The sequence below is a fragment of the Aptenodytes patagonicus genome, chromosome 3 (assembly GCF_965638725.1).
Source record: "Aptenodytes patagonicus chromosome 3, bAptPat1.pri.cur, whole genome shotgun sequence".
NCBI classification, from domain to species: domain Eukaryota; kingdom Metazoa; phylum Chordata; class Aves; order Sphenisciformes; family Spheniscidae; genus Aptenodytes; species Aptenodytes patagonicus.
The window spans coordinates 2,248,995-2,308,742 of record NC_134951.1 but is presented as its reverse complement, the minus strand read 5'-3'; the positions used below and the strand labels follow the sequence as shown (position 1 = coordinate 2,308,742).

Sequence of the window (59,748 nt, the reverse complement as noted above, 5' to 3'; positions counted from 1 at the left end):
ATATCTCAGTGTCTATAAGCGATGGCAATCTCCTAGGGAAGCTGATTGTTAATTATCTCCCCTCCCGGGGAAAGCTGCTCGATCGCAGCCAAATGTCACCCATCAACGGCCGGGGGACACACAGGGGGTCCGGGTACCAGCGGGGATGAAGCTGCATCCTCATCCCGCATCTGGCAGAGGATGGCACGGGGTGGGGACGCAACAAAAGAGAGGAAAAAGATCCAATTAGGGTGAAAACTCATTTCTCCACCCCGTGGCAGCGCGGCTGGGGTGTCAGAGGTGGCTGCAGGGACTTTCCGACCACCTGATGGATGCTGGGGGGGGGGGGGGGGAGGCGGCCGCTTTTCTCCCCCGAAATAGCCGCCAGTGGGAAATGAGTCACTGGTTTCAATCTGGTTTCTCGCCAGCCCGTCCCCGCCACCATCCATCAGACGGGGCTGAGCCGAGCAGATTTTTTTCCCCAGGGAAGATTTTTTTCGCGGGAAGGAGGAGACGGGGGGGGGGGTGCCGTGGCCCCAAAGCGAGAAGCGAGTAGATGGTTTGAACATCATTCTTCCCATCTTTCAGGTGCCGGCCCCGGGGTTGAACATAAATATAACAACCGTGGGCTCACGGCATCGTCGCTCCTGGATGCTTTGAGGGACAGAGAGCCTCGGCCGGCGATTTTTTGGCTGCTGTTTGGACCCCCAAACCCAAGTACACCTGTATGGATGTGTCCACGCTCCCCACACCATGGGTTAAAATCTTTCCCCTGCAAAACTCTTTCTCTGCCCTGCAGTATTTTTAGGGATTTGCCACAACTCAAGAGTTTTTCCCCAGAAAATCAGCCTATGGTGCTAACAAGGTGATTTTCCCAGCCCACATTGAGCTCAAGCCCATCTCCTGCTGGACCACCTGCTCTCTGCGTGGAGGGGACGTACGAGGGATGATAACACCATATGTTGGAGCATATTTGGGGTCAGATCTACCATTTTCCCCCTCCATTTGAAGAAAAAACTGCTCCGCAGCCTTTTTGAACAGGTCCTCTGACATCCCATCCTCCAGCCTCTGACCATCCCCGTGGCCTCCCGGTCCCTGCGCTGCTCCTCGGAGCCGAGCATCCCATGCAACGCTCCAGATGTGGCTCCACGGGTGATGAATAGAGAGGAGGGGGTAATGGCTTCAGGCACTTCTTCTGAAATTCAGATGTCCCTCCAGCTTTCAGGCACCATCGTCTTGACGGCCTTAATTCATCAGTAAGAGGTAATTTGTGAAAGGATGGGTGATCTTCAGCAAAGTCTTATTGCTCCCCACTCCAGCGCTAATAAGCGGCTGCAGAAGGGTTTGAGCGACAGCTAAATGAGCGCAATTGGGCTTTCAATAAAACTGCAATTTCTAACAAGATGACACAAATACTTGGCGGGGCCCCGTCGAGCCCCCACTGCTTGCTGAGGCTGAGCGCCGAGCGGCAGAGCTCTCGTCTTGCCGGCAGTATCTCCCGTTGGTTTTATTTCTTGGGGAACTTATTCATGGTTCTGCTTGGAGAAGACTGCAGACTGTTGTCCGGCTGCGCTCTGCTTCGTGGGTTCACGCCGAGGTGGGTACGTGGTGACGGTGGTGGCAGCTAACATCCGTGTGTCCCATGGGAGAGCAGAGCTGAGGAGGGCAGAGCCATGGGGACGTTTGGGGATGGTGTGTCCCAGCATGGGGTAACCAGGAGGATGGTCTGGGATGCTGGCACAAAAAGGTTTTGGGGCAAAAATCACCTTGAATGGCAAATTTGGAGATGTTTGAAGAAAAGACATCACCCATCTTTGTTCTTTGTATAGGGTTGATGTGACAGGACCCCCAAAATCAACACCAGAGGGAGGGTGGGGGCTCCAGGTCCATCTGCAAGCAAAGCGGGTGCCGGTGGAGGGTTTCTGATCTGGTCAGGGCAGTTTGGTCCCACAAATGAATCCAAAAAATACCAGGATGGATGGTCTCCATCACCTTGCTGTGGGCCAGAGGTGCTCCCCGGCTACCGCCGCTCTCCGAGAGCCGCCCCATCCCCACTGGGACCAGCTCGGGGATGGAGATGGAGATGGGTGGAGATGGCCACGTCCTGTGACTCCTGGGATCACTCCAGGCAGGGGGGTGAAATACGCCCCCCCCCTTATTATTTTTAATAAAGGTCCTCCTGGCCCATTTTGGGTCCCTGCTACCTTTCATCCCCTTTGGGTCAGAAAGTCCCAGGAAGGTGGGATGGGACCTCCGGAGGGCTCTGGTCCCAACCCTGCTCAAAGCAGGGCCAACCTCAAAGCAGGTCACGCTGCTCAACGCCTGCCCAGACGTGGTTCCAGCATCTCCAAGGATGAAACCTTGAGGTTGTGCAGAGAGGAGCGGCCACATCCCTTGGGCCTTGGGGGCAAAATCTCCCTTTCCCAACGCAAAACGGAGTTTCCGTGTCCAAACTGGCCCTTCCCGGCAGCAGGGATGAAGGGCACCACGCAGAAATCATGATCTTCTCAGATGTTGCCTCGAGCTGAATTGCTCTTGTCCCTCTTCCCTTGTAGGAGTATCGTCTTTCCTTCTTTCCTGCTTGATGCAAAGTGCAGGAAGGGATTGCTCTCCCTCTCCCTTTCATTTTTTTTTCTTAACATTTCTCCCAAATCCCTCAGCTCGTCCCTTCTTGACCTCAGACCCATTTCAGCCGGGACCTGCTGGAGACCCAGCAGTGAAGCCATTATTGCCCACGTTACGGCGGAGACCATGCAGAGGATTACGTGCTGCTTTGCCCATGAAGAGCTGCATCCGCATGGGAGGATGGTTTCCGCCCCGTCACGTCCTCCTGCTGCCCCTCAGACCCCTTCCCGAGCTCACCCAACTCGCTAAAGTGGTGGAAAACTAACCTGAGCGAAAAGTGGTTTATTTTCCCACCCGGTGAATTGCATCAGCCTGGTTGCAATATTACCCGCAGCACCCATCGCCTCGACGGTGGTGGAGCCGGAGCGTACACCCCCCCCCCCCCACGCCTCGTCCCCATGGCTTGGCAAAGAGCTGCTTCCCCCCCGCCTCCCCTTGCATTTAAATTTGGGGTTCGCCGTCCGCCCGCACCCCTGCTCAGAGCATCTGCCTCCTGCTTGGTGCAGGCAGGTCTCCAGGCAACCCTCGGCATCCTCGGCAGGGCTTCCAGTGGTCCCCACGTGTGGCCTGGAGCCAGGCGCCTCGGTTAAGGTTTATAGACAGTGAAGGATGCAAACAGGTTCCCGTCGTGCCCGGCAAGTCCTCGCCTGCTGCCCAGCAGGACCCGGCCGGCTACGGCGTTCGGTGGCCGTGCAAGCCCCGGCTTGGCGAGGGGACGTAGTGTGCCGGCCCCGCTCCCCTGCCCGGCCCTGAGCTGCTTGCAGGGGCACAGAAGTGGCTTGAGCCTTCGTCACGCTCATCCTCACCCCGCCGGGGCAGAGCTCAAAGCCCCCCATCGTTGCCGGTGGGAGTAAATCAGCAGCACCGGCCTGTACCCCGCCGTTGGCATTTATCAACCCCGAATTGGGGGCAACGAAGCCCTTTAAACTGCTGCTTCATCCTATTAAAGCATCTCACCCAGGCTGCCCGCGAGCAGGATGCGGCCCTGGCATCGAGTGCCTGATTCTTGAAAAGCTCCTGGAAAATCACCTCCTGGGTGGTGGCACCCGAGCAGGGGCTGAGAGAGGAGGTGGTGCTCGGGGGGGGATGTTTTTCTTGGTGGAGGGGACGGCTGCCCCGCAAACGCCGGGAGTTAATTGGGAAAATAGCCAGGCAGCATCCAAAAGCGAACGTGGGATGCAGCACACAGGCTTGGGTATGTCCTCGGCCCCTCCAGCTGCGACATTTAAGGGATCCGTGAGACCAGAGGAACAACACAACTTCCCAGCACCCGAGTTTTCCAGCTCCTGCGTCCTCCAGGCAGCTTTCGAATCCTTTCCATGTTTCCCTTGCACCAGATCCCATCTGCTTTATGTCCTCTTTCTGAAAAGGATCGTTGCTTTTCGCTGCTAATTGCCTGTCACTTCGAATCCTCCTGCTCCGCCTCACCAGGGATGCTCTTCGCCCCCCCGCCCCCCGTGCCGTGGAGGAGAGCGCTCAGTCGGACCCAACTTTGAAACAGAAATGCCCAAAAAGCCTTAAAAAAAAAACGCATCTGTATTTTCCACACTGATTTTACAAGGGGTGAATCGTCCCCAGATCCCAAGCCCGTTCCCTCCCCAGCACCGCCGATGGGAGTTTAGCTGCTGATACCCACACGGACCTGGAAAAACCTGGAAACGCTGCAAAAATGGGTATTTCTCCTGCCTAGCGTGCTGGCTTTGGGCACCTCGGCTGTCAGTCATCCCCCCCCCCCCCCCCGCCTCCGTTAATTAGCAAGACTGTAAACGACGTCACCCCAATGTCATTTGCTGCCTCCTGCTCCTGCCAGCTCAACAGCATCATCATCATCGGCTCAAACAAGGGGCTGTGGAGGCAATCCCTCTTTGGCCAGGTTAGGGGAGAAAAAGGCTCCGGCGCTTCAATAAACGCCGAGAAAGGAATATTTCGGGGGGCTGCGGGGCGAACGGCAGCCCCGAGAGCTTGTAAAATTACCCCAGGAGAGGACAAAAGAAGCACGAAGCCTTCCCGCTCCGGCTCGGCGGCTGCTCGGCTTTGCATGAGAGCCAGGCAATATGTCCTTAATGAAAAACCAAGTGGTGATGGAAAGACTGAAGCAATATATATATATATAAAAAAAAATTAAAAAATTAAAAAAATATATATAAAATACATATCTATATAAAAGAAAATCAGCTTCCCTATTGCCAGCACTTGCCTGGGAGCATGATGGGGAACCGCTTCAACCCCAGGCTGCCCATGGGTCCTGCATTGCTCACCAGCTCTATTTTCCCCTAAAACACCCAAAATCCAGGCTCGCCCCTTGCCCCCGGCACCAGGCAGGTCCCCTCCGACCACTCCTACGATGCCGTCTCACCACTTTTTGGCATTTTCATCGATTTCTAGATTTTTTTTACGCCCGCCCAAGCGCTGGCGCATCCGGGGTCTCACCCGGGGGCATTAAACGCAACCGTTTAACAGCCGTAGCCGAACCGAAAAGCGCGCCGAGGCGTTTCGCTCCGATCTCCAGCCCTTCCTAGGGAGTCGTTACAAGAAATTACCAAGATAGGATCGCAGCGCCGTGGCAGGTTTTATTATTTAATTGCTGAGGTGGGGCAGGGAGAGATGCCTGGGGGGGGATCCTTGGCTCCGCGCCGGCGGCGATGAGTGTTGTGACTGCAGGTCACCTAAATGGGGAAAAAAAATGGGGCGATGCTGGTTTGCAGGAGAAACCGTTGAAGGTCGAGGCCGATTTGGCCTCTCCAAACCAAAGGCAGCATCTATCCCCGATGCCGGAGCGGCCAAATCCGGCTCCCCGCTTCGCGAGGTGCCGGCACGCGGCTGCGTCTGGCTCGCTGGGCGTTTCCATCATCCGTGAAATGTGAAGTTGGAATTTTCTGCCCCCCCCCCGCCCCCTCCCCCCCCCCCCGCCATCACCCGCCGAGCCCAAAATCAATTCTTCCCACCCACATGCTTGCCATCGATGCGCGCCGCGCTTGGTAGCCGCATGGCGTTGCCGCAGCCGTGCCGGAGAGGGTTGGTAACGGGCGTGGGGACCCCCCTTTCACCTCCTCCTGGGGTCTGGGGGGGGGGGGGGGAAGAGCCCCCCGGGAAGGGCTGGGGGCTGCCCTGGGGGTGTGGGGGTGATTTTGGGGCTCACCTGGCTGCTGGTGCCTTTGGGTCCTTGTAACCCCCCCAGGTCTGGGCCGGGGCACACCGGGACCACCGAGGAGCGGCTTCGCACACACCCCCCCCCCAGGGCTCCATCCCAACCCCACCATCCCCGGGACGCTCGGAGGCACCGCGCCTTTAGATAACCACGAGGCCGGCACCCCTCACCTCTTTTGGGGCTGCCCCCCAGATTTGGGGAGGAGAAGAAGGAAGGGATGAGGGATGCAGGAGTGGGGGAAGGATGCACATCCCCGGTCCCCAGCTGCCGGCTGGCGCATCCCTCCGCCGGCAGCCCCCGGGGGTGGGCTCAGCGACGCACGTGTTCGGGGAGGGAGGTGTGGGGATGCGTGTGTACACCGTCTATATATACCACCGTGGCACAGGCGCCGGAGGAGTCACAGATCAGAGGAGCCGGCAGCCGACAGCACACCCGCAGGTAGGAAATCCGCTTTAATTTTCCATCCTGGGGGGGACTTGGCTGGTATTTTTTAGTCCGAGGATGGTCCGTCCGGCTTCGATTCACGGATAGATATTCCCCTCCCTGCTAAGGGTTAAATGAAATATCTTCCCGGAGGGACAAATCCATCCCCTCTATCCCAAGAGAGGAAAAGTTTCGGCTTCACCATCCAGCCCCAAAATCAACTGGAGTGGAGCCGGAGGGATGCAACAGGAGTCGGTGCGGGCCGCCTGCCCGAAAGCCGGGGGGGAAGCCCACGGGGTGATGGTGGGTTCCTCCAGGACGGGTAGGATTTTTTAGGGGATTTTTTTTGGGGGGGAGCCGCCGAGCCATGACTTTCCCCATTCAGTATTTCTGCCCCTTTTTCTTCTAGCCAGGACTTCACTGGGGTCACTGCGGGATGCTCCGGGAGATACCCGGCTTTTCCTCCAAAAAAGCACAAAAAGGAGGAAAATGGGGGGGGTTTTGTTGCTTTGTTTTTCTTTAGTCCCCCCCCCAAAAGCAGGAATGAATGTCTAAGACATGGGGACGTGGGGAGAAATGTTCTTCCCGAGCATTTTTACCTCTAAACAGCCTCTCTCAGCCTCTCGAGCCCACATCTGTGTTTATAGTCGCGCCGCGGCGTCTAATTTCGGCCAATTATGGCCAATTACCTGATTGAGGGGGATCGACAAAAGGAAACGCTTATTTTTCTGGCGAGTGCCGGGCATCTGTAGCCAAACCCCACCCCCCCCCCAAACCCCTCCGGTTCTCCCTACAATCCCCCCAAAAGCCACCGGCACAAAGCCGTGCGACGTCGCCAGGGTTTGGGGGAGCCGGGGAAGTGTTTTAGCCGGTGCCAGTGGGGGACACTGTTGGACAATATTGCGCTTTTTCGACTGGAAAAAGCTTTGACTCCTTCAATGCTGGCTCCCGGCGGGGCCGGATCCTGCCCGGTCGCATCTCTCTTGCCCTCTGGATCAGGCCTTGGCTCTGGGCAGTGTGGGAATTAGCAGGGAAAAAAATTAATTGGGGCTGGTTGAGCTCCGGGTGCGGGAAGAGAGGAGCTCCTGAATGTGGTCCCCACGTGGCGGGACCGATCCCGACCCAGGAAAGCGAGAGCATCGCGGCGTTTAAACCCCTGCGAAGGTGTTTGGGGAAGGACGGCAATCCCGCTGCCGGGATAATCCCTGCCGTTAGCATCTCCCGGGGGAAGAGGGGATGGAGCGTCCCTGGGGAGAGGCAGGGAGCATCTCCCCGGTGCTGCCCGCGAGCTCCCAACCCAAATCGCATCAAATCAAGCGAATAAAACCCATCTCGGCAAGCACCTGCTTCCCCTTTCACCTCTTCTCCTCGGGTTATTCACATCGCACGAGCTCCATCCTTCCCGCTGCCCCTCAAATCAGCCCTTTTATATGGCTGCATCATCCCACCCGGAGCAATAAATAAAAGCCGCTTGTCCTGACGGATAACCAGACCCCGCCGTTATCTGAACCGCAGGCTGGATTTGTAGAAAAAAACCTCTTTTCACCCCCCCCCTCCAAATATTAATGAGGGTAATTCAACCGGATTGAAAACTCCTGAGGATGCGCCCTTGGGGCAGCCCGTAGCAGCAGGGCAGGGGGGGGGGGTCCCAAAGCTGTTTTGCGGGATGGGGTGGCCGTATCCTGCCACCCCCCTGGGATGGATAGGTTTAGTTTTCGGGGAGGAAGAGGAAGGTTTGTGCCCGGGAGCAGCCCCGGTGTGCGAGGAGCCGCAGGGGTGGCTGTGGTGTGACGCCAGGGCTGTCATATCCTTTGCTGGGGTCGATGGCATCCCTGGGCGTGAGGGCAGTGGGGCCGGCCGGTGCTTCCCTTGGGAAATAGGGCCCAGGTTCGGTTTTCCCAGAGGAAAAAATGGGGAAAAATAAGAAAAAAAAAAAGAGAGAAAATGGGGGGAAATGGAAAAAATGGGGAAAAATGATGAAAAAAATGGAAAAAATGATGAAAAAAATGGAAAAAATGATGAAAAAAGGGAAAAAATGGGAAAAAATGGGAAAAAAGGCATCCCTCTTTTTCTCCTGGGTCTGTGGCTGCAAAACTCAGAAAGGGGCTTCGTGCCGTCACCACCCCACGACCCTGCCACCCTCCCTCGCTCCAAACACCCAAGGGCAGAAGCAAGAAAAAAAATCCGCCGCGCTCGGTCCTTCCCTTTTAACGGGCTGATTTAAATTTTTTTTTTTTTGGGGGGGGGGGGGGCACCGATGCACAAAGCGGGGGCTGTTTCCCTCTTTCCCAGCCCTGCCCCGGCCGGTGATGCTGGCAGGGTACCGCATCCCGCCCGCCCGATAGCATCTTTCAATTAACCGGGAAAAAAAGCCGAGCCGTAATCTCGGAGCCTCCTCCGCAGCCAGATGTGACCTGCTTTTCCCAGGACATTGGACTTGACGTCTCGCGGGGGCATGGGGACAGGGCTGGGGGGTGGGTTGCAGCCCCCTCCCCGCCTCCACCAAACCCCATTTTGGGGCCGAGTGATTTTTCGGGGGGGGGGGTTTGCCCTCTCCTGGGAGCTTTCTGCCAAGCCTCTGACTCACACCGCCAGCCAGTTTTAATGAGTCTTGACAGATTAAGCCTTAATTCCTGCTCTTTATCAGCTTCCCCTCGTACCCTCCAGCAAATGACAACCGGGAGCCGCCAGGCTCTGTGTCACCGCCCGACTGGCGGGGACGAAAGGTGACCGTGACGCCGGCTGGGGACCCCGGCGGATGCTCTGCCTCCGTTGCAAGGAGCAGGAGTGCCCCCCAACCTTGGTGGGGTGGGAAATAAGCGGGGACCTCCTGCCCGGGTGCTCAACCCCCCCCAAAAGTGGCCTGAAATGCTGCTGGAGCAACACACGGGTTGCAAAGCCACCGTCACTGAGGTCTTCCTCGCCTCCAAGCATCCCGGTACAGGGGTTTCTGGATGCTGCTCCAGCAGGGAGGGACCTCGGTGCCACCAAGGGTAGCACCAACCTTCGTGTCCCCATCCTGCTCCTCTCCATCACCTCCATCTCATCCCCTCGCTGGCTTATAAACCTGATGCCATGCAGCACCGGGACTCGCTCCCAAGGACCACAGGGATGTCGGATCCCTTTTCCTGGCGGGATGAGGGCAAGGGGAGGGTCAGGAGGACCCAGCCTCCTGTTTGCTGATGGCCATGGGGAGGCATCAGGCTAAATCTCCAGGAATTGGGAGGGAAGGCCACGGCCTTGGTCATGTCGCTTAATCGCCGCCTGTCACCGATGTCAGGAAAGCTGGACGGGACACGGGGGGTTCTTTGGGAATTGACTTTGCTGCTCCACACCGGGTGGGCTCAGAGCCCGGCAATCCCTGACGGCAGCGATGGCTGAACCCTCCCAAGATAGGGACAGGAGTGGCAGCACCCCAAAAACGGCCGGGAGGGGAAACCGGAGCGGGACATCCTCGCCTGGTTCTGGTGATGCTCGGATAAGGAGTGTCCTGCTCAGGGGACAGCCGGGGACGTGCTGTCCCGCCACGTCCACCTGCTAAAATAAGCCCCGGCCGGGACTCGTGCCATGAGATAGCCCAGAAAAAATTAAGCCAGGACACGCAGGATCTGTTTTGGGGATGGGGAGGCTGCCGGGCCCCTTTCCCGAAAGGATAATTTTGGCAGGGAGACTGGGACCACGCGTGTCTGGGGGGGGGGGGTGAGGGAGGACGGGCTGAGAACGGGCACGTTTCGGTGCAGGTGCAGGGTTCGGCGGTGCCGGTGCCGTCCCAACTTGACAGGTTTTGTCTCTCCTGCGCCGCAGCCACTGCCGGTGCCGCCATGAGGGCTGTGCTCTGGGACCTGCTGCTGCTCTGCCTCTTCGCCCGGGCACGGGGCGACTGCCGCGGGGACTGTCTGCGCTGCGACCGCCACCTCTACCGGGACAGCTTCGATGTCCTCGTAAGTCCCTCTGCCTGCTGGCTTGTCCCCCGCCATGGGCAGCACCCATGGGGGTAGCACCCATGGGTGCTGTGCCAGCTGCATCCCCCCCACCCTGGGTGGGCACCCTCCTCCCTGCGCCAGGGTCGGGGTTTGGGGTCGGGGGGGCTTTGGCTGCCGGTCGGCGTGGAGCTTCAAGGGGAAGATGCCACCTGCCGTCACTGTCCCTCCTCCTTGGGCACCCCCCAGGGACAGCATCGGACAAGATGGTCCTGAGGGAGGATGCAGACCCCAAATCCGCTGCCGGGAGTGATGGGGACAAGGCTGCGATCGCCCAAGGAGAGTCCCAGGAGGGTCCCAAGACCCCGAGCATCCCCAGCTCTCCTGTCCCCATGGCTTGCGGCATCGCTGTCCCCACCTACGCCAACCCCGGACCCCCCCAGACCCTCGCCCCATCCTCCAAGGAGCCACCAAAATCCCCCTCTGAGCCCCATCAGAATGGGACCAGCTTTGCAGATGGCTGGCGAACGGCCGTGTTTTGGGGGACCGGGCATCGGGCACCCCGCAGCCCCTCTCGCCCTCTTGATTTGCCTCCAACACTGGATAGGAAGAGACATTAAAGAGCATTTTGGGTTTTTTTCCAGCCCCTCATCCTTTCTTTTCCCCTCTGCTGAGCCGTGGCCGTGCCCTGGCCGGCAGCATTTCTTTCCTTCCCGTTCCCCCTCTGCCCTCGGGGGATTATCCATCGCCTCCCCCCCGCCCGCTCACCTATTTGTTAGCGATGATAAATCACGGCGGGTTGAGACATCCACCCGAAAGGAGCCGGCAGCTCAGGAAGCCCCCAGGGCTGGGACATGTCCCCCCAAAACCAGGGCGGGGGCCAGTGACTTCCAAGGCAGTGCGGAGATGCTAGAGCCACCCCAGTGCCACCCCCTTGCTGGCAAAGCCTCCTGCAATCGCACGTCGCTGCCACCGAGTTCTGGGGCACAATCTCCCTGGTTTTGCCCCAAAATGCTGTCTTGCAGTCTGAAGGCACCAGCACCTCTGCAGCCCACCCCCCCGCCTTCCTGCCGGGTCCTGCTTCTGGAGCTGCATTTTGCTCTCTGGCCAGCAAGATGGAGAGGAGCTGGGGTGGTTGGCGGCTCATGGGTCCCGTGCAAGGTTGTATCTCAAAGCAAGAGTGGTCAGAACCAGGAGCAGAGGAACCCGGGGTCTTTCGAGGCTCAGTTTCAGCTGGAAGAAGCATCGTGGTGGGATTTGATACAACCCTCCACCATTTCCAAAGCAACGGCCAAGGAAGTCCCATCAGCGACGTGGCTGATCCATCCTTCAGAGGTAGAAACAGGAGATCCCCCTGAAGTTACAGGCATGCCTGCACCAGCACCGCAGCTGCCAGGGCAGGACAGGGACCAGCTGATGGAGCTGGTCTTCAAGATGTGGATGAATCACCTACGTCCTCGTCCCCAGAGTCATCTAGGGATGGTGCAAACCCACGGTGGCACCGTTAATGCCAACAGAAGATCAGAAGGAGCCTCCCCAGGTAGTTTCAGCACTGGATGTGGAGGAGCACTGGCTGGTGTTTGCTGAGGATTCCCAAAACACTGAGAGCAGAAGCCATTTCCACGTGAATTAAGACCACAGCACGATGGCTGAGGACCCTGGGGGGTTCATGGGGCTGTTTTGTGGATGAGTGATAGGACCACTGATGGTCTTCAGCCCGACGCCTGGGGTAGTTCCTCTTGAAGCCTATTAGCTGGTGCTCATCAGAGCTGTAACCTGCATGTGATCCACCACCTTTCATCTCCATCGCAGGGCACAGTCAGGATGCTGTCCATCAGCCGTAGACCCTGCCAAAGCCTTGGAGATCCCGGGACAGAATCTTGGCTTGGCGCAGGATATTCCCGGTGCCTCCGCAAGGACCCTCGTAGGTGTCCCGGCATACAAGACCCTCGTCACCACCTCACCTTGGGACAACTATTTTTCTTTTTTCTTTGCGTCTGAAGAGCCTGGCTGCCCTCGGGGATGGAAATAGCCAATTGCTGCAGAGCCACGTGCTTGAGCTGCAGCCCTGAGACACCACGTCGGGACTCGTAGCACCTCTCACCTGGCGAAGTTAATGAACCCATGGTGAAGAGGGTCTTTGCAAGGGTTTTGGTCTTGCAGACGGCCTGTAGCAATGAGACACGGCAGCGTGCCTCAACATGGGGTCCCCCAGTTGGTGTTAAGCGGTTAAAAGAGCCCACCATGAAGATAACACTGGGATGGAGACACTCCAAGGCGAGGGAAGACAACCCTTCCCTTCTGGGCCCTCCAGCCCTGGTTTCTTCAGGCATTTATTTAGTTTGGTTCTTCTACGATATTCTCCTGGATGGTTTCCCCTGGGTGCTGGTTTTGGTGGTACCAGCCCACATGGGGTTATCACCCCACGACAGTGCCGGGTCTGTGACCCGCCTTGATGGACGAGGCCTCTTGGAAAGGGATGAAACACAAACGTGGTGGGATGCACCCATGGGTGCTGAGGAAGCCCGATGGCACCTCTTGATGAGGCTGCTCTTGATGGCCTTTGAAGGGATGTGGCGATCGGGGCGGGTTCCTGGGGGCTGGGAGGAGGCAGATACCACACCTGTCTTCGAGGAAGGCATGAAGGAGGATCTGGGAAGCTATGGGCTGGTCGGCCTCACCTCAGTCCTTGGGAAGGAGGTGGAGCACATCATCCTGCAAAGCATTTCCAAACGTATGAAGGACAAGAAGGTCACTGGGAGCAGCCAGCATGGATTTATGAAGGGGAAATCGTGCTTGACCAACCTGATAGCTTTCTGCAGCGAGACAACCAGCTTGTCTTCACTTTCATCAGGCTTTGACATTGTTTCCCATGACATCCTCGTAGACAAGCTGCTGAAGCACAGGGTAGATAAATGGGCAGTGACGTGGACTGAAACCTGGGGGACCTTGACGTCTTCGTTAATGACCGGGACAATGTGGCAGACGCACCCTCAGCAATTAGCAGGTGATGCGGAGTCGGGAGGCGTGGATGGTAGACCACAGGGTCATGCTGCCATCCAGAGGAACCTTGCCAGGCTGGAGAAATGGGCTGGTAGGAACCTCATGAAGTTCAACAAGGAGAAGAGCAAAGTCCTGCCCCTGGGGAGGAACAGCCCCAGGCACTGGGACATGCCATGGGCACGCGGCAGAGGTCCCTTCCCACCTCCGCCGTCCCGTGACTGGGTGATTTTTTGGGCTCATGCCCGGCTGAAGGACCCAGCAGTGCAGAGCATGGGGTGGTGGGATGGGAGCACGGACGTCACCGGGAAAGTGTGGAACATGTCCAGAGCGGAGCAGAGCCTGTCTAGGGCGGGCCGGGAGAGGGATGCTGAGCAGCTGCCATGGCTCCCCCACATCTCCACCACGACCACCACCTCTGGGAGCCCACGAATGGGTTTTGGGAGGGGACACCTCACCGAATGAGGCCAGGCAAGGGCTGATGAGCTGCCGGCACCTTTCCATGGGTGTCTTCCAACGCGTTGCATCGCTGGACGGGCTGGAAGTGGGGGGGATGCCCGAGCACCTGGCATTTGGGGTACACCACCTGGCGCTGCCCGGTGTCCCACAGTCCCGGGGGGACCAAAACCCATCTGACACCCATCCACGTGTCTCCCGCGCAGGTCTGCATCCTGGAGTGCGAAGGCGAAGCCGTGCCGCGGGCCACCTGGGAGCTGTGTGCCGCCGCAGCCGGCCGAGCCGCCCCGCGGCCCCGTGACCTCCAGGATGCCGGCGATCCCTGGAATGACGTGGCGGCGGTGCCGGCGGTGCCGGTGAGCCCGCTGCAGGTAAGCGAGCTGCTGCGGCGACGGGAAGCCGAAGACGAAGGCGTCGAACCGGCGCCGGGCGCCTTCCCGCAGCCACCCGAGGACATTTCCCGACGACTCGGCGGTTTCCCGCGGGGGACACGCGGCTCGTGGCCGGCGCCGACGGCCAGGGGGTGCAGAAGCGGTACGGGGGCTTCATCGGGGTCCGCAAGTCGGCGAGGAAGTGGAACAACCAGAAGAGGTTTAGCGAGTTCCTGAAGCAGTACCTGGGCATGTCGCCCCGCTCCAGTGAGTACGACATTGCCGGCGGCATCAGCGAGCACAACGAGATCTAACGGAGACCCGCGCCGCCCGGCTAGGTCCGCCATGGCCAAAAAAGTCAACCCTCTACCCCTCTACACCACATGTCCATAGGTGCAAATTAAAAAGGGGGCAAAAAAATTGGAAATGGCTTGAAAATGCCGAATCGGAGACCGGGGAGGGATGCTGAGGGCGGCCGTCGGCGTCTCGGCATCCAGAGGGTGCTCAGGGAAAGGCCCGTTGCCGTCAGCCCCCCGCCAGGGAGGGTGGGCAAAAGGGTTTTGTCCTCGACACCAAGTAGGTCTGAAGGATGGTTCAGCCCCCCCCAAAAGCAGGAAAAAAAAAAAAATTAAGAAAATTTAAAAATTAAAATTTTAAAAATTTGAAAAACTGAATCAAATTTTTAAAAATTTAAAAATTAAAATAAAATAAATTAAAATAAAGCGGAACCTTTTCCTTTTAGAAATTAAATAATTCCTCCCCAAAACGCTCCAGCTTCACGTTGCCAAACTCAGCAGCGGGTTAACCCCGCGCTGCCGCTCCCCAGGGACCAGCGTCCCGTCCCCCCCCCGCCGCCGGCTCCGCGCCGGGATGCTCGGAGCCCCCCCCCCAGCCCCCCTACCCTGCAGCTGCCGAGACCACCCATCCCCAAACCCCCCCCACATTTACGATTTGGGAGACTTTTAAAATTTTTCCCCTTTTTTTTTTTTTTGGTTCTTTTTCCTTTTTTTTTTTCCCCCGGGTGGCATCTCCCTAAATTAGGGGATGCCCCCCCAGCCCCGCGGCCCCTGGGAGAGAGCCCCCCCCGCTCCCTCCGCTCTCGGCTCAGCTGCTTTTTTTTTTTCCCCCTTCTTTTTTTTTTTCCCCTTTTTTTTTTTCCTTTTTTTTTTCCCTCTCTTTATTTTCTTCTTTTTTTTTCCTTTCTTTTCTCTATTTTTTTATTTCTATTTTTTTATTTTTATTTTTTTATAGCGTTCCGGCACCGCATCCCAGCACGTTCCGCCAGGCACAGGCAAAATTAACCCTGCTCCTGTCCACCCCAGCAGCCTCCATCCTCTCTCTGACGGACCCCAAAGCGCTTCAGACTCGCACGCGTTCAGAAATCACTTTGCTCTTCACTCACTAAGCCCGATTTAAACCAGGACCCGACGAATTTTGGCCTCCGCCGGCGACGGGAGCGAGATGCCGCGGGGAGGGGGAGGGAGAGGGAGAGGACCGTGGGGCAGCGGGCGGAAATTTCAACAAAATAAGGGAAAAAAGGGATTTTTTTCCCCAAAAAAAATTGGACTTTTGGGTTTTGTTTTTTGGGTTTGGGTTGGGTTGTGGTTTTTTTTTTGCGTCGGCCACTGTGAACAAGTCACCTTGGATCCAGCGGAAAATCAGCCCCCGCCCCCACATCCCCAGTGCCTTCCCCGGCCGGGGCTTTCGGCTTCCCACGGGATTTATTTCCAGCTTTTCGGAAGGGGGGGGGGGGGGATGCCAAGGGGTGACGTCCCCCCGTGGCTCCGTCCCCGCGTGCCCCACCCGAGGGCTGCCACGACGGGGATCGGCTCCCACCCCAGCGCCCAGAAACCACCTGGAAATGTTTATTTTTATTTTTGATTTTTTTTTTTCCCCCCCCACCTTTTTGACCTTTCCCCCCCCCCCTTTTTTTTTTTTTTTTTTTTTGAAGTGTTTTCCTTGAAGTTTTGTAAAGCCTCCGGGGTTGACTTCTTTGCTCAGCAATACAAACCGCGCGCCTGTTTTCGTTGCGGCCCCCCCTCGCCCCCCACCCCCGGCATGCATCGCACCCCAGTCCCCGCACCGGGATGCGGGGTTGGGTTCGGGTTTGTTTTTTTTTTTCCCGCGTCGCTCCCAGGAGGATAATCGGAACCGGTTGATTCTCCTGCCTAATTTGCTACCCAAAAAAGCGTATCCCGGGAGCGACTACGCCCGGGGTCTCACCCGCAGCGCTGCCCTTCACTGTTTGTAAAAAAAAAAAGGAAAAAAAATAGAATATAAAACCCCCACGGGGGGGGAAAAAAAAAAAAAAAAAGACCAAAAAAAGACCCCCAAAAAAATATTCCGAGATCTCGTTCTTTTTAATTGTTTCATACAAAGATTTCTCCATTAAACTTGTACATAGCAAAAGGATTAATAAATTAGTTTACTGTTTCTACGATATTATTGCGACTGGCGACCGTCACTTGGGTCAACGCTCGCAGAGCAGGTCCCTGCTGCCCCCCGCCCCCCCCTGCCCCCCCCCCCCGCCATGGGGGGGTGGGGGGGGTCGAATGGCCCCGCTCAGCTGGGGAATGGTTTGGTTTTAGGGGAAAAAAAAGGGAGATTTTTGTCCATTTGCCTCATTTCCCGAGGGGGGGCTTTTCAGATGGTAGAAATCCCCCCCCCTCACCTGGGCTGTTGCGGGGGGGGGGGGTGTCCTGTTGCACACCTGCCCCGCAGCCAAAAATGGGGCGGATCGGGGGGGGGAGGTATTTGGGGGGGGGGGGGGGAAGGGATTTTAGGGTTTAAGAGAGAAGGGGAATTTCTGCCCGGCTCCATCGCACCCGGAACCCTTTTCCGTAGGGATAACGAAGGCTCCAGCACCTGCAGCCCCCCCCCCCCCCCCCCCAGCATCCCCAAGGAGGCCCCAACCTCCACGCCCCCCCTGGAAATTTGGGGGTTCCCCCTCTTAGGAGCCCCCCGGGATTTGGGGAGGGGAGCTGCGTCGCCGCCCAAGCGCTGTTTTTAGCATCGCCATAGAAACGGGGGGTGGGGGGGTGGGGAGGCACGGTGGCCGTGCCACCGGCCGGCCCCAGTTGGGTCCCAGTTGGGTCCCAGTTGGGTGACTGGGTTAACGCGGGGCTCCGGGCGACGAACCAGCCCCGGGCAGGGAGGTGACTTGCTGCTGCTCCCCCCCCCCCCCCCCTTGCCAACGAGAAAGAAACGGGGGAAACAATTAAAAAAATTAATTGGGGGGGGTGGGGGGGGAAGACTTTGGCCGGCGGGAGGGTTTGCTTTGCTCGCGACGCGAGTGGGGGGCCGGAGGACCCCCGAGCTCCCCGGCGGGAGGGGCCGGGCTCAGGTACGGGGCCAGCCGCGGCCCTGCGGGAATTGGCAGGAATTGGGTCCGTCCGGTGCTCCCGGGACGGGGTTTTTCACCGCGTGTTTCTCACCCCTCTCCTCTCCCATAGCGGGGGAGGCATCGCCCCCCTCCAGCCCCCTCCGCCCTCCAGCCCCTTCTTCCCTTCTCCTCTCCCCCCTATTTTTTTTTCCCTTCTCCAGTCCCTCTTTCACCTCAACGTGCATACCAAAAAAAATAAATAAAATTAGCCGGGGTGGTTTTGGGTGGGTTTTTTTTTTTTGCATCAAAAGGCAACTTCTCAGCTGGACGCTCGACCCGCAGCGAGGGAGAGCTCTGGGCCGCGAGACTTTGCGGAGTCCCCCACGGCCGGACACCGATTAAAAACCCGCCGGGTTTAGCACGTATTAACCCCTCCCTGCGGGTTCCAGGTTAAAAACTCAATGAATTCGGGTTGGGGTTTTTTTTTTTTTTTTTTTTGGGGGGGGGGGGGAACCCAACAAAAAAAAGGACGCGCAGCATCTGCTGCCGACGGAGGGAGCGGCACTGCCATGGCGGCTCCCAGCGCCGGGCAGACACTGCTATCTAGCGGTGCCAGAAATGGTTGTGGCGAGGGGCTCCCCGAGCTGGGCCGGGGGACGGACGGACAGACGGACGGACACCTCCGGGCAGAGGCCAAGCGGGGACAGAAAGTGCCCCCACCTCCGCAGCGGGGGGACACGAGATGGCGTCCCCCGGGGGGGTCCCCGGGGCGCAGGGAGGCACCCCCGCCACGCGGGCTACAAGGACAAGGCAGAGCCAGCGAGCTATCGGGCAACTTTTCTTTTTATTTCTTATAAAATATATTTCATATTGCTGCTGTAAAAATTACATTTCACCTTCTTATTTTTAACTTTTTTTTCCTTTTTTTTTTTTTTTTTTTTTTTTTACAATAAAAATAATACTTGGAAGACAGCTGAGAAAAGCTCTGACGAGACAGAAAATTCACTGATATGGCATCGTCCCCGCTCAGCCGGGCAGCCGGTGGCCCCACGGGGGCACGGCCACGGTGACAAGTGTCCCCAACCCCCCTTCCCCGCTCCTCCGCCCCCCCCCCCCCCCCCCCCCGTGACACCTCCGCAAAGTCTCCCGCCGACGGCAACGGGGCCCCGAGTGACAACGTGGGGTCAACCCCCCGCGCTAAAGCGACTCGCTTCGCCTTTCGGGGTCCGACTACGCCCCAGCAGTAGCGGGGCGGGCGGAGTGTTCCGGCTGGAGAGGGGGGAGCAGCCTCCAATTAATTAGTGTCCAATTAAGAGGTTCCTATATACATACATATACACGCTGCGGGAGACGGCCGGATGGAGGAGGGAAAACTCTCCGAGCTGGATTTACAGGTCGGGGTTACCCGCAGTTGGGGCCGAAGAGGAGTTTTCTTGAGACCAGCGAGACTCAAGTGTCGGGAGGAAAAGTCCAACGGTCGGGAGGTGGCTGGAAGCGAGTTAAAAAATAATAGGAAAGGGAAATAATAGGGAAAGGAAAAAAAAAAAAAAATATATCTCTCCAATGCCAACCAACCCGACAGACACGGTGGAAGCCTGCTGTCATTTCTGCAAAAATACGAGAAGGTTTCTCTGTTTTAAAGTGTAAAAATTCCAAAATACTCCCAAACCAGAAGGAAAAACAAAACAACAACCCACCCTGCACCAATTTCGCCGTTAAAAATAAAAAGCCAACAGAAAAGAGCCACGAGCACAAGGACAATTTTGTCCGGTTAAGTCCGTACCGCAAAAAGCCCTCAGAAAAGAAGCTGTACGCACCTCCCACCCCTCCCCAAGCCCCCGATAAAACAACACTGATATAAAATGCTCCTATGTGAGATAATCCCTGCCGGCTGCCGGGCAGTAAGTGCTATGCGCTGCGGGAGGAGGAGGCACTGCAAGGGCCGGGGGGGGCGGCGGGGGGCTGCGTCCCCCGTATTTGCTGGGGGGGGGGGGTGTCCTGCCAGCCCCTCTCCCCCATCTCACCCAGGGACGCCGCACGCCACAAGTTATTTTCGCTTTATTTTTCGGACACCCGAGCTCCCGCCGGTGAAAAACCTGATCTCTGAGGCAGATCTGCGCTGGGAAGGGCTGGGGGTGTCCGATGCTACACCCCGGTTTCGGGGGGGGGGAGGGTGGGTGAGGGATGAACCCCCACCCCACCCTGGGGCCAGGGTGACGCCGCACCCCGACGCCAACCCCGGATGGCTTGGTTTGACGTTTCCTGAGTGATTGAGCTGGGAGCCGCGGGAGCCGAGTTGGGTGCGGCCAGTGCCGGCGCGGATCCAGCTCTGCCCGACGCCATTTGGGGCAGAAAGGGCGTAAAAAGCAAGAAGGAAAATCTCCGGTCCCATCTGGGGGTCTCCGAGTCGGGGCAAAGGCACGAGGTCTGAGGAAAACACACATCCACCCCAATTTTTTTTTTTTTTTTTTCCTTCCGTGCTCTGGGCGCTGCTTCGAGCCCCGTTTTTAAAGAATATTCGGAAAATGAAAATGCAGCGAGGCGCTGTGTGGGACTTCCCAAAGCGCCGGCTCGCTTCCGGAAAGCCATCAACATGTCCGGCATCACCGAAAACCTGCCCGCGCCCCGGCATCGCAGGGCCCTTCCCCGAAAGGATGAACACGCTGAGCTCCGCGAGGCGACGCAGGACGGCTAACGCCAGCTCGGCCAGTCAAATGCTGGAGGTCAGGCAGCAGCAAAGGCGCGGGGGCTTTTTTATAAAAAAAAAAAAAAAAATACCTATTTTGGAGCAGTGCAACAACCCCACCACGCGATTAATTGCTACCAGGGCTGTGGATGCGGAGCACCAACCTGCAACGCGCTTCGGAAAGTCATTCCTGCAGCAAAACGCTCAACCTGGGAACCTGCAAAGAGTCTCTGACGCTGGCGGGAGAGGAAAAGGCTTTTCCCAACATTTTGCTCCCAACACCACGCGCCAGCAGGGATGGGAGCCTGAGCGAGCGGCTCTCAAGGAGCAAAACCTCTGCTCTTCCCCGGGATTTGAGGCGGAGCCCCCCAGACCCACCCGGGGACGTAACCCCGCGGCGCGGGGTCGCACCCTGCCTGGGGAGTTTTGCTCCCCGGCAGCCAAATTTTGCATCCGCCAGTTGGATACCGGAGAGAAGATCAGGTTGCGGGACGATACACTGTTTATACGTACAAAATTACAAACAAACAGCAAAAAAAATACCCAAACACGTCGACAAGCACCAGCAATACATGTGTATCAACCCACTTCGCCTGCCTACCCGATCCCTTCAACAACGGGGCTCGCGGCGATTCGGGAGCAGTATCGGACTCTCCCAGCCACCTGACTCGCTTTTATAAGGAAAGTCGAGTCTCAGCGCGGGGTCCTTAAAAACACCCCGGGCTCAAGCCGCGTGCGGGGATTGCTCTCGGCTCGATGGCCGCGGGTTACGGCCTATGAGTATCAAAAACAGCCAAAAAAAAAAAAAGATACAAATCCAAATGGCTGCCTGCCCCAGCGAGGGGAGAAAGCCGACGGGGCAATCCGGCTCCCCGGCCGCACGCATCCCGGCCCGACACCAAGTGCAACGCCCCGCCAGCGATGCTGGGGTAGGTGGGACAGCCGCGACAGTGACAGGAAACCAGCAGCAGTTCAGGTCGGGTAAATACGTATTTTAAAGGATGGAAGTGGGAAATCTGACTCCCGCCAGGCTCGATGGGATTCAAAAGCAAATATTGAAGTGTTTTGCTGAATTGGGGCTATACGGTGATGCTAAGGGGAAGCCCTTCCCGGTCCTCCCAGCTGCCTTTACTGGTGGAATCATTAAATAAAAAAATAAAATTGCTCAGCCTAGTTTTGAAAGACATGGCGAGGGCCACAACATAGGTTTTCACGGAGCTAAGCAGACTTACGAAGCCTAAAATGAGAAGGAACACCAGGTTTTGCCTTAAAAATTCTCATAGTTTTCCTGATCAAAATGCTTTGGGGTCTTTTTTTTTCCCCCCCAAAATGCCTCCAAAAACGACGCGCTGGAACCGACCGGAGGCACGCGCAGGCTCAAGCTACCAGTGCGACGTGGACACGAGCAAAGACCGCGTCCACGTGGGGAGAGAAACCTTCGACTCCTGCCCCGAGAACCGCTCCTGCCTTGCTTGCAGCAACCCAACAGCGTTTCTTTTTTAAAGCTATTACTGTTACCGATCCCCTCCCTTAAAGGCTACAAGGGATTTGCACTTTCTAGGTCGTCAAAGGACACGGGAAGCTGCCTCAACGCCTCACCCCAGCCACGCTGCGACAGTTCGGGAGATTTTAGGGCTGATCTGGGAAATGCAGGAAGCTCTTTGGTCCCCAGATAGCCTACAATCTTCCCCGAACCCTGAGGAACCGGCTTCCTTCCCTCCCAGCTCCAGCTTTTACCGTACAAAGGGAGATATTCTTCAGGTTTAAAAAAAAGAAAAAGTTGGAAAAAGTTTTTTTTAAAAAAAGAGCAAACCCAGCAGATGTACAATATACAGAAGGAGGAATTTACACGCAGCTCTGGAGGTGTCTTCTGGGGTCACAGGAGGTACCTCCAAGGTCCCTGGTTGCAGCAGTGAGGGACTCCGGTGCTCCCCGGGCAGGAGCAGGGGAGGGACGCGGCACCGCGGTGCTGCGCTCAGTCCAGGAAGCGCTGGCAGGCTTTTTTCCACCGGCAGGCCGTGCACCACTGGTCCCGGTGCTCAATGCCGTACACCTTACGGCACTTTTTGGCTTCACCGCGGACTTTCCTGCAAAAGGGGAAGAGAAAAAAAAAACCCAAAAACATTTATCCACTTGTTGCAGAACTTCAGTCACGTATCTAAGGGTAAGGCCCTGTAACCACGGCCGAGCATCGTTCCGCTGCATCTCAGCGGAGATGCAGGAGGGCACCCCTTTCGCAGACGGGCTCCACCTCTGCTCCCCTCCGGCTGGCGGGACCCTCACCTGGTGCCGATGGACACCCTGGGCGGCGAGGCGACGATCAGGTGGGACTTGAGCATTGGCGTCGGTGGCTGGGGTTCGCTGAAGCTGAGCGACCGGCTCCGCACCTGCGGGGAATCGGGTGTCAAAGGGCACGTGGGACGACGCAGTCCCCCTCCCGTGCGGCCCCCGGCCGCGGTGATGGGGCGGGGGGAGACACGGGTGCCCCCAGCCCACAAATCCAGATGTTTAAAGTGGGGAGTGAGAAAGCAGAGACAAGGTCCTCATAGCTCCCAGCCCAACCCTGCACCCCAAAAGGATGAAGGGGAAGCGCAGGCAGGACTCACCGGTGACAGGGACGGGAGAGTCGAGGTGGCAGTGGCCCAGCTGATGCTGGTGAAGATGTGGGGGGACACTGGAATTTGGATCGAGGGCAACGCCTGTGGGGGAAAAGAGGAGTCAGCATTATCCCCGGGGGCCCCCCATTCCCACACGCCGCCCCACGGACATTCACCTCCCTGGGAAGACCAGCCTGGAGCACCCGCAAACTGGGAGCACTGGGGGTGGGATGGAAATCCCCATGCAACCTCTCCTCCAGCGCCAGATCCTGCTAACACGGGGCATGGCACACGCGCTGTGTCACCCTTTGCCGGCGGGGCACAGCAGCTTCTTCACTCCCGCAACTACTTTCGGTTGCAATACCGAACCACATGCACCATCCTGGTCTATATGTATGTATTTTTGCACCTATTTACGTAGGCTTTCTGCTTTTAGATGATGTCACAGCCGTTCCCTGGGACAGGAATGGATATACATGCAGTTTTTGGATTTATAGAGCCTGTCCCTGTGCTAGCTTGCAGCGCCCAAACAGCGCTCGGCTCTCAAGCAGGAACAAGGACCACCGAGCCGGGCTGCCCCTGCGACCACCGCACCCGGTCCCCAGGTTTCCTGTGCCTCAAAAGCCCGTGCCCTGGCGAGCGTGCAGCAGAGACGTGCAGGATCTGGCGCGGCTGCATTCCAGCCCCGCGTTATCTGCCGGCAGAAGGGTGTGTTGCATACCAGCACGGGGTAATTGCAGGGGAGCAGAGGCCGGCAGCTCCCCCCCAGCCCGGGAACGGCCCGGGCAGAAGCACACGAGCCCCTTAACCAGGTGTTAACGAAGCTGGTTGCTCAAGGGCTGAAGGGCAGCCAGGCAGGGGATGGTGCTACACCAGCACCAAAGCCTCTCCGTGCTGCAGGGGTGGCAATGAAACGTCCCTGCCACAGCGGGGACTTGCAGAGCAAACCGGATCACGACCTGCCCTTTGGGAAGATTTCGGGAGGTGACATGTCCCCGGGAGATGCCACCAGCTCACCTGGTAGGCATGATCAGCCTGGATGTGCCAGAAGGAGCTGGGGGCAGACTGGCTCAGGGCGCTGCTGGCCAGGGCGGGCTCCAGTGTGGGCTGCTCCACCAGCAGTGCCTCCGGCTTCGCCAGGGCTTGCTGGATGATGATGGGGGCGGACGCGGATGTAGGGCTGGCAGCGGTGGCCGCCTCCGGCGCCGGCTCTTCCTTCACCTGCACTTCAGTGTAGTAGAAATCCTCCTCCCGCTTCCGCTGGTCAGAGTCTGCGCCGTCCCTGCCGGGGATGAAACGGGGACAGCGGTGAAAAGGCGGCCCTGTTTCCATCAAGGTGAGCGGCCCCCGACTTCCCCGGGGGAGAGTGATCTTGCCCTCCCAGGCAGAGCAGCTCTGCTCCCAGGCTCCAAAGCATCACGCCGGCTGTGATCAGCAATGGCCACTGCCCCTGCAGCAGCACTTTGCACTTCCAAGGAAGATCAATACCTCTTCTAGGGCCTTTAAAAACGCTGGCACATTGACCTAGCGCCACTGAAAATCCCCTGCTCATTTCTAATCGAGTTCATTTAGCACAGCTGCAACCAAAGCCCTGCGGTTCGCCCAGCAGGAAACAGCCTCTGAAGTCTTTTTTATTATTTTCCCGATGCGTTTATCCGGCACTGGATGGCAGTCCAGCGCTGCCCACTGCACCACGGCCCTTCTGTCCTCGCCTTTCCCAGAGCATTCACATTTGCAAGGGAGGAGGAGAAAAATACATACCAGGAAACATGGACAAAAGCACGAGAAAACTGAGGCTGGGGTGAGAAGCGCAATGGGGCCACAGGAGGAGAGCATAGCAAAGCCGATCTCCACACCCACACACTCACCACTTTGTATTTTGGGGGAAATTCACAGGAGATCAGGGCAAAGCAAAGCAGACTGCCAAAGGGGCAGCCGCTGCCAGGCTGGCACGTGGGTGCCCGTGCCAGCCCCGACAGCCGAGCTGCAGCCAGCCGCCGCCGCAGCAGGCACGGCTTTCAGGCTGCCAGCCCTTGTGAAACCCAGCTGGGCTGATGCTTTTCCGTGTCTGCCCAGGAGCCCAGGGCTCGCGTGTAACCTGAACTCCCCCCGGTGCAAAATGCACACCCGAGCTGGGCAGTTCCAAAGCCCAAATGGGGCTCCCGTGCCTCCCGGAAAGCCCTGGGCTCCCTGAAGGTGGGGACACATACAACAGTGGCTTCAGTGACACGGACTGCTTGGCTGAGAACTGCCAAGCTCAGTGCACGGAGGCCAGTATCTCTGATACCGGGGATATTTGCTGCAGGAATCAGGAATTACGCAGCAGCAGGGCGCGCGGCTTCAGTGGTCAGGCAGGGATTGAGGAGGTGAAATCTTTGCCTTACCCGAGGTGCTGGGTCTTGACGTGCCGCTTGATGCCGACGATGGAGCGCAGGACCTTGCCGCAGCTCGGCCACAGGCACTTGTACATCACCTTCACCGAGTTCTGGTGGAGAGACGGCCCGTGTCACCCCCTGCACGGTAGCAGTGTCCCCTCCACAGGACGCCGGCTCAGCTCGAGGCATCCCGCCGGTGCTGGGACCCACCCCCCATGGCAGTAGTACCTTTCTCTTGCGCGGAGCGGGTTCGTCAAGGAGAAAGGGGTCGGAGTCGGTCTCGAAGCCATCATCCACCTGGGGGGAGCTCAGGGCCTCGCTGGAGTACTTGGGGCTGCCCGCGGGGTGGGGGGGCGAAGGGGTGGAGATGTCGCTGCCCCCGCTCCAGTGCCCGCTGGTGGTGCTGCTGCCGCTGTCCGAAATGTCACCGCTCTCCTTCCAGGGATCGCATGCCGCCCGTGAGGCTGCAGGGAGGGGACACATGCTGCCACCGTCAGCTCGGGGCCAACCAGACCCCCCCCAGGGCAGAGACCAGCCCTGAGGCTGGATAATCCACAACAACAGTTTGCCTCTATTTATTATTTTTTTTTTTTAAAAACTTGGCAAGGTGATGCCTTTGCACCTTTGCTCAGCGCCAGCTCCCAGTTATTCGTCGTTTATCCCTTTTTTCCCCTCCTCATCCTCCTTGGCATCAGTGCAATCCTGCGGGCACAGCCGGCACATGGCGAGCAGCCAGCACCGGGGCATGCACATTTCCCACGGCTCCAGGCAGCTATTTTTATCCCTCCGGCTGCGTTTGACTCCTCGGGAATGAAACTGCCTCTAAAAAAAGGAGCGACCGGGCGGTGCTCCCCGGCCTGGGACTCCTACACGGGGCTCCCCGGCCCCCCGGGATGGCTGCAGAGAGGAGGGTTACCCCCACCGCGCTGCCAGAGGCGTCCCAACTTGCTCGGCCCCAACTGGCGCTGGCACCCGTGGGCTCCACCGTGACCCTGGTGCTGCTCCCTGGCCACCTCCAGCCCAGCACGGTCCCTGTTCTGGCAGCTATTAGGCACCCGGCAAAGCACCTCTGCAGCGAGCAAGAGCCCTGGCACCGAGATCCAAAGGGCACAGCACATTTCTCCACCTCTCCTTTTGTTTCAGATGTTGGTTTTTTAACAAATATATGTAAGTATTTTAAATGCACACTCACGGGGGATGCTGCTCTCACCGGCGGGAGGGCTCTGCACCACGGGGCTGCAGGAGAGGCTCGTCAGCACCATGGCTGCCACCATCTCGTCCATTTCCACAGCGGCGTCAGCTTTCCTGCACCACGAGGGGAGAGATGTAAAACGCGTGGAGGATAAAGCAGAGAAACAGCCCGGGTACGACCTGGGGAGTCACCAAGCACCCAAAGGGCAGCACAACCTGCAGCAGCAGTGCAGGATTCCCCCCCCACCGCCTCCTTCCATAAACTTCTGAGTCCTTTTTAAGTCATTGGGAAGGATGTTTTCTCCCCATTTGGAGGAAAAAAAAATTAAAACCCCCCTTAACCCTAAATTTAACCATCCTCTGGATAATCCCACGCTGGGAAGGTGGATATATCCCCAGCACCACCGCTCTCTCCATTGGTGTAAAACCAAGCGTGAGTGCTGCCGGAGCCGCCAAGAGCCCCTCTCCCGCCTGAGTGAGATAGCACCAAAGGCACAAACCTCTTGGGTACATCGATATTGCTGGATACGGATCTCTGGAGTGCCTCGGCAGGGCCGGTACCGGCGGTGGCAGGCAGGGTGGGGGGCTGGAGCACAGCCGGCTGCACATCCTGCACCCTCCAGCAGGCCTGCAAGCCCTGCTCCGGCAGCAGCACCTTCACCTTGTCGCTCAGCGGGTTGTGCTGCTCCACGAGGCCGGCACACTCCTGCCCGTTGTAGGTGACGAGGACCTGAAAATGGCACAAGGAGGGGTTTGTCAGTGCCACCCACCAGGGGATGTCCTGCCGCAGCACCAGCAAGCCTTTGCCCACTGCAGGATCCCCCCTCCTCCTTCTCCCGCAGTGGAGGGGGCCACAGAGGGCTTTAGGATGAAGGCAGAACCTGTCCTGAAGGGCTTGGACTTCAGACTGCTGTCACAGCAAACCAAAGGGGTGGCCAGGGTTCATCCCAACCCCACCACCAAGAGATCTGCTCTTCCCAGGCACAAGCTCCCCAACTCCGGCAATCCCAAGTTGAGGGATTTCCTGAGCCGGTATCGGCCGCCTCTCTGAGTGTCGTGTCTTGGGGTGGACTTTTCCCCAATGAATTTGTCCACTTTGGCTTTGTTCTCACGCCACCCTGCTGCAGGGACTCCCACAATTATTACGCACCCTGGCAAAGTACGTAGATAAAAGGATTAAAAGCCAGAGGCGGATGGGGGAACGGAGGTTTCCTGGGTGAAGTGATCCTGAATTCACACCTTGGCTCCTCCAGTCCCAGGTCCTTCGGGCAGGGGAAGATGTGCAAACCTCACCTCCTCCTTCACAGAGTCCCAAACTCCTCCTGATGGGCACTTTTCCACCACTACCACCCATGAGCCTATTTCTGTTAATGGAAATGTATCTGTATCAAAAGACTCTACATGTGTCTCCGGCTATTTATAGGAACAGGAACATCTCTTTATGGAAGTGCCACGGGTATCCTACCAAGAAGCCGACACGGGATGGACTCGTGCACCCATACCCTGACTGGGGAGGAGCCTGCGAGACCATCTCATGGGTGGGACCTCTGGCAGAAACGCTGGGGTGGAAAAAGCCACCCACGGCAGGACCAGGGTTAAGGGGATCAGTGCAAGGATCGGGATGCAGAAGACCCTGACCCCGCCTTCTGAAAACAAGGAGCAAGGCTTCCCCGTAAACCACATGGGCCGCCCCCCCAGACCGTGCACGGCACGAGGAGCCAACATCTTCTTCAGCTTTGCACAGCCACCGGCACAGGTCCCGGCTGTCACTGGGAGGCAAAGGCACCCAATCACTAGTTTTATGCTGTTCCCAGTGGCAAAGCAAGCAAGCAAAATCCTCCACAGCGGAGCACGTAGGAGAAAACGACTCTCACTGTCCTGTGGTTAATAAACACGGGGCAGGAAGAGCCAGAAAACCAAACAGGGGACTTATTTACACTCCATTTCACAAGCTCTGCCCAGAAAAGGTTTTACAGTTCTCTGCAGGTAGCAGCCAAGAAATGGGCTCTACGTCAGCAGCTCACGGCTCCCCTCGGACAGTGCTGCTTGGCCAGGCATTAACGGGAACTGTTCCGGTGGGATTGAGAACAAGCGCTGTTCCCTGGCCAAGGCAGCATCCCGGCCAAGGCACGGCCCTCCTAAGCATCAGGAGCCCGGGGCACAAGGAATGGCGGGGTCCAGCAGGACTAGATGTCCTCTCTGGACGAGCCATCACATCTCCCTCTTCCCTAAGAGCTTCTTCACCACATATGACTCTCAGTAATTACAGATCCCCACTGCACCTTACACTGGGAGAGCCCCAGGAGTTTTCTCCCCCACCGGAGCGCATCCCACCAGCCAAGGACACCGGGAACCTCCTTACGTACTTGCTGCCCAGCACGGAGCTGCCGGCGGCCGGGACTGGGGAACCTGGGTGCCTGGCTGCTCTCCTCCGCTGACGGCACGCAGGATCCATCCTCTCGCAGCGTCGTGTGGGCAGACGCCCGGCCAAGGTCAGTCTGCAAGCCGGGGATCTGGGTGGCCACCAGCACCCCCTCGGCCAAGGCGCTGGGGGCAGAGACGCGGGTGCCTAGCAGGGAGCGCTTCCCCAGGCGCCTGGACAGCACGCTCGCCATCTCGGACACGCTGCAGAAGAGGAAGACATGGGGATGTTACCTCCGGTGCAGGACCGTGACGTTCAACCAGTGTCTTCCCCCCACCGCCACCCTGGGAGCTGAGAAAGCAGCTCTCCGCTGCCCCAGCATCCCCAGGTGCCGAGACCCCTTGGGGGACATGGAGACAGCAGTGTGCCTGAGCTCCCCCCACCCTGCAGCTCTTGTCTTTACAGTCATTTCTAAACCCCTCTGGAAAAAAAAGAGGTGAGCCAGCCCAAAGGAAACCCCGCAGACGCAGTCAGGACAGCCCTTAGAGCCCACATCCCCCTCTCGAGCTGCCACCGACACACGTTCCTGAGGCCACTGCGGCTATTCCTGCCCGTCACGCTGAAACCCGCCATCGGTGCTCTTCAACCTTGACCTCTAGACTTGGGCCCGTGCCCAGCGCAGTCCTGCAACTCCCCTGCCCGCATCCTGGCAGGGGAGCGGAAGCTCTCTGGCAGCGAAAGCCAGCACCTCTTTTCAGCCTGCACCCCGATGCGTCCCTTTTTGGGAGCTCTCGTGCTTTTGGGAGAGGTTTCCCCAAGCTCGCAGCTCGTGCCCAGCACTCCCAGGGTCGGTTTGTCAACAAAACAGAAGCATCCTCTTGCCCTGCTTAGAAAAGGAAGAATTTGGAGCATTTTCATCCTAAATGGTTTCTCGGTAACTACAACCTATTTTTGCCCCCAAAATAGCTTCCTTTTCCTCTGACATAGGTTTTCCTCATGTTGGTGCGGCTCTGCTAGCAAGCCTATCCAGAGAGCAGCTTGCCTGGCTTATTTGTTTGGGTTTGTAGATTTTACTGCTGTTTTAAAAGAAACAAGTGTTTACAAGTTTCCTTATAAGCAAGGGACACCCAGGCATGGGGACAGACGATGCACCCAGCCCTGATAAATCTGGCAGCTCCAGCAGCACTCGCTGTCCTCCTCCGTGCTGTCCTCCTCTGTCCCGTCCTCCTCCCAAAGTTTCCTCCGCTGCAACACCCTCTCCGAGGAGAGCGGGAAGTGAGGATGCACACCGTGGCGAGGCCAAAGAGTGACGGTGCCTGGGGTTCGGGAGGAGGGAGAGGAGGCAAGAGGCTTGGTGCAGCCCCGTGCCTCAGGGCGCATCGAAAAAACCATGTGCTTTCGCACTGCCAACACACCTGTCACCTTTGCCACCCTGCCTGGGCTTGTCAGGGAGCATCACCCGGCCGGCCGGGGCTGTGGGTGTTTGTTGGGTGTCTGGGTTCGAGCATAACCCGGGCCACGGAGAGTCCAAGTCCGAGGAGCTGCTGCTTGTGCAAGAGGGAGGATTAACCCTGAGCTGCTGGGCGCTTGCACCCAGACCCTCCCCTCCTCGTGCAGGGTTGCTGCAAGAGATGCTCGGTTCCCTGTCACGAAGCGGCAGCATTTTAACGGCGCATCAAATATTTTTTTTTTTTTTTTTATATCTGATGTACGCAGCACTGTCTTGCGCACTATCTCGGATGAGAAAAGTTTCCCGAGGAAGGGGACCTCGCCGCTCCTCTCGACCTCCGACCGTCCCGGGAAGGGTTACTCCAAACCACGTCCCGCTTCAAAGGACGCCCAAGATTTACAAGCGGTTTTATGAATAACTGCACGCACTCAGCTCGCTTTGTCCTCCCCCGAAATCCAGCCGTCCCCGAGTAGAAAATTAACAGCTTTTTAGGAGCCATAAAGAATAGAGCAGGAAGAGCGGGATAGGGTGTGAAATGGATAGAGGAGTGCCGGGGAGAGCACCTCGCGCCAGGGCTGCCCATCCCACAGCGCACAGGGACTTCGCCACCACCGCCAGCCCTCCGGAGCAGGATCAAAGAAGCCGCGGCAGCTGGCCGAGCGGAGCCGCTCCCCCGGCTTCCCTCTCATCTCCCCCTGCCCGAGGAACACGCCGGGCTTTGCAGCATACGGACGTCACCGGGGGATGCTCCGGAGCCCACTCTGTCTGACAATGTCTTTTTTTTTCCACGGTGCAACGTGTTTTCTGATGAACTCAAGCGGCCTGGCCAAGCAGCTCTGCTCCCAGATCTCCTATATACCCACACGGGACTTTCTCATCCAGAAGGAGACCGAAAGGGCTGGCGGGGGGACGCAGCGGTTTGCCTCAAATCCCAGAGCGAAGCTGCGGCAAAGCCCCTCCACCTCACCGCAGGAATTAACCACCAGACCACATTTCCTCCCTTTATCACCTTAAAACCTCGCTCTCAGATACCCCAGGTGCCGGGATTTGGGAACTGCCCTTCCAAGGGCTCGGGGAGCCGATGCAGTGACTTCGGTGCAGCCACCGCATAGAAAACGGCGCCGAATCTCCGCCGCCTCCCCGACGGTCGGCGCACGCCGGTTTCAAGGCAGCACTTGGCTGGCGGCCAGGTGCGGGGAGGGCAGCGCCAAAGGTGGGAGGCTGCTTCTCATTTCCTTTGGGGTTTCATTTCGCCTTCCCTTTCCTTCCCCCCCCGGTCCGGGGCGGGGGGGAGCGGGAAGGAGGAGAGAGGCGCGCTTACAACTGGGGGAAGGAAAACCCTCCCAAAAGCCAGTTTTCGAAGTCACATCTGCTTCCAGCAGACTTTTGAATGCCGGATCCCATTTCGGCGCTCAGCCCATAGCCGAGGGTGACATGCCAACGCCGAAAAAAATCATTCCCCCGCCGTGCCCCAAAACACAAAGCAAGAAGAAGAGCAAGAGCTGGGAGGGCGTCAGCAGTGCAGGCGGAGCTGGGAGGCCACGCTGCCGCCGCGAGCCCTCCCAGCTGTTAGCAATCACGCGCCGCAGGGGTCAGAGCCGGCACAGATCCCAAATTATTTCTTGCTTCAATGCCGGGCGTGTATTTTGGACGGCGTTTTTCCAGCTCTCGCCGGGGAAAAACGTCAGCCCTTGTGCCTACCAGCGCTGTCGCTGCTGCCGGCAGAGCAAAGCCCGGGTGGAGGTTTGGGAAAGCAGGAGCCTCGTTTGGCAAATGAGGAACACTTCGTTTAGCAAGCAGGGAAGGTCGGGGGGCCATGGCAAAGCGGGAAGGGTGCTCCAGTGCTCACCCCGGCTGCTGTTTGTCTGGGGTTTGCCGGGAGAAAGGCAGCTCCTGCACCCACGGTGCTGCACAAACCAGGACCACCGGCACAAATCCCCTCCCCAGAGAATGTACAATTACAGCACACCCCATTTTTCCCCTTTTTTTTTTTAGGAATAAATGCTGGTAGATTCCCGCAAATCCAGCCTAACTCCTGCCACAGACCACCATGCCACGGAGCAGCAACCTGGACCACAAAGTCCACCCTGTAAGAGACCCTAAACACTGCAATAACTGACAATAAACCCCAGTTTTTCTATCTTCTCTCCCAGCCCAGGGTTTGCCAAAAGCCCCTTCTCATCCCAAAACACCCCAAAGCCCTTTACAAACTGCACTCCAGCCCCGCGCCTATCGGCACACGTGACCGGGAAACAAGATATCCGCATGGAGCGGTTTGCAAAGTTTGGGCCTTTATTAAAAAAAAAAAAAAGCAACGACAAGGATCTACTGATCCCGAGATGGAGCCAAACCCACCCACGACCTAACCCTCACGGACAATAATACAAAACAGGCGCCTTCCTGAGAGAGTTTGCTCCTAATCCCGCCTTGGTGCTTGCTGCCCGCCGCTCGGGTTCTGCCCGCAGACATGTCACTGCGGGGCTGTACCATATCCCCGCCAGCAGTACCCTGACCCTCACCCCGCCATTTCACCCGTGCCGGCATTTGCCACTGCTGGGCGATTCTGGAGGAAAACGTTTTTGGAGAACACCCGCCTGCCTAAAAACGCGTTTTCCGGCACGGGCAGGAATGCCAGCGCAGGCAGAGCGACTTCCCCGGGCATCGGCGGGCCGGTGCATGCCGGCAGCAAGGGCAGCTAGGAAGGAAAGGGCGGGAGTTTGCTGCTTTCTGGGAGCTGTGTCGGCGGAGTGTGACTTGAAACCATCGTGCGGGCACCGGGACGAGCGTGCAGCAGGAGACAGGGTGCGCATGGCATGCGTGTGTGCATGTACATGCGTGTGCATGTGTGCGTGCATGCGTGTGCAGGGCCCGCGGCCGTGCGGGCAGGCAGGGCACGTGGGGAAAGATGGCAGGGCCGGAGGCAGGGGAGGAGGAGGCGTGTGCCCGGGCCTGCCGCGGAGGGCGGCACCGGGCAGGGCACGTGTGCGCGGGGCGGGCTGCAGCGGGCGGGGGACATGCGTGGGGCGGGGGGACACACACACACACATGCACCGGGCAAGCCGGGGGGCGGGGCATGCACCGGGCACAGGCCCCGGTTGGGCGGGACATGCACTGGAAGGAGGGAGGGGGGAGACTTGCAACGAGGGGGGTGTGCATGCACCGGGCAAGCCGGGGGCGTGGCACGCACCGGGGGGGGGGGAAGGGGGGGAAGCGTGCAGCGGGGGGGGGCGTGCAGGGGGCATGCACCGGGCTGGGCGGCGGGGGGGGGGCAGGCACCGAGCGGAGCGGGGGCATACACCGGGCAGGCCCGGGGTGGGGGGGGCATGCACCGGGTGGAGCGTGCAGCGGGCAGGACTCGGGGGAGGGGGTGCGCGCACCGGGGGACGGCAGAGACCCGAAAGGGGCTGGGGGGAGAGGGGGGTGGGCAGAGCCGGCTACCTCCCGGAGGGAAAGGGGGGGGGAGCGGGCCCGGCGCGGCTCGGCGCTTACCTCCGGCGCGGCTCCCGCCTTCCCCCGCCCTCCTCCCCCGCCGCAGCTTGTTTTGAAATCCCCGTCCCCGCCGCGGCCGGCTCACGTACGCGGCGGCCCCGGGCTGGAGCCCCGCCGGGCGGGGCGGGGAGGAGCCGGGGCCGGGGGAGGCGCGGCCCGGCCGGGCGGGAACCACCGCTCCCGCGCGCGCCGTTTTTTATTTTATTAGTATTATTATAATTATTTGGCTTTTTTCTCTTTTTTTCCCGGCGATGCCGGGCGGGGAGGAGGGAGAGAGGGAGGGAGGCAGGCCGGCCGGGCGGGGGAATGCCCGGCGCCGCCGCCCCGCTACTCACAGCGTCCGGGGAGCCCCGCTCCGCGCCTCGCCGCCGGCCGGGTTAAAGCTCCCGGGGCCGGGCTGGTGTAAACAACCTCCCCACATGCTCGGCCCCTTCCTGCGCATTGGCTCCGCGGCTTCCTTTAAATACACGCCCCCGCCGCCCGGCCCCGCCGCTCCCGCCGGGCTCCGCCGCACCGCCCCGGCCCGGCCCGGGGGATGCCGGCGCTGCCCGCCCGCCCACCGCGGGGGGAAGGCGGGCGGGCGGCCGGCCGGGCGGGCGCATCCCTCCGCCTCCCTCCCGGCTCTCCCCTGCAAGCGGGCCGGCTCCCGGCGGGCAGGGGGAGGGAGACCCCGCGCCCCCCTCCCGGGCTCCCCGCAGCCCCCGGGGCTCCGCTGTTTACCCAAGCGCCGGGGCCGGGCGAGCGGGGGGAGACGCCGGGCGCAGCGGCTGGCAGCGCTCATGCGATTTCGTGTTGCTTACTAAGCTTTATTGGCCTGAAAGGCGCTTTTTTTTTTGTTGTTTTTGGCGTTTGAAGTTTCATCCATCGGGGCTTCTCGCCTCTGCGGAGCTGGGGCTCCCCCCGCACCCTGGCACCCTCCTGCCCAAGGGACAGGGCTCCCCGTCACCCCGCTGTCCTTATCCCCCTGCCGACGCACAGACACCTCGGAGGGTCCCAGCTCCGCAACCGGAGCCTCTCGGTTTGCATTTAACGGGCCCCACCGCTAATTTCTCTTAATTTCGAGGGGACATTATACAACGAACCCGACTCGAGTCCCCCACGCAGCTCTCCGGCACAACCGTACACAAACCTCGAAGGTTTTTCTTCGGCCGGAGCAGCTTCACCGGTCTCACCGAGTCTGTTGAGCAATAAGGGAGAATTAAATTAACACCAGCGATGCTCCTTTCGGGGTTTATTTCCATTTCTGGCATTGAATTTCCCCCCTCAAAGCCTCGGCTTCTGGGTTCCCTGTGACAAAAAGTCCCACTTTAGCTGCTTGTCTCTTTATAGTCGATATACAAACGCAGCGGCCAACATGCCGCCTTCGGGTTTTACTCGGGACCCCCCAAATACCGATTCGTACCCCCCAAGATAAAAAGCACGATACCCCTTCCCTCTGTCGGAAGGGCCACTCGCTACCAGCCCATTTGGGCCATCACCGTTAAAACCTCAGTAAAGGTGAGACGATTTGTTTTAATGTGTGTCAGCTAGCAGAGACAAACGCTAGGCCTATTGCCAGCTTAAAGAAAATGTGTATTTTTACCACCAACTAATACACACAACGCAGCAGGGCTTTTACTATGGCTGTCCAAGGTAAATTGTTGGGACGGGAAGGGGTTATCATCCATTCCTTGTATAAAAAATGAAACCTGCCTTGTCTGTATGAGGACTCTAGTATTTCTTAGCAACATATATAGCGTTTTTTGTCCAGTAAAAACAAGGTACCTTCTCCAAAGCACCCAAACAGGAGCCAAAACCTTCTACTTCCAGCAATGCTCCTAAATTTCCTCCCAAGCTCCTCAGACTTGGATTTCTAAGTCACCTCAATACCTGTTAAGATGAAAAGCCAGTTATTACATATGCAGATGAGGGCAGGTGCCTATGAAAGCCTTCGCCTGGCAATCTCACGCACGTTAGGAGGCAGCTTGCTCTGCAGAGACGTGCTGCTGCAACACGCAAGCGGAGGCATTGCAAAGCAGCCGGCGCAGGGGGCCGGCAGGGCACCGCACACCCCACCAGCGTTGGTGGAGGCCTCCCTTGGCAGCCGGTCGGCCCGGCGATGCTTGGCCCCGGTGCCGAGGCCCGTCACTGCTCTGGGCCTGGGGGTCAGGAGGTGGCAGCCGGGGGAGAGGAGCGGGGCTGGTGATGGGCAGGGCCCCCGTGGCCAGTGGGTGCCGGCTGCTCTGGGGGAAGGAGCCGGTGGGTGGTGTCGGAGGCACCTCAGCCCTGCTCCTCGGAGGGGGGCGACGCCAGTCGCCTTCCCCTGGCCTCACAAGCAGCCATGGCTGCCCCTCATCTCTCCATGGCCACCCCTCACACGCCACAGCCGCCCCTCATCTCTCCTCAAGGTGGCCCCTCGCCCCTTATGGGCACCCTCATCTCTCCACATGGCCACCCCTCACAGCCACCCTTCATCTCCCCTCACGGCTGCCGCCCCCCAACCCTCATGGCTGCCCCTCATCTCCCCCCATAGCGGCCCCTCACCCCGCAATAGCTGCCACCCCTCCCCTCCCCTCATGATCTCCCCTCGTGGCCGCCTCTCACATCCCATGGCCACCCCACATCTCCCCTCACGATCGCCCCTCACGGCTCTCCCTCACGCCCCCCCGGCCGCCCCCCACCCCTCACGGCCGTCCCTCACCCCTCACGGCCGCCCCCCACCCCTCACGGCTGTCCCTCACCCCTCACGGCCGCCCCTCCCTCTCCCTCTCCCTCTCCCCCTCCCGCCGACTGACGTCCCTGACGCGTCCCCCCCGGCGCTGGCGGGAACGGCGCGTGCCCTCCCCGCCCCCTCCCTCCCGACCGCCCTGACTACGTGCAGTTCCCCACGTGGCGGCCGCGCGCGCCCCCCGGCCAGGGAACAGCCCGCCCGGCACGTTCGCGCCCCCGTCCGCGAGCCGGGGGAAGAGGGGGGGAACGCCGCCAATCGGCGGGCGGCAGGCGAGCCGGAAGGGACCAATGACGGGAGGAGGCGCCGCGCGGCGGCCAATAGCGACGGGCCGCGGGGGAAGCCCCGCCCTCCCCGGCGCCCCTAGCGGCGCTGCGGCCGAGCGCGGCGCCAGCTTGGAGCGGCTGCGGGCGGGAGGGCAGCGCCTCCCGCCTTCCCTCGGCCGGTGGCCCCGGCGCCCGCTCCCTGTCCCGGAGGGGGGTGTGCCAGGAGCTGGCCCCCTTCCCGGCAGGGGTTGTGGCTCGGCGCCGGCGGCCTTCCCTCCCTCTTTCCCTCCCTCCCTCCCTCCCTCCCTCCGCCGCCGGTCACCCAGGCCAGCGCCTCAGCTGCGGAGCCGGGGGGGGGGGGGGGCGCTTGGGCCTCGTCGGGCGTCAGCTCAGCTTCCGTGCCGGGGAGCGTCTCCCGTGGGGGACACGGCGGGCAGCCCGCTTGGAGCGGCGTCCCTGAGGGGCCGTGAGGGCCCGGCGTGCCCCTTTCCCGCCTTCCCCTCTCCGTTGGAGGGGGGTGAGCTCCTGAGGGAGGGGGAAGCTCTGCCTTCGGTCTCGGCGTTGCCGCAGCCCAGGCGTGGCGTGGGCTGCGCCTCGGAGGGGGACAGCCTGGCAAACGGGGCGGTAAGGGTGGCGGCTCAACCTCAGGTTGGCTTGTGGGGACCACAGTTAGTTGTATTTTATTAAAAGAGGGAAAAGTTCGGTTAAAGTTTAGGGAAGGTGGTCTTGTGATTTCACTTTCTTGTTTTCAACAACAAAGTGGTGGTGAGTGGCAGGCACTCACTGCATCGCAACTAAGCCCTGTCCTATCTAGGCTGGATACCCAGGCCAGGCACACAGTTATGTCCACAGCGTCGTGCGCAGACGCTTCCTGCTTCCAGAGACATTTCTTCATGCCTGTGTTCTAAAAAATCATTTACAGCCCATTAAAAAAAATGCCATAAATGCGTAAGAGCGAATAAATGACTGCACCAATCAACTGCCTATCCTAAGTCTTGCAAAATTCTTCCACGACCGTGGAAAACTCACCTTAGGACATTATTTGACCTCCCCAGCTTTACTGATTCTCATTGCACTAATTCTACCTTTATTGTCAGAGTTTGGGGTTGATGTCGGATTAAATCTTAGCTTGAAAGCAAGCTAAACGGGCTAAATCTGAGGAGAATAAGTACTAATGGTGCCTGTATATAGTCCAGATTTAGAGACTTGGTATAGGCGTAGTATTACAGAGTGTTTAATAATGCAGTGAAAGCTGTACGTGTGCGCGATTCGCTGCTTAAATATCCCAGATACTTACCCAGTCCTGGGCAGCTCATTCCTTTGTATACCAATGAAATGTAACGTGATCGATACTGGTGCGTAAAGCTCATCGATAATGTTGGTGCACCTGACCCCCAAATGAGAAAGTCCGCGGCTAGATTTGGAAGTTGACACCCTGCGGCATCTCTGCTAAGACTGTGAGCAAGCGTGGTAGCACCGGTGATGAGCGCGCATATTGCGGGAGCAGCCTTTGAAATCTTGCACTGAGATCATTTCACGTAGGGTAGAAAGCTTTTCTGTGGTTAACAGTCCACTTTTAATCTAGAGCGCATCCGCCTATCATGTTTAATAGCAGTAATGCCCCTCTAATCCATTAATTTCTTTAGTCCCTTTTCGAACCCTTTTAATTGGCTTGGTCTCCGTCACATCCTGCCCCCGCAGCTTCACCGGGGCCGATGCGTTACGTGAAAAACTTCCTTGCTTTTGTTTGCCTGGGAATTTCTTTGGTGTCCCCAGCTTTTGTCTTAGGTGTTTACTGCCTAATTATTCCTTCGTCGTCCCTGCGGTGTTCGTGACTCGGGAGCTTTATCAGGTTCTCCCTCCCTGCCCCACCAGTCACGTCCTTCACAGGCTTTCGGTCTTCCCTTACGCAGAAGCTGACTTATCCCTCTGATTAATGGTGATAACTCTTCTCTGTAACTTTAGTAGTTTGACATAAGCTTTCGGAGGTGGGGTGGCCAGATCGGCATCAGTCATCAAAATGTACTTTATACACCAGCATGATGATGTTTACTGTTTTGGTTTCTATTTCTTTCCTAACAGCTGCCAACGTTTGATTTGACTACTGCTGCGCGCTAAGCTGATCTTCTCAGACAACTATCAACAATCACCCCCAAATCTCTTTTTTTCCTGACAGGTAACAGCTGATTTAGAGCCAGTGACTGTATACGTATGATTAGCATAATTTTTCCAAGATGTGTTTCTTATTGAGGTTCAATCACGTCTGCCTTTGCATCTCCTCATCGCCCTGCGCTGTGAGATCTTTCCCTGGTTTCAGGCATGGCTGTTTGGGACAATTTTGCCTGTAAACGTTGTCACCTCACTACTCACTCCCTGGTCAGATTTTGTAATGATGTGTTGGACAACAGATCGCCCGGTCCAGATCCGTGAGGGATCCCATCTGTTATCCTCTTGCCTTGGGGAATGGACATGAAACTGTTTATTCCTACCCTCCGTTTCTCAAAAATTTTTAACCGGTTGTCTACAAGAGAGGCTTCTTTCCCTATCCCACAAAAACTTGGTCTCTCAGAATTTGACAGGGAATCTTGGCAAATCTCCATGAACCTGTAAGTGAAAAATCCCAATCAAAAACATTTTGTGATCTTTTAGTCTGTTTTACATAAGTAGAACTAAGATACGCTTATTTCTGGTGTGGTTTTTTTTTTTACGCCTTCTCTTCGTACTGTTCCCAATATTGCTATGTGTGCAATGTGAGCAACACACCCAATTTTTTAATTCATTGTGCAACGTTTTAAAACGGGGGGAAAAAACACAATGGAAAAAAAATGCCATATGTAAAAAACACATGTCCACAGGATGACCATTACTCACAGCTTTAATTTCAATTAATAATAAATGTTAGTTTGAGTCCAACAACGCTGAGCAGTTGAATAAGTTTGGCTTGGGTTTACCCACCCACTGCTCTGCCCAGCATTTCACTTTGGCCTCTGTCCCTCGACCTCAAGAGATTATTCATTTCTGGATACATGAGTTCAGGATAAACTGCTTAACTGACATTTTGAATCTGTTAGCATCATTCATTCTGTTTTGATAGGAGGTGAATCGGAGCCAAGCCGCCGATACCAAATTAACCAAATAAACTGGAGGGTTTTTACCAGATTTTCCTACATGTCGTTGGTGTTACAAAGGACCGACACCTACTGCGATCTGAGCAGCTCCAGACTGGGAAAATCCAGGTCTCAATCTTAAAGTTGCTAATTCTTGCAGTCTTTGGAACGTGATGCTGTTAAGATCCTCAGCTCACGGGATCAAGACATTTGAGGAAGAAATGTGGGGAGGAGAGGAGAAAATTCAGTAAGTTTTTATTGACTGTGCTGTTGATGAAAAGTATGAGAATTTCCTAAAAATCATCCTCCGTGAGTTTGGATGCTGCCCTTTGGGTTTCCTGAGACACAGGAGCTCGTCTTCCTGACGGCTGCAGTTGCACTGACTTAGGCAAGTTAACCGACCCGTCATTGCTCATCGCCCTCCTTCCCAAATCGCGCGTCGACAGCCGAGACCAGCAGAAGAAGAGCTAAAAGCCCTCCCAGACTCAAGGCGCAGGCACTCATCGAAGTCGCATCTTGTCAGGGCTATCCGGTTGGGAGATCAGATTTCTCTCCCTGTTTATGAGGTGTTTCATCCCGCAGGGCCTCGGAGCTTGTCAGCACTATTAGGTTGGCCGTTGGAAGTGAGGAGGCTCTTCTGTGGGACATGGTGTCCGTCTAAAATGGAGACTACATCATCTAAAATGATTGCCTTCCACCCCTCATTCTTGTGCAACGCCTGAACGCCTGCTGTATTGGTGCACACGTGGAGAATATTTGCCTAAAATCCTGGTTTTAACAAAAGCCAACTGGGTTTGGGAAGGCTTCCCTTATTTTTCCCGATTTTGACCTCAATGGCAACAATGCTATTAGTGAATTCAACAGCACTAAGGCCTTGAGGACCAAGTCTGGCCACATCCCCACTACTGAAGTCCCTGAGCTCCAGGAGAAGAGTCGCTTTATCCCAGCTGCCTCCAGGAAATCGTCCACAGCCCATGCTAACTCCTCACCCATGGCTGGGAGTTTTTTGGAGGCGTGCAAGTTGACCCACGGCAAAATTATGCCGAGGTCTGTGCTAACAGCATGAGCAATTCCATCGATTTGAAGTTAATCACGTCTCAACGGGACTTTTTGCTTGCTTCACGCACTGCGAGCGATTAATTACATTCTTGAAGCAAAGCTTGCAAAACCACTTCTTGCGGGGGAGGAGGGCTTTCGTGGCGACCGCGCAAAATGGTTCATCTCCCACCGGCAACTTCTGGCGAGCCAAGAACTGCGAGAGGAAGCTGTGGCCGAGCATTGTCTCCTGCAAGCAGCCGACTGCCGGGATTCGGGGCACCTGCCTTGCTCACCTCTGTTTTGCAGAGCGTAATTTCTTCCACCTTATAGGAAAAGCTTGAATCGGGCTGTCGGGAGGAGATGAAGTTCTTGCACGCCGTGGTGAGCAGGAGGTTGGCGGGCTGGAGCGTGTGCCTCTGCGCAGCCTCTGGTTGGGAGCAGATTAGGTGACCTTCCCAGGCTCGACGCTCTCAACAAGCTGGAGGGGGAAAAGCCTCCCAGATTTACAAGCAGCTACGAACCCTCATCTGATCCAGAGCCGCCGCGGTAAATGTCGTGTGGTCAGGGGCTGGTGTGGGGAGAAGGGAAGCAGGTATCTGTGAAGAATAATTTATGTGCTTATTGTTTTTAAGTGAAATAATCCCGGCTTTTTTTCTTTTACTTTTTCAACGAGCCGGTTATTGCAACGTACCTGTTCCAGTTACTGACGCAAAAGCTGGTGGTCTGATCCTAACGCCCTTTTAATGCAATTTTGCCAATTCTCCCATGCGGAAGCGTACCGGACGCCGAGCAGCACATTGGGAGGTGCTTGAAAAGATTATCTGCAAAGCCGCGTACAGCGAAGCGAAACGTGACGTCGGGAAAGCTTTCTGCAACGCAGTTATTCGCAGCGTCTCGCACGAGCAGGGGGACCCAGGAAAGCTCCGCGCAGGCGGTGGGGTTCGTCACATCGGCATCCACAGAGGAAGCCCTGACCTACGCACATCCTGCAGCTCTTGGCCGCTGCTGTGTCGCTTCTAAGTTGCAAGGAAGATGGTGATACGCGGCCGTGATTCCTGGTTGTGCAATTCAGCCGTTTGCAATTTTGCTTCCTTCCAAACGCCCTCCGGGCTCTTTTCCACGTTATAAACAAAACAGCCTGCAACATTTCACGCAAAAGGCAGAAACCGGCGCCCTGGACGCTCGCTCTGTGCTGCAATTCTGCTTTTTGTTTGTAGGGAATGCTTTTCAGCGGAGCTATCTCAGACGAAACAAACTGCAAGGAGTAAGCACGTTTTAAAAAGAAAGCGTGTGCTTTTTCGGGGGGGGGGGGGTTCATTTCAAAATTAAAAAGAGCGTTCGGCTCCTTGTCCATATATAGTGCAATAAAGGGCTCCCCGGCTGTTTATGCTTCGTGGCACGGCTGCGAGGAGCCTTCAACGGCAGCCTGGCCGCGCTCGGGATTTCCAATTGTAATACAAAAAAGGAAACAGGAAAGAACGATGTAAACATCGGTAACGAAGCCCGTGCTTGCAGTGGGCTCCGAACAGCGCCGCCAGTACCCCAGGCCTGCTCCCCTTCTCCCCCTGCTTTTCGGAGGGGGCCGTGGAAGGAGGAGAGGCGGGCGCTGGCAGAGGTTTGGAGAGCCCTTGGCCGGGTTGCAAATCTCCCGATTGCCTCCACTGCCTCTCTCTTGCTTCCAGCTGTTGGCCCTCAGCCCCTACTTGATGCAACAAACTCTTGGGGGGGGGGGGGGGAACGGGGCAAAATGATCTTTTTTTGCGATGCATCACTGTTAGCTGAAAAATCAGTGTCGGGGTGCTTTTTTCAGGCACTGTGTGACTAAGGCCCACGGAGACACCCCACTCGCACATTAAAAAAATTGCTTTCTTACTCTAACGCAAGTAGGAAACTGTTTGGAAATGTGATGCGAGTGCTCCCCGATAGTCTGAAAAAACAGCATTTGACGGGCACTGGATGGGCCACGTAAAAGCAAAACCCCCAAAGCCAGCACCTGCTCTAGCCAGGGGGCTCTTCTCTTGCAGGTCACCGACCGAGCCCCACCAGCAAAAGCTCATTTGGGGAGCAATCACCTTAAAAATCATCCAGGGACCCCTGGGCTCCCCCCTTCTCTTTCCTTCCAGTTTCCTGTAACCATATAATTATTTTCTGATGTGATAACGGGACCGTGCGTGGTTATCCTGCATCCCCCAGGCGCCGCGTGTTGGCTGTGCTCGCACCCTGTATCGGTGTGCCTGCACCGCCGCGGCACGTCCGTGTTCCCCGAATTACGAGCGGACAACATGTTTAGTGTATTTTATCCCAAATCTGCCGTGCGCGACCTGGGGAACTCGCCCAGCCAAACCTGGGCAAGACTCCCTGCTCCCTCGCTGCCAAGCGTGCGGCAGCCAGCGCTGGCTCGTCTCGACAAGCTGCCGATGGAGCCGGGAAGGGGGAAGGGAGCAAAGCCGCTTCTCTCCCGGCTCCCACTCCAGCGGCTGCTGGGACGCCCACGGGGAAGCAGAGCCCGCTCTTGCAGTGAAGAGCTCGTCCCAAAACCCGCATTTCCAAACCGCGGTGTAAGCGCCCCAGCCGTGTTTCGCCGGAAGAAATGGTGCTTTTAGCCGCTCGCCGCAGCTCCTGGCTTTCGTGGAAATGTTCGAACCCAGCGATAACCAGCTTTTTTGGAGCGCATACGCCTCTTAAGGGTGTTTAGGAAACACGCGGATGCGTTAAGGGGCTCGCAGCCCCTCTCCTGCTCTTGCCAGGGAAGAGGTTTGCTCGGTGCTGGAGCTGCAGGGACTTCGCCGGGAGACAAGCCCAGCTGCGGGAGCAGACCCGCGGGCTCCAGCCTCCCCTCCTCTTCGCCGCCTGAGTGAGGAGAAGCCAAAAGGGGAAGAGACGCTCACGAGTTTTCCTTTTCTACTCTTTGCCGCCTTCTACTTTTTTTTTTAAACTCTGGCCTGTTAGCTATTTCCCCCCCCACCCTTTTCCTTTGGCTTGCTCATTTTTAACTCTTTGCTTTCACTCCCAGCACTGCTCTTGCCTTGCAGTCCACATGGTTTCAGCAATCTCTGGGTCTCTACAAAATACTCAGTCAAGTGCACCGGGCACGAGCTCTGTCTTGCATCTGAGCTTGGTTTATTTTGGAAGCTGAGTGGATCCAAGCCGGTGAGATACGGAGCTCCCAGGAAAAAAGCCGGGGCACTCACGCTAAGGATCCTGGCTCTTCACCGTGGGTCAGACCACTGGGCGCAAGCAGGAGCTTCTCCGATGCATCTCAGTGGGCAGTGCAGCGTGGCAGTTTGGGGGAAAATTGTCTTGTTTGGAGAATGTGATGAAGATGATGAGAGGTGTGGAGGAGCTCCTCTACAAGAAAAAGCTGTATCAGCTCTGAAATAAGGGGGGAAACAGTGATCCGCACAGACTATGTCGCTGGTGAGGAGGAAGGAGACTAAGGAGTGTGACAGAGGTCTGTAAGATGGTGAGTGGCTCGGAGACAGTGAATTTTCCTTTACTAGGTGGGATAATGAGTGAAACTGGTTTGCAACAAGTCCAAACCCATGCGGAGCCTTTCATCTCAGTCCCCTGTGGAGCTGCGGGACCCCTTGCCGCAGGATGCTCTGGGTACTAAAGGTTTGCAGGGCTCCAGAAACTCACGGGACAGATAGATGGAAGAGAAGTCCACCAAGGGCTCTTAAATACAAAGATGTCACTTCTGGCTTGCTAAGTTACCGACCTGCAGGTTGCTGAAGGCTGGAAGACCCTTCATGGGGGATGTCAGCAAAGGCTTGTCCCATCCTGGATCTCCTCCCTTCCAAAAGGTCCCAGGGCTGGGAGCACCCTACAGAGATCTTCCACCTGAGGTAGAGGAGAGGGGTTGGGGGGTCTCTAGCTGGATGCATGTGGCACGGGCAGGATTTGTCCTCTCCTGGTGCTTGCTGACAGCAGACGAGATCTTGGCGCTGCTCCCCGAGCGAGTTTTTAGGATCACGGACGTTTCTTTTTGGGCCTGCCTGTGTCGATCTCAACCTGCCCTTCCCCGCAGTCCCGAGCTTCTCACCCAGCCAACCCTCCTTCTTTCACTCAGCTTCATTAAAAAGAGAAAATTAATAATTAACTGGCCTGTCCTTTGAGCGGCACGTAAAGAAAATCCCCAACACCTGCCTTATGGGTTGTCTGTCGCCCTGGAGTCTGTTTGTTTTTCCAGCGAGCTGCTCTCCACGAGCAGGAGGCTGGCGTTTCGGGGTGGCATCGGCAGGGTCTTTCCTCCGAGCCCGGGTGTGCCAGTGGGTCACCAACCCCCTGCAGCATCTCACCACCTTCTCTGACCTCCATCCTCTTGTACCCGTCTTGCAGCACACGTCAACATGCTCCAGCCACTGAAGGTGGAACGGGAGGCAACTTCACCCTAGTCTGGGAATTTTGGGATACAGAAAGATGATAGGAAAGGAGGTAGGGGTTGGTTGGTTTGACCTCTTTCTGCTTGTTTTTCACTTAATTAATGTATTACCCTTTTTTTATGAAAGATGCTTTGGTTGGCCGGAGAGGGAAGGTTGGCCTTCTCCTTTTCCAGTGGAGAAGGAAAGTCCCGAGTTATTTCCCATCCCCATTCAACTACAGACCAGGAACACCCCCACCCCCTTCTCTGGTGCTTCAAGGACAACTCCAACAACGGCCAGAGAAGCAAAGACGCCTCTTTTAGATATATTAAATCTAAAACCAAATACTTCTGGCAGAACTGGATGAAGGGAATCCTCTTTCATAAAGATTTACCCTTCCGATTGGTGGATGAGCTTGCAAATGCTCTAACCCCCACTCCCTTATTTTTACGACACCCGTAGAGATGTCATTAGTGTTAAATCTCCATCCCAGTGCAAATCAACTGATGGGTTAATATTTATTAAGGGACAGGGAGCACGCCCACACACCCCTCCTGAGATAGCCGGGGCAAACCAGGCTCAAACCAAGAAAATCTTCAGTCTTTTCAAATCTTCACGCGTCACCCTCCTAAAAATTTAGTGTTTTCCCTTGTGCCGCTAAAATTACTTGCAGCAACGCAGGTGCGAGGGGTTTGGAGTCAGACCCGACCCAACGCTGGGGCAGCAGCCAGGGGCCTTTACGCATCCCCTTGGCCCCCCGTTGGTTTTTTTTTGCTGCTTATTAAAATGGTGTTTCCCACAGATTTCCACCAGCGGCACCAGACCTCATCTCCTTTAGGGGCATTTCAAGCAATTCCAGCCTCCGCGCGCTCCTCACGGGACAGCGAACTGTCACCTCTCTCCTTCCTGGCAGCGCCGGGATGCAGCTCGGGACCTTGGTCCCCGCGGTGGAGGAGCAGGGCGGGTGCTGCAGGTGACGGCAAACCCGTAAAGAAGAGAAACCTGCTGGGGAAGACACTGTTTTTTCCTTTAATCTCAATTTTTAATGTTTCTATGCAGGGTTGCAGACGGCGTGGAGTGGCACACGGCCACATACCCGCCCCACCGCTTGCCCGCGGAGATGCCGCCCCAGCTCGGGGAGGGGATGCTACCAACAGTACCTATGGACAGGAAGGCAGAGGACTGTATAGGAAGGCGGGTGAGTGTATAGGAAGGTGGATGAGCATATAGAAAGGCAGCTGAGCATATGGAAAGGCAGGTGAGTGTGTAGGAAGGCAGATGAGTGTATAGGAGGGCAGGTGAGTGTATAGGAAGGCAGATGAGCATATAGAAAGGCAGCTGAGCATATGGGAAGGCAGGTGAGTGTGTAGGAAGGTGGATGAGTGTATAGTGAGGCAGGTAAGTGTATAGGAAGGGAGGTGAGCATATAGGAAGACAGATGAGCATATAGGAAGGCAGGTGAGTGTATAGGAAGGCAGGTGACTGTACAGGAAGGTGGATGAGCATATAGAAGGCAGGTGTACGTATAGGAAGGCAGATGAGTGTATAGGAAGGCAGGTGAGTGTATAGGAAGGCAGATGAGCATATAGAAGGCAGGTGAGCATATAGGAAGGCAGGTGAGTGTGTAGGAAGGCAGGTGACTATATAGGAAGGTGGATGAGCATATAGAAGGCAGGTGAGCATGTAGGAAGGCAGATGAGTGTATAGGAAGGCAGGTGAGCATATAGACCCCGCCAGCCCCCACCACGCCGGGGGGTCAGTTACCTGTACCCCCCGAGTGGCAGCACCTCCTTCCATCGATGACAGCCGGTGCTTACAAGGGGGTGGTGGGTCTGCGGGGCAGGGGCGAGACCCAGGCGAGCAGAAACCTCTAACTCCCCGGGGCTCTGAGCCACCCAAACCTCGCCTCACCGAACGCAGCCGTGCCGGCACAGCCATGCCAGACCTGGCGTGCCGGGGCTGTGCCGAGATGACTCATCCCGCTGCTTGCAGCAGCACACTTCCAACTAGCAACAAGTGAAAATAGAAACGTCCCCAGCTCCTGAGCCAGGAATAGCGTCACAGGCTATTATTTTTTGTGTGTTTTTTTTCCCTTTAAAGTGAAATCCCTTTTTTTTTTTTTATCCTCTCTGACTCAGCCCCAATAAAGCCATCGTGTAGCGGCAAAGTCTCCTCCCTGGCTTCTCCGCTGTGCCCTGCGGCACGTCGGCCACCAGCATCGGTGCTGGTGGGGTTGGATGCGGGAGGGGAGAAGCAAAGCCCGGCAAGAGGGGTCTGGGGGGACGATGCCACGTCCTGGTGGGACACGGCTCGGCATTTTACCGGGGGGCAGAGCTTGGGAGCTAAAAGGGGAGAAGGAGGAATGGTTGGGGTTGTAGCCCTGGCTGCTTTGGAGGTTTATATGATGAGAGAAGGAGAGAGGAGAGGATGGATGACTGCTGGGATGGAGAGCTGGGAGATGGGAGCAGCCAGACCCTCCTGCTGCGGTGGCGGGATGGGGACAAGGGGTCTCCTCGGCTCTCCCCACTTTGGGATGAGAATCCGCTGGTGGCCACCATCAAATGGCAAAGGGGGGGTGACGGGGCCGTGCCAGTCCCCATGGAGCCGCCTGGGGCTGGTGGGTGGTTGCAGCCGTAGTGGAGGTACGAGGACATCCTGGGAGCAGGCACAACAGCGTTATCTCAGTCACCCCGTGTAACCGCTGCTCCCATTACACGCTGCCCTCCAGGCCTCCCCGGGGCCCTGCCAGCCTTTTGGTGGGGAGATAAGCGGAGTCCCACTGCTCTATCAGGCCAGCCCACACCGAGGATCCAGCAAAACACAGCCGCTGTCCCCACCCCTGCCCGAGCCTTGGCTGCGGGATGCTCGTTCCCCCAGCAGAGCCCATCCAAACCGCCCCAGGGATGAAGCAGGGTGCAGCACACATTAAAAATGATTAAAATAGCAATTAAGGACTATTTACACAGCTCCCCATCCATAACCTCTTGCTTCTGGGAAGCAAGATCATGCTACCGGTGATTTTTCCCAGGGGATCCGAGCTGGATGATGTGTGGAAGTCATTTCTGGATTTTTTTTGGAGCTTCTCCAAAAAACAATCACGCATTTTTCTTCTGCCGTTTTTCTTTGGCCAACCCCACGTGGGGGTAACCCCACTGCCCGCTCCCCACGGGCCCCCCAGCGATGGGGATGTCCCAGAGGGACGCTCAGGGACCCTCGTGCTGGATGCCGGGGGATAACCTGGGCCACCTACGCTTAATTTTAGAGTTGGGAAGGGAGCGGGCAGCTCTCCACGGCTGCTGCCCGTGCCTGCCCGCAGCGGCCTGCCCGCAGCCGGGAAACCCCTCCATCAAGCTTGCACGAACCGGCCGGGCTCCAGGCAGCTCCAAAACATCTCCAGGGCATCCTATGCCACATCGAAGCGCTTTTCCGGCAGCAATGGAGGTGCTTCTTCTTGGGGTTTGGGGGGGCCAGCGGGCTGCTGGGGCTGTGGCGCCCGGGGCAGCTTGCACACCCGGGCATACACGGGGCTGGGGCTCCCCTCGCTGCCCAGCTCCTCCTGGGCGACGACCTCCTGCACGGGGATGCTCGGCTCGTCCCCGGCGTTCAGGGATGGGGAGTCCCCCGGGATGCTGCCGGCATCCCAAGGCTTTTTCAGCATCCCAGATTTGTACCGGATGCTTTCGTAGATGCGTCCCTCGGCATCTGGCACAGGGTCCGCCGTGGGTGTGCCAGCATCCTCAGGCAAAACCGGCAGCTGCCGGTGCCGCAGAAACTCGGGGGTCCTCAGGGCTGGTCCGGAGAGTGCATGGGAATGGGGTGTCCAGCCTGGCACATGCAGCCCAGGGTCCCTCGCAGCGGGGTTATCTGGGTCCCCCGGCACTGCGGGGCCATCCGCCTGCTGCCGGGGCTCACCGGGAGAGGGGGTGCCTGCGGGGAGTGAGAAGAGGGGATGCTGAGCCGGGGAGGGTACCCCCAGAACCATCACACTGGGGGGCACCCCTGGCTAATGCAAGGGTAAAGTAGCACCGAGTAAATGGGCTTAAATGGGTCCCACTCCCACTTCTGTTCCCGCTCTCCACTTTTAGCAAGAAAAATAATAAAAAGCAAAGAAAAACCAGGGTGAGCATCCCCAGCTTGCCGGCGGGGGGCCGTGCTCCCCGCCGCGGGGCCAGCGTGGTGGCGGGACCTGCTGTCCGCCTTCCCGCGCGGCAGCTCATGCCTTCAGTCAAATATTTATTTAAGAAGGAGGCTCTGCTCTGTGTGCAGGATCTGTCAATACGGGGAGCTGGCAGAGCAGGATGCCCAGCCGGTTTGTTCGCTCCAAAGGTGAAGGAGGCTCTGGAAAAGCCGCGTAACTGGGTGTTTCTCCTCCTGCTTTATGGGGATATGCAGGGATATGGTGGTCCCGTGGGATTTGGGTGCAGGACCCTGGGTGCTCCCCCCCCCAGGCTGTGGTGAAGGGTGTGTGCATGCAGCACGGAGGTGGAGGCGTGGGCCGCTGGCTCGTGCAGGAGGTTGCAAGGTGGGATCCAGGCCAGAGCCCCTCGGGGCCAGCACAGATTCCTCACCGCCCTCCAACTCTGTCCCGGCAGAAAGCAGCCCCCCTGCCCCATGAGCACCCCAATGCAAGAACGCCAACATGAGCACCCCAGCATGAGCATCCCAATGTGAGCACCCCAGCATGAGCACCCCAACGTGAGCACTCTGTTAGTATCCCAACGTGGGCACCCCAGCGTGAGCACCCCAGCACGAGCATCCCAGCGTGGGCACCCCAACATGAGCACCCCAGCATGAGCATCCCAATGTGGGCACCCCAGCATGAGCATCCCAACGTGAGCACTCTGTTAGTATCCCAACGTGGGCACCCCAGCACGAGCATCCCAATGTGAGCACCCCAACTTGAGCACCCCAGCATGAGCACCCCAGCACAAGCATCCCAATGTGGGCACCCCAGCATGAGCACCCCAGCACGAGCATCCCAATATGAGCACCCCAACTTGAGCACCCCAGCATGAGCACCCCAGTACAAGCACCCCAGCACAAGCATCCCAATGTGGGCACCCCAGCATGAGCACCCCAGCACGAGCATCCCAATGTGGGCACCCCAACTTGAGCACCCCAGCACGAGCATCCCAATGTGAGCACCCCAACTTGAGCACCCCAGCATGAGCACCCCAGCACAAGCATCCCAATGTGGGCACCCCAGCATGAGCACCCCAACGTGAGCATCCCAATGTGGGCACCCCAACGTGAGCACCCCAGCACGAGCATCCCAATGTGAGCACCCCAACTTGAGCACCCCAGCATGAGCACCCCAGCACAAGCATCCCAATGTGGGCACCCCAGCATGAGCACCCCAGCACAAGCATCCCAATGTGGGCACCCCAGCATGAGCACCCCAGCACGAGCATCCCAATGTGGGCACCCCAATGTGAGCACCCCAGCATGAGCATCCCAATGTGAGCACCCCAACTTGAGCACCCCAGCATGAGCACCCCAGCACAAGCATCCCAATGTGGGCACCCCAGCATGAGCACCCCAGCACAAGCATCCCAATGTGGGCACCCCAGCATGAGCACCCCAGCACGAGCATCCCAATGTGGGCACCCCAACGTGAGCACCCCAGCATGAGCATCCCAATGTGAGCACCCCAACTTGAGCACCCCAGCATGAGCACCCCAGCACAAGCATCCCAATGTGGGCACCCCAGCATGAGCACCCCAGCACAAGCATCCCAATGTGGGCACCCCAGCATGAGCACCCCAGCACGAGCATCCCAATGTGGGCACCCCAACATGAGCACCCCAGCACGAGCATCCCAATGTGAGCACCCCAACTTGAGCACCCCAGCATGAGCACCCCAGCACAAGCATCCCAATGTGGGCACCCCAGCATGAGCACCCCAACGTGAGCACTCTGTTAGTATCCCAACGTGGGCACCCCAGCGTGAGCACCCCAGCACAAGCATCCCAATGTGGGCACCCCAGCATGAGCACCCCAGCACGAGCATCCCAATGTGGGCACCCCAACGTGAGCACCCCAGCATGAGCATCCCAATGTGAGCACCCCAACTTGAGCACCCCAGCATGAGCACCCCAGCACAAGCATCCCAATGTGGGCACCCCAGCATGAGCACCCCAGCACGAGCATCCCAATGTGGGCACCCCAACGTGAGCACCCCAGCACGAGCATCCCAATGTGAGCACCCCAACTTGAGCACCCCAGCACGAGCATCCCAATGTGGGCACCCCAACGTGAGCACCCCAGCATGAGCATCCCAATATGAGCACCCCAATGTGGGCACCCCAGCATGAGCACCCCAGCACGAGCATCCCAATGTGGGCACCCCAATGTGAGCACCCCAGCACGAGCATCCCAATGTGAGCACCCCAACTTGAGCACCCCAGCATGAGCACCCCAGCACGAGCACCCCAGCACAAGCATCCCAATGTGGGCACCCCAGCATGAGCACCCCAGCACGAGCATCCCAATATGAGCACCCCAACGTGAGCACCCCAGCATGAGCATCCCAATATGAGCACCCCAATGTGAGCACCCCAGCATGAGCATCCCAAAGCGAACATCCCAACTTGAGCACCCCAACGTGAGCGCCCCGATGCGAGCGTCACAACGTGGGCACCCCAACATGAGCACCCCGCTGTGAGCCCCCCTCCCCGTTGTGAGCACCTTAGCAAGAGCACCGTGGTGCACCCCAGCATCCCGCCTGCGCACCCCAAGGGGCCGAGGCTTTGCATTCGGGGTGTCCCTTCCCCGTCCTGCTGCAGAAAAGCAGTAGAGGGCGAGGGGTGCCTCACCGAGGGGGGAGAAACGCAGCCAGCTGAGCCCCAGGAATGGGGTACGGGGGGGGGGGGGCAGGCTGGTGGGGCCGCCCCATAAAATACTTGGGAGCTCCCCACTGCAGTGCAAGGAGGAGCAGGAACTTCGCTTGAGCATCCCAAAGCTCAGCCACAGCGTGGCGAAAAGGGGAAATTAATACATGGGGTTTAATCATCCTCGTTAGCCAGCGATGCCGAATAAAGTGTTCCTGGCGTAAATGGGAAGAGAAGCTTGCTCCCGGCTACATGGAAAAGCAAATGGGCTGAGTGCTTAATCCGGCAGGAGGGTTTGGAACATTAAAACATCTTTTTTTTAAAGCTTTCCCCAGGCAATTCCCCTTCTGCCGGCGCAGAGCAGGCCAGGGGGTATTTTAAAAGAGCTGACACGGTCCTGCCAGAGGAACTGGGACTCACGGCGGGTCTTGCTGGGATATTTTGCTGTAACTGGCAATTTTAGGAGCTGCTTTTGGATGCAGCTACTGGCCCGTGTGGCCTCCTGTGAGCCCCTTCACCACGGCCATGGGGCATCCCCATCCTCTTCTCCGTGCCAGGGAACCGAAAGTAGCTGCTTGCTCCTAACAAGCTTCACTAATTTACCCCATTTTGGCTGCCGCAACCCCGGCCGGGGGGTGCAGGGGTGCAGCCCCACACGTCTGGCCAAGGGCCGGCTCAAAGTGCCCCCGAGCTCCTGAGCTCCTCCAAGTTCATCGGCCGGGCAAATCATTAACCGGGCTGTGTCGGCGGAGCGAGGCTGAGCCCCAGGGACCTTCGGACCGCGGTGCCCTGCTCCGTTACACCGGCCAGCATCCCAGTGAGGGGGGGGGGTCCCCATCCTGCTGCACCCCACACCTGCAGCGGGAGCTGGGGAGGGCCCACAGGCACCCACGTCCCTGGGTGTGCGAGGGCCCTGGGAGCACCCGCGGCAGCGGGGCCAGGGATGGCAGAGGGACACAGCCACCGTCCCCGTCCTGTGACCTACCTCCCGGCAGTGCTGCTCCCCCGTCGCTGGAGCCCAGCCTTGCCAGCTTCACCTGCAGTGGACAAGTGGACACTCACATATTAACCCCCCCTGGCACTCATGCATCAGCCCCTGGCACATGTGCATCCCCCCCCCCCGCCCCCGCCCCTCCTGTATCCTCCCTGGAAATCGTGCATCCCCCCTAGGCACTCAGGCATCCCCCCCCCGGGCAGTCATGCATCCCCCGGCACTTGTGCGTCCCCCAGCACTTGTGCATCCTCCCCCAGCACTCATGTATCCCTCCCCCCCGGGCACTTGTGCACCCCCTTGGCACTTGTGCATCCCCCCTGGGCAGTCGTGCACACCCCCCCCAGCACTCATGCATCCCCTGCCCCCCCCAGTACTTGTGCATCCCCCCCAGCACTTTTGCATCCCCCCCAGCACTCGTGCACTCCCCCCCAAGGCACTCGTGCATCCCCCCCCGGCAATTGTGCATTCCCCTCCTGGCACTCGTGCATTCACCCAGCACTCATGCGTCCCCCCCCCCAGCACTTGTGCACCCCCTGCCCCCAGCACTCATGCATTCCCCCACCACTCGTGCATCCCCCCCCCCCCAGCGTTCATGCATCCGCCCCCGGGCACTCGTGCACCCCCTGGCACTTCTGCATCCCCCCAGGCAGTCGTGCATCCCCCCCCAGAACTCATGCATCCCCCCCCAGTACTTCTGCATCCCTCCTAGCACTTTTGCATCCCCCCCAGCACTCGTGCACCCCCCCGGCAGTTGTGCATCCCCCCTGGGCACTCATGCATCCCCTCCAGTACTTGTGCATCCCCCCCCCCCCAGCACTTTTGCATCCTCTCCTGGCACCTGTATATTCCCCAAGCACTCATGCACGCCCCCCAACCCCCCCCAGCACTCGTGCACCCCCCTGGGACTTGTGCATTCCCCCATGACATGCATGCACACACCCCCAGCACTCATGCATCCCCCCGGCACTTGTGCATCGTCCCCCCCCAGGACTTGTGCACCCCCCCGGGCACTCGCGCACCCCCCAGCCCTTGTGCCAGCAGTCTGGGTGTCGGGGGGCTCAGGGGGACCCAGGATTTGGGGCGGGGGGGGGGGGGGTGTCAGCGTGGGAACATGGCGGGGGGGCAGCGGCTGCCCTCTGCCGGCACCGACCGGTTCCAACTGGCCCCGCAGTGGGGCACCCGCGGGGTCACATCACGGCCCCGTCCCCCTCTCCCCATCCCTAATGCCCCCCCCCCCCCCCCCCCCCCGCCCTGGCCCTGATGCTTTTTGGGGGGGGCCGATTTAGCCATTTGGGGCGAACCTGGGGCGAGGGGAGGGCTGTTCCCCGTGCTGACGCTGGAGGGCTGTCAAAGCACGCGGGACGTGCGGGGACAAAAAATGTCTTTACTGAAGGAGTGGTGAAACGTTGGACCAGGCTGCCCAGGGCAATGGTTGAGTCACCATCCCTGGAGGTATTTAAAAGACGTGTAGATGAGGCGCTGAGGGACATGGTTTAGTGGGCATGGGGGTGTTGGGTCGATGGTTGGACTCGATGATCTTAGAGGTCTTTTCCAACCTCAATGATTCTATGACAGGGGACACGCGGGGACAGGCCACTGTCCCCTCAGCCCCGCCCTGCCCCATCCCACCACCTCGTCCTCCAGCCGGGACGAGCAGCCGCTCGAGGACGCGGTGGGGTCCCCAGGGGACTCACCCCTCGGACGAGCCTAGGGTTTTCTTTCATTTTCTGGGCGGAAAACTGCCGGTTTGCCCTGTGGAAGAAGAAGGGAGAGGTCAGCGGAGCCGCGTCCCATGCCCGGGGGTGCTCGGGCCAGGGTGGGCTCAGAGGTGACACGGGTCATAGAATCATAGAATCATTAAGGTTGGAAAAGACCTCTAAGATCATCGAGTCCAACCGTCGACCCAACACCCCCATGTCCACTAAACCATGTCCCTAAGCGCCTCATCTACACGTCTTTTAAATACCTCCAGGGATGGGGACTCCACCACTTCCCTGGGCAGCCTGGTCCAATGTTTCACCACTCTTTCAGTAAAGACATTTTTCCTCGGGTCCCCCCGTCCCCTCCTCTCGCTGCTGTTTTGTGCTTATTCACCCCCCGCCATGTCCCCTTCCCCAGTGCTCGTCCCCTCTCCACTTGACCCCGCACAGGTTGGTTGCACCCAGAGCATCCTCCAGCGCGGTGCTCCCCGTTCCCCATCCCGCACCGGTATGGACAGTGCCCCCCCCCATCCCATGGCATTTCCTTGGAGCCCACAATATCCGTGGCAAACCCTCGGGAAGAAGCCAAATCCCCCCCCCCCACTTTTTGCCCCCCCAAGCGAACGTACCTGTGGAAGAAGGAGCAGAGGAGGAGCAGGAGCAGCAGCAAGAGGCCAGTGGTGGCCAAGCCCCAGGCCACCATGGCGGCCGGGGCTGCCGAGCCCTCTGCCAGCGCCGGAGCCATGGAGCCTCCGGCAGGGAGGCAGAGCTGGGGAAGAGACAAGCCCCGAGTCAGGCCGGCGGAGGGGGACTGGGGTAATAACAGGGTGCACGGGGCTGGTTAAGGGGTGCTGGAGGGGGGGGGTCCCATTCTCCCTTTACTATCAGGAGCAATTTTTCCAGAGATCCCTCCCCATCCCTTCATCCCACTGGGATGCCCAGCATCATCCCACGCCGCTCTCCCTTCCCAGGGGGCAGAAGATTTTGGGGTGATTGCGGGTGCAGGGAAGCTCCGTGTGTCAAACAAGTACACGGCGCTGGCATCCACGGCCCCGCTCTTCAGCAGGGTTTGTGCAGTGGTGCCCCATCCTCATCCCGGCTGCTTGGAGCGGTGGCCGCTCTCGCCTCTGTGGTGAGGGGCAGCGGGTGGCAAAACCGGCTGGGGCATGGGGGGTGATGCTGGGGCATGGGGGGTGATGCTGGGGCATGGGGGGAGATGCACTGGGCATCCCCGCTGCATCCCCACCGGTGTGCCCCCGAACCTGCACCGAGCACGGGGAGGCTACCCCCCTTGAGAAAACACATTGCCAGCCTGCCCCCAAAAAACCTCAGCTCCTTCTTCCACCCAAGCCCCCCTGCCTAAAACTTGGGGTGAACTGAGCTCCCCTGGCAAGCTTGGCTTCCGAGATGAGAGCCCGGCAAACCGAAACGCCGAACAGGCTGAGCCCGCTCTGCCGGCTGTGACTCAGTCTTCCTGGCACGGCATCCCGGCTCCCGGAGCCATGCCGGGGTTCGGGGACCCCACACTCCGGCAGCTCCACGGCCAAGACCCCTCCGGCTGGGCGGGAAGACAGGCTGCAGCCTGGCAGTGCTTTGCCTCTAGAACAAAATTAATTAGGGATTTATTCCTAATGGATGTTCCAGACATCTTCCTCTAGCTGATCTGCCAGCCCTGGGGCACACGCTGGGTCCGGGCACCGGTGACGTCCCGCACCACTGAGCCCTCCAACCCACCGTGTCCTGCGCCAGCCAGCTCTGCCTCAGTTTCCCCAGCTGCGCCCTGAGATGAGCGAGACGAGCCTAAGCTCGAGGTGCCTGCCCACACCCCACCTTGTTTGGCACGCCAACCCGGGGTGGGGACGGGGCTGGGGGCAACCCATGGCCCGGGACCCCCTGGTTCCCATCCCCAAGGAAGCCACTCACCCCACGGTGGTGCCAGACCCCCGGGCCGGGCAGGGCCAGGCGCAGCCGGCTCCTCTCACCGCTCAACTTTGGACGGGAGCGGTGGGTGGGTGGCACCCGCCGCACCCTGGCTTCCTGCTCCTGCAGGACGCCCGTCATCGCTCGGGCCCGACGGAACGCATCTCCAGCGGCCATGGGCATGTCGGGGGTAACCTGCACCCTGGGGGGGGGGTTCTGCACCCTGGGACAGGTCCTGCACCTCCAGCACCCCTGAAACCTGCACCCCCAGGAGGGCTCCTGGCACCCCAAGAGGGGATCCTGCACCCCCAGGCTCAGCACCCATGAGATGGGCACCCCCGGGAGTGGTCCTGCACCCCCAGCACCCCTGAAACTTGCACCCCCAGGAGGATTCCTGGTCCCCCAAGAGAGGTCCTGCACCCCCAGACCCAGCACCTCAGAGACCTGCACCCCAGGAGGGGTCCTGGTACCCCAAGTGGGGCTCCTGCACCCCCAGACCCAGCACCCCTGAAACCTGTAGCCCCCAGAGGGGTCCTGCACTCCCAGGAAGGGTCTTACACCCCCAGACCCAGCAGCCTTGAAACCCACAGCTCCAGGAGGGGTCCTGCACCCCCAGAGACAGCACCTCAGAGACTCGCACCCCATGAAGAGTCCTGCACCTCCAGACCCAGCACCCTGAGACCCCTTCGGGGAGCACAGTCCTGCCACTGAGAAGGGCCCCCCAGGACCAGCCCTCTCCCGCTTCCCCCGAGCTGTCCCCGGGCACCCGCCTCTTGTCCAGCTCCTCTGTCCCCAGCGCTGGCCAACCCCTCCGCCCTGGATCCTGGCCACACTGGATCATCCCCCATCCTGGATCCCATCCATCCCTGATCTCCAGCTGTTCTGGATCCCTGTCTGTCCTGGATCCCCATCCATCCTTGATCCCCCTTTGTCCTGGATCCCCCTCTGTCCTGGATCCCCCTCCATCCTGGACCTCTGTCTGTCCTGGATCCCCCATCTCTCCTGGATTCCCCTCTATCCTGGATCCCCCTCTGTCCTGGATCCCTCTCCATCCTGCATCGCCTCCCCCTTTCGCAGGGCCAGGAGAGGACCAGGGGCCCGCTCCCTTCCCCTTACGATGGCTCCAAAGTAAAACCAAACCCCGTCTGTTTATTTAAAAGCCGTTAAATCCCGGGTCCAGCCCAGGAGGGATTTGCAGGCAGCTTCCCTGCACTCCCAGTGCCCGGCACGTCCCTGCCCGCAGCCCAGGCCTGGGATCCTGCAGGGTTCTCATCCTCTGCTCTCGGCAGCAGAAACGCTCCGCGTCGGTGCAGCACCCGGCACACCGCCGTCCTCACCCACGTCCGCGTGGCACCGGCACAAGCACCAAAAAAGCCATCGAAATACCCCTGCGGTACCCCCCTGCTCTCAGGTCGCTGCGCCCAGCGCGGCTCGGCCCTCCCCAGCCAAAAGGCATTAGTGGCATTTTGAAAATTTGAATAATTTCCTGAAATTGTGATGGAGGGAGAGGCAGAAATTGGGAGGGGAGGGGGGAGTAATATTTTTCAGTGGGTGTTTTGAAGCCCTGATGCTGTTGGGGGTAGTCCAGGTCGGAGCATCCTGGCACCGGGGGAGAGGCGAGCGGAGCAAAGTCCTGTGAAATTCGCATTTAAAGGCAAGAAGCTAAAGAAGTTTGTGCAGGAAAGGAACGGTGGGGGAGGAGGGGAAAAAAAGGCAATTTTGGGGGGAATCTGAGAAAAGAAAGAAATTGTGGGTACTTATTTTGAATAGGAGTCCTTTTTCCTTCCTCTCAGCCTTGCCTTGCCTTGCCTTGCCTTCCCTCCTCCCTTCCCTTCCCTTCCCTTCCCTTCCCTTCCCTTCCCTTCCCTTCCCTTTCCCTTCCCTTCCCTTCCCTTCCCTTCCCTTCCCTTCCCTTCCCTTCCCTTCCCTTCCCTTCCCTTCCCTTCCTTCCCTTCCCTTCCCTTCCCTTCCCTTCCCTTCCCTTCCCTTCCCTTCCCTTCCCTTCCCTTCCCTTCCCTCTTCCTTCCCTTCCCTTCCCTTCCCTTCCCTTCCCTTCCCTTCCCTTCCCTTCCCTTCCCTTCCCTTCCCTTCCCTTCCCTTCCCTTCCCTCTTCTCCCTTCCTTCCCTTCCCTTCCCTTCCCTTCCCTTCCCTTCCCTTCCTTCCCTTCCCTTCCCTTCCCTTCCCTTCCCTTCCCTCTTCCCTTCCCTTCCCTTCCCTTCCCTCTTCCCTTCCCTTCCCTTCCCTTCCCTTCCCTTCCCTTCCCTTCCCTTCCCTTCCCTTCCCTCTTCCCTTCCCTTCCCTTCCCTTCCCTTCCCTTCCCTTCCCTTCCCTTCCCTTCCCTTCCCTTCCCTCTTCCCTTCCCTTCCCTTCCCTCTTCCCTTCCCTTCCCTTCCCTTCCCTTCCCTTCCCTTCCCTTCCCTTCCCTTCCCTCTTCCCTTCCCTTCCCTTCCCTCTTCCCTTCTTTTTCCTTCTTTTTCCTCTTTCCTTTTTTTTTCCTTTTTTCCTTCTTTTTCCTTTTTCCTTTTCCCTTTCTTTCCTTTTCCCTGTTTCATGGGCCCCCCCCCCCCCCCTTGCTTTTCAGTCCCTTCCATGTAAACACATGACTCATTACCAAACTACCCGTGTCCCGGCCGGAGGTACCAGGATCCCCCGGCCACCCCCTCATCCTCGGCTCCGGGATCATCCCTGGCCGCCCATTCTGCTGCCGGCAGTGCAATTCCAGGGGCAGGGAAAAACTCCCGGAGGAGCAGGGTGAGATAAAAGATATATAAATCTGCTACTTTCTCCCTCGGAAACCCTTGCTCATGAGGGTGCTCGTAAGAGGGTCTCCAGCCCCGGATGGATGCGTCCTCCCCAAAACCCGGCCTCATTTCTTCCCCTGGAAACACAGCATCCCTCGTCTGCACGGAGGTGGCTTCCTGGGAAACGAGTCCGGACCGAGCCAGGAAACCTGGAGCTGAGGGAGCACAGCTTTGCCCCCCGAGACCTGAGCTGTTCACCTCCAGTAACCTTTAATTTGCAGCGAATTTGGGATGGAGAGGGGTGTTTTCAACCCCCCGCGGGTCTCTACGGCAGGGCGAGCATCCAGCCTGGTTCCTGGGATGCCTTTTTGGCCCCCGAGCAGCTCTGCAGCATCCTCCCCCTGGGATAACCCAAAACCGAGCGCAATGCTCCTCGCTCTCCGGCCGGTGATGCCAAAAAACCAACTCCGCCGGCGGGTTTTTGGCTCCCGGGAGCTGAGGTGGGTTCTTTCCTCCTCCCAATCCTGTTGCTGATTTACTGAATTCCTCCCCGAACTGCACGGCTGAGGGGCGAGGAAGCGTTTGCAAGATGTGCTCTGCGGATGCAAAGCCCGCGGCGGCGAGATGTAGCCCCTTCCGAGGGACGTGCCGTAGGAAAGTATTCCTGTAGGGACGTTAAAAAGGCTCGG

At 58.4% G+C, this 59,748-nt stretch overlaps 3 protein-coding genes across 3 annotated transcripts; 1 reads left to right on the top strand and 2 right to left on the bottom strand.

Moving 5' to 3' along the window:
• Nucleotides 1-6,153: 6,153 nt before the first annotated feature.
• Nucleotides 6,154-14,531, top strand: PNOC (prepronociceptin). The gene is given in 4 exon segments (XM_076335392.1): nucleotides 6,154-6,190; nucleotides 9,980-10,116; nucleotides 13,758-14,063; nucleotides 14,066-14,531. Coding segments are annotated over 3 exon segments (597 nt in total). The 5' UTR covers nucleotides 6,154-6,190; nucleotides 9,980-9,996; the 3' UTR covers nucleotides 14,237-14,531.
• A 7,179-nt stretch (nucleotides 14,532-21,710) lies between these two features.
• On the bottom strand, nucleotides 21,711-33,836 carry ZNF395 (zinc finger protein 395). The gene is made up of 10 exons (XM_076332534.1): nucleotides 33,730-33,836; nucleotides 28,460-28,718; nucleotides 26,594-26,823; nucleotides 26,095-26,207; nucleotides 25,131-25,366; nucleotides 24,912-25,012; nucleotides 23,545-23,809; nucleotides 22,537-22,629; nucleotides 22,214-22,317; nucleotides 21,711-22,017 (listed from the first exon to the last, which is right to left on the bottom strand). The coding sequence occupies exons 1-10, from the start codon at nucleotides 33,834-33,836 to the stop codon at nucleotides 21,906-21,908; spliced, it is 1,620 nt and encodes a 539-aa protein (XP_076188649.1). The 3' UTR covers nucleotides 21,711-21,905.
• Nucleotides 33,837-47,587: 13,751 nt separating this feature from the next.
• Nucleotides 47,588-56,500, bottom strand: LOC143158842 (uncharacterized). The gene is made up of 5 exons (XM_076335295.1): nucleotides 56,321-56,500; nucleotides 55,027-55,166; nucleotides 54,392-54,449; nucleotides 52,689-52,740; nucleotides 47,588-48,800 (listed from the first exon to the last, which is right to left on the bottom strand). The coding sequence occupies exons 1-5, from the start codon at nucleotides 56,498-56,500 to the stop codon at nucleotides 48,277-48,279; spliced, it is 954 nt and encodes a 317-aa protein (XP_076191410.1). The 3' UTR covers nucleotides 47,588-48,276.
• Nucleotides 56,501-59,748: the final 3,248 nt, after the last annotated feature.

Bases quoted from the DNA above. Each gene is read 5' to 3' on its own strand.
- ZNF395 (XM_076332534.1), bottom strand. From the start codon at position 33,836: ATGCGCAGGAAGGGGCCGAGCATGTGGGGAGGTTGTTTACACCAGCCC. The intron at 28,719-33,729 runs GTGAGTAGCGGG...CCTCTTCTGCAG, and splicing joins AGCGGGGCTCCCCGGACGCT to CGTGTCCGAGATGGCGAGCG. The intron at 22,018-22,213 runs GTGAGGGTCCCG...CCCCTTTTGCAG, and splicing joins AGGGTGTCCATCGGCACCAG to GAAAGTCCGCGGTGAAGCCA.
- LOC143158842 (XM_076335295.1), bottom strand. From the start codon at position 56,500: ATGCCCATGGCCGCTGGAGATGCGTTCCGTCGGGCCCGAGCGATGACG. The intron at 54,450-55,026 runs GTACGTTCGCTT...CTTCTTCCACAG, and splicing joins CTCTGCTCCTTCTTCCACAG to GGCAAACCGGCAGTTTTCCG. The intron at 52,741-54,391 runs GTGAGTCCCCTG...TGTCCACTGCAG, and splicing joins ACCCTAGGCTCGTCCGAGGG to GTGAAGCTGGCAAGGCTGGG.